At 38.0% G+C, this 64,436-nt stretch overlaps 4 protein-coding genes across 4 annotated transcripts; 1 reads left to right on the top strand and 3 right to left on the bottom strand.

Moving 5' to 3' along the window:
- Positions 1 to 6,263: 6,263 nt before the first annotated feature.
- On the bottom strand, positions 6,264 to 15,461 carry ivns1abpb (influenza virus NS1A binding protein b). Its single transcript, XM_084119835.1, has 15 exons — positions 15,105 to 15,461; positions 13,418 to 13,566; positions 12,556 to 12,676; positions 11,688 to 11,860; positions 11,516 to 11,591; positions 11,257 to 11,430; positions 11,045 to 11,170; positions 10,171 to 10,278; positions 9,772 to 9,889; positions 9,301 to 9,525; positions 8,649 to 8,770; positions 8,440 to 8,566; positions 7,680 to 7,811; positions 7,408 to 7,581; positions 6,264 to 7,273 (listed from the first exon to the last, which is right to left on the bottom strand). The coding sequence occupies exons 3-15, from the start codon at positions 12,664 to 12,666 to the stop codon at positions 7,017 to 7,019; spliced, it is 1,923 nt and encodes a 640-aa protein (XP_083975961.1). The 5' UTR covers positions 12,667 to 12,676; positions 13,418 to 13,566; positions 15,105 to 15,461; the 3' UTR covers positions 6,264 to 7,016.
- A 5,505-nt stretch (positions 15,462 to 20,966) lies between these two features.
- arpc5a (actin related protein 2/3 complex, subunit 5A) lies at positions 20,967 to 24,884 on the bottom strand. Its single transcript, XM_084119452.1, has 4 exons — positions 24,648 to 24,884; positions 24,041 to 24,112; positions 22,672 to 22,848; positions 20,967 to 22,590 (listed from the first exon to the last, which is right to left on the bottom strand). The coding sequence occupies exons 1-4, from the start codon at positions 24,786 to 24,788 to the stop codon at positions 22,528 to 22,530; spliced, it is 453 nt and encodes a 150-aa protein (XP_083975578.1). The 5' UTR covers positions 24,789 to 24,884; the 3' UTR covers positions 20,967 to 22,527.
- Positions 24,885 to 28,539: 3,655 nt separating this feature from the next.
- Positions 28,540 to 45,290, bottom strand: pla2g4aa (phospholipase A2, group IVAa (cytosolic, calcium-dependent)). The gene is made up of 18 exons (XM_084120786.1): positions 45,184 to 45,290; positions 44,865 to 44,968; positions 44,015 to 44,096; positions 43,778 to 43,926; positions 41,193 to 41,306; positions 41,031 to 41,068; positions 40,300 to 40,444; positions 40,057 to 40,193; positions 39,739 to 39,961; positions 37,712 to 37,826; positions 36,972 to 37,109; positions 36,092 to 36,181; positions 34,906 to 34,971; positions 34,380 to 34,619; positions 33,103 to 33,287; positions 31,882 to 32,071; positions 30,702 to 30,859; positions 28,540 to 30,596 (listed from the first exon to the last, which is right to left on the bottom strand). The coding sequence occupies exons 2-18, from the start codon at positions 44,895 to 44,897 to the stop codon at positions 30,465 to 30,467; spliced, it is 2,235 nt and encodes a 744-aa protein (XP_083976912.1). The 5' UTR covers positions 44,898 to 44,968; positions 45,184 to 45,290; the 3' UTR covers positions 28,540 to 30,464.
- A 1,224-nt stretch (positions 45,291 to 46,514) lies between these two features.
- On the top strand, positions 46,515 to 50,465 carry ptgs2a (prostaglandin-endoperoxide synthase 2a). The gene is made up of 9 exons (XM_084120249.1): positions 46,515 to 46,653; positions 46,786 to 46,902; positions 46,996 to 47,139; positions 47,251 to 47,555; positions 47,655 to 47,738; positions 48,158 to 48,404; positions 48,495 to 48,781; positions 49,102 to 49,249; positions 49,701 to 50,465. Exons 1-9 carry the CDS (start codon positions 46,593 to 46,595, stop codon positions 50,111 to 50,113), a joined length of 1,806 nt encoding a protein of 601 aa, XP_083976375.1. The 5' UTR covers positions 46,515 to 46,592; the 3' UTR covers positions 50,114 to 50,465.
- The last annotated feature ends 13,971 nt before the right edge of the window (positions 50,466 to 64,436 follow it).

The following is a 64,436-nucleotide window of genomic DNA, read 5'->3' on the forward strand; positions in this document are numbered from 1 at the left end:
ACTGTGAGCCATACATAACCAACTGAATTGAAATACACACAAAAGAGTTTCTGACCATACACATTTTTATATATATGTAAAAAAATCTTTCTGAAAGTGATTCCAACGATACTGTTCCTCTATGTTATAAGGGGCAAAGCACTGAAAGTGCGTAGGCACCTATTGAAATTGTTGCCGTTCTTCTTCTTCTTCTTCCGTATGGAAGTCTATGGCAGCCCATAGAACCGCTTGCGGGAAAGTAATGAAATTTGGCACACTGATAGAGGACAGTCTGAACAGTCACCATAGCAAATGTGGAGTCTCTAACTCAATGCCTCTAGCGCCACCAACTGTCCAAAATTTCTCTCATGTTTATGCTAATAACTTTTGAACCATAAGGGCTAGAAACAACTTTTTCCCACTGATTCCTTGGCTCAAGACGATTCGATTGCATAATATGACGTCATTTTGCGCCATGTAAATCTTTCCGCCATTTTGAATTTTTTTCAAAACCTACTTTTTTTAACTCGTCCTAGATGGTTGCTCCGATTTCACGAAAATTTAACCAGATCATCTTCAGACCATGGCAAAAAAAAGTTATGGAATTCAAGTTGATTCATCAAACCGTTCTTAAATACCGTGCAAACTAATAACCGTAGGAAGTTTGAAAACATAGGTCGTTGGCTATGTCAAAATTGTCAAAATTTTGATAGTAAGTGTCAAAAAAATCCAATCAAAGTCGCCCATGGGTATAGTCGCCCATGGGCCTCATACATATAAATGTCTATAACTCCAAAACAAAATTAGATATTTTCACCAAATTTGACATGTATGGGCTCACTCTGAGAACACATAAAAAAAGCTGTGGAACTGCACCACTTGGTGGCGCTATAATAGAACAAGGACATTGCCATTAATTACAATATAATATCATGATATTAAATGCAACACATAAAATGCATTGGTGTACCGTTACAAAACTGAGTATCTGTGCGTTCACACCGCCGCCGGCGAGAGCGGCAAAATTCGCTCTCGCCGCCCTGCCACCGACGCCGTAGAAGGATTCGGAGACGCTCTGACGTAGATTAGAATGTGTGATTTTTTTCCTCTCAGGCGGAGGACTTCTACATTCCGATTGGTTGCCGCTGGTTGCCGCCGAACCGCGTCATAGCTTATTACCATAAAGTTGACTTGTTTTCAACTCCTCTCGCCGCTCTCGCCATCCAAGACGCGCCGCGCCGCCCTCGCCGGAGCTCGCCGCCGGCTCTCATTGAAAATGAATGGCTTCCGGCCACTTTGACGCTCTCGCCGCCTGCGGTGTGAACGCACAGTATGTGTCTTGATAATCCATTAAATCATATTTTTAGTTACTGTATATATATGCCTACAATTTTGCCTAAAATCATCTTTAAATGTCTTTAATTTCTCATTGTTGCAGTTGGTCTGACACTCCCAGCCATGTTGGCATATCTTATTGTCTTCTTTGCGCTTGGCCCCGATAATTGCTGCTTGCAGCTATATTTATCATTTTAATTGCAGTGTGGATTTTGCTATTCTCTTAGAGTTAAGGCGCATTCACACCAATAATGATAACTATGATGATAACTGTAAAGCCCCTTTCCCCTTGCCGGGAAATTGCCAGAACGCCTTCTGTGTGAACGCAAACACGACCCGGGATTGATGCCGGCATCAATGCCGGGTTGGGGACCTAGTAACATTGACGTGTTCAGTCCCGGAATGCGCGCTGTGTGAACAAAAGCCGTAATAATGCCGTGTCGTAGTGATGACGCTGAAGCCGGGATCGTTCGCCAGCTAGTGAAACGGTACGTAATGTGCAAGTTTATGATCGAATCAGAGAAAAAAATGCACAAGCGTGGTTTCTCGAGAGAGAAATCGCAGCTCATAAGCAAACTTAAGACGCTGCTGAGACATTGAAAGTCACATCGATGTCACGTGTCTTTACGGGATTTTTACGGGTTGTGTGTGAACCATAGAAGGTGTGAACGCACTCTCTGATTCCAGAAAATCACTGGCAGTGTGAATGAACCAAAATCAAACGATCCCGGGTCAAATCCCGGGTCACTTTATCCGTGTATTTTCCTGAATCTCTGTGTGAAAGGGGCTTAACTGTAATCATATTGGCATCCACACCAACAAACATAACAAAGTAACAGTAAAAAGTCTAAAATGTAATAAAGTAATCAAATGTAAAATAACACTGAATATGATCTCCACTGTACAAATTAAATAAAGGTTAATCCTTATTCAAGTTACAAAAACGTTATTCAGTGAAGAGCAGGGACTGATTTGTTTGTCTTTTGTAGTTTGATTGACAGACAGACAGACAAACAGACAGACAGCAGCAGAAATATTAGGCTGCTGTCACTTGTGTGGATCCTAATGATTGGATCCAATATAATGATACACATGCCTTGTCTTTCTCTACTGTTTACATTCACTTAAAGGGATAGTTCACCCAAAAATGAAAATTAGCCCATGATTTACTCACCCTGAAGCCATCCTAGGTGAATGTGACATTGGAGTTATATTAAAAAAAATGTCCTGGCTCTTCCAAGCTTTATAATGGGAGTGAATGCATTCAGCTTTTTGTTTTGGAAGTCCATCAAAGCACAATCATTCATGATAAAAGTGTTCCACGCGGCCCAGGAGGGTCAATAAAGGCCTTCTGGAGTGAAGTGATGCATTTGTGTAAGAAAAATATCCATATTTAAAACTAAATCGACTAAAATAACTAGCTTCCGGTAGGCGGGTGTAGGGGAGAGTGGGGTGATTTGTGCCAGGGGGGGAAGTAGTTCCACCCTTGTTTCTGGAAAACCATAGAAGAAATTGGTCATGTGACCACATCATTTTGAAAAGCAATCACTTTTACTCGTCCTCCAAAGAAGAGAGACACATGGCATGAGAGTTAAGCATATTTTAGTGCAAAAAACTGTTTTTTCCCTTTCAAAGTAAAATTTCTATGATTAAGGTTTTTTGATTGTAGTGTCTGAACAATTATAGACAAGTTTGAAAACATTTCACACATGTTTTAGTGCTTTAGTAGGCTACACAATGAGTCTATACAGTTAGCATGATGTTAGCTCTTAATTGCTGGATCATGCTAGTTTTTCAAACTTGTGGGTCCGGGGTGATTTGTGCCAAAGGGCCTGGGTTAAGTTGTGCCAGATCCAGACCACCTAGACCTACATTCTCACAGGGGATAATCTTGAGAAGTGAGGAGATGGGCATGCCTCATCATTGTTTTACTTGGGCCTGCCTGTTATTTGTTTAATTTAGCTAACACTGATTTCAGTTTTGAGTTTGCACTATGTTATTAAAGAGAAGTTTTATTCCGTTTTTAAGTGGCCTATGTCACAATAGGATGTTTAGAAATGAGCCTAGTCACTTTATTCTTATATGTTACATAATTGACAGACAGCGCTGTCAACAGGCATCTATTGCCAAAGCCTTTTTGCCTGAAATGATTCACAAATATCATATATTGTGTTGCTATGGTGCTCTAAATGGTTGCTAGGGCGTAGCTTGATAGCTTCACAATGATCCTGAGAGACTTATTGGTCGTCTGAGTAAAATGAGCCCGCCCCCTTGTCTCTATGACACTGTGATCCAGAGTTATGTTCAATACAAAATCCCTATGCAATTGACCATAGTAGGAAAAACGCATGCTATGGTATTCCAGGGTGACAATATCTAAATAAACCTTAAATGAGTAATTTTGTATTGAATTTATCTTGCTTTCATATAGCATTATGGTTCATAACATTAAAATGTTCTGTTTTACTTCAGAAATCACTGGCACAATTTACCCCCATTGTATTCCCCCAAAGGCACAACTTCCCCCGCACCAGGGGCAAGTTGTGCCATGAGACCACTTTTTTTCCAAGAGCTATATTTCTGAAACAATTTATTTCAGATCCAAAGTTATTGTTCTCAGGGAAGCACCACATCCTGAAATATATGTAGCCTACATCCTTAAGTTGAAGGCATTACTGCCATGGCCTCACTTTAAAGTCACTTTGAGTAAAAACTGGCACAACTCACCCCACTCTCCCCTATGCATCGATTTACGGCGAAAGACTAACCCTTGACCTTGACGCACAACGTATTGACGAACGCGGTTGCCCAGCCCTGTTTGTTTGAACCGCGAGAGGCGTCAAAGCTTATGCTACTCATACATCGTCAAGTGTTACTCTTTTGGTGCAAGTCAACTTGCGAAGGCCGTCTGCTGGAAGCTAGTTATTGCGCTTCGGGTGTGTGCGCTCACAAAACTTCTCACACAGTGCGCGCCAGTTCTCTTTCACTTGAATGCTTAAATTGGCAAGGCTTGAAAATGCGTGCAAATGATAAACTTTCGTGACCATGCATGCAGGCTGCAGCACTTAAAAAAAATGATTAATCGAAAAATCTTTTTTTTTTTGCCCAACATGAATGACAACCTTGCGCTTGCAGCTGCTTTATGTAATCTGTAAAACCACTTGAATTGTACACGGAGTGTGAATTTGTAAGTTTGCTATAGAAAAGCTAAACTAGCTTGAACCAAATCGACTAGATTGGTTTTTACATTTTTTTTTAAAGATTTTTTTAATTTTATTTTTTTATTTTAATCTTAGTTTTTAGATTTTTAAAAAGTTGTTGAACTTCTTTTAACTTAAAATGTGCGCTCATGCCGAGACGCTGAAAATAAAAACATGTAGCAAATTTACATGGAACTACTTGTGTGTCAGATGTATTTAAGAAATGCAGCTGGACGACATTTTCTGCCTGTAGTGCCAAAAATACAATGGCCTCTTCCCCCCCTTCCTCCTCCCACTATTGATCCCAACTTCCATTACCTCTGGCAAACTTTCATTATATTGTAAATGAATTATTTTTCTAATCATTCACTCACATTTCAGCAAAACTCTGGAAAAGCACTGTAATGCCTATGTAAATCAGGGCTGCCGGTGACACAGGTAACGTTAGGTAAGGTTACTCTGATTCCTGTAGTAGGCTACTCCTGAAAAAGATGAAGATTTTGTTACACTTGAACTTGGAATACACTCAAAAAAATGAGTGGATTCGACGACATTTGTTGACCCTCATAGGAATGAATGGAACGAGAGGATTTATTTTTAAGTCGCCAAACAGTTCATTTGCTCCATATTGATAAGGCCATTATTATTAGCCTACTTAAAATTTATTGATTAATTAAAGTTAATTAAAAACTGATTAGGCTATAATAATTTCATGAAATAACCGAAAGTGAATGATGAACACTTTTTTTTAACAAAATGACAGCTTTATTAGTCTATATGGACATATAAAATAGGAAGAATCGAAAATATTTGGTCAACATGTAAAAGGGTACAAAATCAAAATTTTCAGTATATCACACTAGCAAATGTAATTACTAGTAACAACACATTTCTGTCCTCAGATAGGCTAGCTCTCTGCTTGAGGGTGGAGCATGGTTAGGTGAGGTCTCAAGAACTATGGAAGGTCACATGATGCAAATTTACAGCTGCAAAGTTTTAAAAAAGAAAGCATGAATCACACTGCCTGTGTGAATGTGATAGATTAAACCAGCAATAAGAATCCAAGCAAATTATAAAGGATGCTATCCAGCAAACACAAAACGTTCTAAAAATGTTCTTTTTAAGTTTTTTTTTTTTTAAGTTTTATTACCATAAAATAACGTCCCATGAACGTTCTGGGAACCAAAAATTGTTAGCTGGGTAGGTACTGATAGCATAATGAAGTTGTGTTTCTGAAAGTACTTAATATAGGCCAGTGTTATCTACAGAAAGATAAAGTGTGATTTAGACTGGAGGCTCATTGGAGGAACAAATGAACTAAGAGCTGAGGAAAGCTGTTAAAGAGAGGAGAGGTGAACAGTTAACCTCACATCTTCTAGAGTTTTTATTTTGTGGGCTCCGGACTCTAACCATTTCCTGTTTATCACACACCTGTTCTTGAGCCGACTGTCAGCACATTCATCCTGGTAATAGAGTGAAAGAACAATGTATAATAGCAATCTGTAAATAGCAGTGTCAGTAAGAGCAAGCATTTGAGGCATTTTGTTATGCATTAGGGTCTTTAAATGCTGCGCTCACAGGCACTTCCTGTCTTATGTAAGAAACCACAACTATGAAAAATGGCATGGCTCTTACATAATCCCCTCAGACAAAACAAAACAGCACTGAAAGGTTTTAGTGTGCTGTTGTATTTGCTAGATGCTTTTTATATATAAATAACTTCAAAATAAGTTGAGACACCCAATCTACTTCAAGTTGGAATGGTTTATTAATTTTTGCACCTTTTTTGCACCAAAAGTAAAACAAAATCATTTACATTTCAAATGAACGAGATGAGACATTTATTTGTGTTAAGTGGCATTATCATCATTGGCTTCTTTAGCATAAAGCAGACATAGATAAGCATCTAGTTAAAAACAAGCCTGTGGCACAGATTCATTCATAACTGAATGTATGCTTGTCAGTATCATATATTAGACACTTAGATAAGTTGTATAAAAATGCTATAAAAAGGCAAGATACAATTCCACTGAAGCATTGTGGCTCCATTTAAGATGAGTATTCTGTAGTCTAAGACTTTCCAACTATACATATATAGATTGTATCTTCAATAAGCAAGGCCATCATCAATAATCATCGTCAAATCACTCATAAGCACTGCGTCTGACTGCAGCAAGTCATGACCTTTGCCACAGTTCATATTATAACAATCTAATAAACCTGTTCTCATTACATTAACCTTACCGTCTCCATTTTACCCTTACATTTTACAGGTACTGGCTTTGATAGTGAAACAACAAATAAAAAATAAAAGAGAAAGAGAAAGAAATTTATTTACATAGTAATTATGCAATATGCAAAGGCTTTATGTTGCTTTGGGCAACCCTATATGAGCATCTATCAGAGTTCTCTCTCTTCAGCACCTAAACAAACAGATGAACATCAGACAAATTCAATCACATCACATAATGTGTCAGACTGAGGACGGGATCCTGACACCCTTCAGTTCTTAGCTAATGCCTCTATAAACGGGCTCCACTCATTCTTCTCTGGGTCATACACCTCCATGGTGTTGAGAAACTCGTTGCCATCAAAGCCCCCGACAGCACAGAGCACACCGTTCACTACAGCCAGCCCTGCGTTGCTTCGTGCTGACGTCATGCTGCCTAACATTCTCCACTCGTTATTGGCTGGGTCATAGACCTCCACACAGCGCAGAGCGTGAGAGCCGTCAAATCCTCCAACCACAAAGAGCTTCCCTGAAAGCAGTTGGAAATAACTTGATGAAGAAATTAAGAAAAGTCCTGAATTTTTTATTTTCCTACCAATGAGACTTTATAACCATGTTGGACTAGATGGAAATCTATACACCACCTATTTTGTCTGCAATTACCTTCATACACAGCCACACCAGCCCCACGACGGGCCACGTTCATGGGGGACACCAGGGTCCACGTGTTGTTGTCTGGGTTGTAGCGCTCTACTGAGTTTAAGCAGTTCCAGGACTCAGCGCCACCAATCACGTACACAAATCCATTTAGCTCGCACGCTGCCGCCTGGTGCCTCCCTAAACACAGAAGAGAGACATTGCACAGTGAACCACACGTTCAGGTTTGCACAATACAAATCAAAGTCATTTCAGAACATAAAAATGAATTGACATACTTATGTTGAGGGGTGCACAGCTGGTCCACATTTTTGTCACTGGGTCAAAGGAGTCACAATTCTTCAAGCCCTTTCGGCCACAGGGATCAGATCCACCCACCACAAAAAGCTTGTTTTGCAAGGAACACACACCTGAGAAGAAACAAGAAAAGCGATTATTATTTACCCCTTAATCAGAACACCCCCTGTTTGATATGTCCCTACTAGTACTGATGATATTGTAGTTTTTTTTCAGTCTTAAGATAATATACAATCTATTTAAATTACATTTCCCCCATTTTTACTAATGAACAGCGCATAATATTAAATGTTATCTATTACTATATTACAATAATATAACATACTGTAACATAATAAAGTACAGTAATATTTATGTGGAGACAATAATAAAGCAAACAATTTTTTTGTTTTGATGATTCACTGAAACTGACATTTTGAACTTGGTCAAAGAAATGAATCAAACTTGGTACATTATCATTCAAAAACGCAGGGTCAGTAGTTTTTTTCCATTAAATTGATCTAAAGCGACACTAAAGCATTATAATGTTACAAAAGATTTCTGTTTCAAATAAATGCCGTTAGTGTGAACATCGAAGAATCCTGAAAAAAAGTGTTTATCAGTTTCAACAAAAATATTAAACTGATTTCAACACTGTACAATGTACAGTAGTACAATGACTTGGTCTTTAGGACGAACAAAAAGCTCATTCAAATCCATTACAAATATTCACTGTATTGTCCGGCAGAAAGTGATGCATACCTGCATTGCAACGGTTGGTGCGGAGCTCAGGAACTTGAGTCCACTCGTCAGCCTTGGGGTTGTACATCTCTCCACAGCTCAGCTCATCTGAGTGACCGTTGGAGCCGCCCATCACATACAGCTCACCCTGAGAGAATAACCATTCATTTAGCTCTAATGACAGCTCCAGCAATGCTACTTTAGGATTGGAAACCATGCACTGTCTTTACCATTAGCACAGCCATCTGGAAGCGAGCCCGTGGAGTGCGCATGGGAGCAATGAAAGTCCAGCAGTCCTTCTTTGGGTCATAACACTCCACTGTCCTCAAACACTCTTCTCTGTTGTAGCCACCTGGACAGATAATATGTACATCACATCTTCACAAACCTGTGACCCGCTCCTGTTTCCTTCTATGACAATTTGTTGTGACATGCTGCTATGTGGTTCTTTTGTTTTTGGATTTGCTCTCCGCCAGCTCCACCACTATCAACACTCTGAATGTTTGTTTTACAAAATTTGCATGAATGACATTATATAGCCCACATGACATCTGTGCATGTTCTGCTCTGATAATAAAGAGGGGGAAAATAAAGAAAAATAGATTTAAATATGTAAAATTATAAATGCTTAAAAGCATGTTGAAGGGAGCTGAGAAATAATACACTTTTACTGGAAGCTAAATGTAACTTAATTGAGTTAAAAGTCTAAAAATGCAATAAGTTGTACTGTTTCCTTTAAAGACCCCCTGTGTGTGAAGACATTTTTCTCACAGGAAAGCCTTTCAAATATATAATTTTGGTGATCAAACAATGAGTTTTGGGGATACAATTATTGTCTACAGGGTGATTTTAAGGATTACTTCATTCTTTGAGCATGCGTACCTGCAGCAATGAGCTTGCGGTCCAGTTCAGCGGTTCCCAGTCCTGAACGAGCGTAATGCATGGGCTTTAAAAGCTTCTCCTGTAGATCTTCTGGTTGAGTCTCAAAGCTTGGGCTCTTCAGCACACATGGTGTAGCAGATGGGGAAGTATGAGGACTAGTGCGGCCATGCAGTGAGATCACACACAGTATGCCTCTCAGAACAGCCAGACACAGGTATGCATTGTCTGCAAAAGACATCTAGTTAATTTAAACACTAAAAACTGGGATTTTTCTAGTAGATACAGATACAAATTTAGATTAAATTTTAGAGCAGAGTAAAAATAAAAATGTATCACTTTAAGCATGAAAATCATGCTTAACTTAATTTCCTGATCTAGGAAATATAACCATAGGGACCCTGCATAAATAGCTATGGAATTTTCTAGCATGAAAGTTTAAGAAAAGAGATAGGTGAAGCACTATCGACTTACTGGTGGTCTTCTCTGATGCAATGTACTTCCATTCGTGCTTGTTGAACTGGCTGATGGAGGGAGAGAGGCTGCCAGAGGCGCCTGAGCTCATCTCGTCTCTCTCTCGAGGAGGCTTCTTCTGCAAAACCAAACCAGGCAGCTCTAAACCTGCCCAAACTTCACCCCCTACCTCTACTGCATGCATACAGACTTGGGGCCAAAGCTTAAACCCATTCCATCCAGTGCCAATACCACCATTTAAGGGGTCTTCCACAGTGCAAACACAGCTAAGACAGATGGTGGTTTACTGGTCTTCCTTTTAGTGCAAACCACCTGAAACATGATCAAATGGCAGCCATGCTATTTTACAGCAGAGAAGGCAGCGCACTGGAAGGGGAGGACTGAAAACCAGTCATGTACCTGCACAAACTGGATGTGGTCATCCTCAGAGCTGCAGACCTCTGCATGCCCCTCAAGCAGGCTCCCATCATGTAATTTGTGATCTGCTGAGTAGTACAGCGTTTGCACCTGCAACAACAAAACACCAACAAGACCCATGTGGGTGTTTCCATAACAAGAACAAAGCAATGTTCTGCCTTGTTCCTTGAAGCAGTAGAGTCAGCTGCTATGAGGGAGGCCCTTGATAACTGTGTACTGCCTGGGCCTTGAGGGAACAATGACCTTTCGCATGTCTCCGGTCACTGTGATTGTGGAAATTGCTGGAAGGAGAGATCGTTCCTACAATAAGTTACTTCACTTTGGGTCAAGGAGCTATCTAAACAAATGATCGCTGCACAGTGGGATTGGAAAAAAAGCTGCAACGCTCTCAGGAACACTGCACAGATGGGAGCACATGGCTTTTGGTAGGTTGACTTAGTACCACTGATGGTTGGGATCTTGCATTCTTCTTCAGGGCTGGACAAATCTGCTGTTGGTGTGTATACTAAACCTACAGGAGATATGGGGAGATCAATGGGGAGGACCAGCAATTAGAATCAAATTAATAATAGTTCAAAAAGCCCTGTTGGGGAGAAAATGTTAAGTCACAAAGTCAATACAGTCAAGGGAACGAAAGCGAAGGGGGAAGATCAGACTGAACATAGTTTGTTCGGCTCACCTGGAAAACCGTTCAGTTTTTCAGTATTTTGAGGAGCACGTACTGCAAAATTTACAAGGTTAAGGGCAAAACTTTGGGGACAGGGGAAGGGGGGAACCCGAGTCAACCTTTGAACAGAAATTCAGGAGACATGAGCAAAGCAAAAGGAAAGGGTACATATAAAGCCATAATACTGACCTCTTCCATTAGTTTCTCCAGGGGATATCCATTCTTCCACAGGCTGCGCTGCACCCAGCTTATCACCTTTGAGTACAGTTTGCCATTACCAGGCAAGTTCAGGTTCTCCTCTAGCATCACCTCCAGCTATATAGACACAGTTATGAATGGAATTATACAAAAAAACACTTAGTAGTAACCGATTTTAAATAGATATAGATGGATAGACATACTTTTAGTCTAGGAAGTTTAAGGAAATCATCCTGTTCTGAGATCTCCTGAAGATGGTCCTGGATATAACCATCAATCTTGCCCAGAAGCCGCCCATCAGCCATGCTACTAGCAAAATTGCGGTATGAAATGGCACTTTGGGAGTCCATTTTTGATAGCAGGTAGTCTCCACAGATCTGCAAAATAGGATTCAGGATATCAGGTAACAGTAAAGTAGTCTATACATTAGAGAGTTCTGACCATTTAAATGCCTGTACATACCTGTCTGACTCTCTCCAATTTGAGCTTCTTTGCTGCAGAATACACGTCTCTGACCAGATCTGTATCTGCCTTCAGTCTGTCAACAGGGGAATACAGGGATTTATGATACCTGTATGTCCTTGACATTATAAATGTGTAATAAAAAGTTTAAATGTCAAGTGAATATATGTACTGCGCTGTGTAGGCATAGTTCAGCAAGATCTCCACAGCATCAGGGTTGAGGTCATCAAATTTAACCAGTGAAATCCCACCCTGTGGCTCAGAATCAGCATTGAAGATTTCAAAGAGGCAAGGACTGCAGCAGGCCAGCACAGCCTTATGGGCCATAAGCTCATGTCCACAGACCTGTAGAACCACCACCATTATAAAGAATGTTATGAGTGGGTACAGAGAGCCTTATACACAAGTTTGGGGTCAGGAAGATACTTTATTCAACGAGGATGCATTAAATTAGAGCTGCATAATTATGTTATTGCCAATGTTATTTTGTTGTCTATTTAGATCTCCATTTTAAGCAAAAATTAACAATTAAAGTTCTCCAGAAGTTATCCATTAAATTGATCAAAAGTGAAAGCAAAGACATTCAAAATGTTACAAAAGATACATAGGTCAAATACATACTGTTCTTCTGAACTGAATATTCAAAGAATCCTGACAATTTATTATCACAGTTTCCACAAAAATATTATGTTGCACAACTTTTAAACATTGAGAAATGTTTCTTGAGCAGCAAATCAGCATATTAGAATGATTTCTGAAGGATCATGTGACACTCAAGACTGGATAAATGATGCTGAAAATTCAGCTTTGCCATCACAGTAATAAATTACATCTTAAAATACATTAAATTTGTAATAATATTTTACAATATTACTGTTTTTACTGTAGTTTTGATCAAATAAATGCAGCCTAGTGAAGTTCTTTCAAAAACAAAGTCTTACTGATCCCAAACTTTTGAACGGTAGTGTACAGTATATCTGTACTCATGTGTACAGTATCACAAGGCATGTTTATTTTTCCTGAAACAAAGAGGGTCTTACCAACAGTCTGACATCACAAAACTGGCCGCTTTTACGCAAAGCATTCATCTTGGCCACAGTAGAATCAAGGAAACTCTCATCTTCAAATATTAAATATCCGTTGGGAGTCATTTTGATGAATCTATAAAAGTCAGGAGGCAAACAGCAAAATGAGAACTGCTCTTTTAGCATTTACAAATATGTGAGGAGAAGGCCCACATGAAATCTGTGCCGTTTGTACCACATTTTCTGCAATGACTATCGGCGTAATGGATTTAAACACGATATGCATTAAACTGAGCTTAGAGTACTACACTTGTATTGGAAGCTGAAGTCAACACCAAAAGTAGCTAAATACTTAATATATGAATATGTAAGGAGCGGGGGATGTGAAGAAGGGTGCTTTCACACTTGGTTCAATTGCCTGGTCCAAACAGGAATTCAATTGCTCTCCCCTCCCCCACTGGATTGTATTCACATTATATTATTTGGGTCCGACTCCAAAGCATGGTGCATTTGCATCAAAGCAGCAGCTGTTTACCCGTTGCTTTGTAACGACACCGGAGAAGGTGCCAAAACGCAGAGCATACATAAGGCACTTGCGTCCACCTATCACCTATGTACTACAAGAGAACGCGGGAGTCCATTTCTGCTAAAGGTGAGCAGAAGTTAAATTATATACATTCTCTCTGTTTTCGTACGGTTTGCAGAAAACAGCGTTCACATCATCCAAATGAACTGAACTCTGACGCCAATCGAACCCAGGTGCGCACCAAAAGTGCTTGTGTGAAAGCATCCTGAAATTCTGCAGATGTCCTAAACAGAAAGCTGTGAAAGTCTGTGGAACAGATTCCATGTAGGTCTGGTGAAGAGACACACCTACCAAACAGATGTAACAGGAGAACAGTCTTGCTCTAAGGCACTTCAGTAGACCTTTCAACAGAGAAGAAACAGTGGCTGCACCAATCGTGTCTGAGGTCACTCAGTGGGTTAAAGAATACAAGTTCTACAACCTTGATTATGCATGATGACCTAAAGAAGTGAAAGAGAAACACACTGAATTCAACCATGACAACTCAACCACAGTTAATAAGAGGAAATGATTCTTGAGCACCAAATGAGCATATCAGAAAGATTTCTGAAGAATCATGTGACACAAAACTGGACTCGTAATGATGCTGAAAATACAGCTTTGCCATCAGTGGAACAATTTAAAATATTAAAATAGGAAACTTATTTTAAAAAGGTAGTATTACAATATTAGTGTTTTAACTGTATTTTTGTTTAAATAAACGCAGCCTTGGTGAGCATAAGAGACTTTTTTCAAAGACATTACCGACCATTATGTTCAGTTATAGTCAGGGGTTCACACACCTTTTCACCAATAAATTCCACTGAGGTTTCCAGTAGTTTCAGATTTAACTTTCAAATATAAATACTTTACAGAGAAAGAAAACTTTGTATTGCTTATAGAAAACCCCCTGTTTTTTCCAGGCCTGGAAAATCCCAATTAAATCACCCAGATATTTGTAGGTTTTCCAAGGCTGTGGGAACCCTGAAAGGGTTTAACAAAATTGTAACCACCAACTTGGATCTGTCAAGTATTTTTAGTTTACAGGCATCAACATTCTCGGGTCATATTATTGCTTTTAACTGTAGGCTAAACGACTGCAAAATTATTTAGAAAACAAAACTGATATTTAAGACCTAATACTTTCTAAACCCAATACATTATATTTAATGTCCATAAACAAAAAGGATCCACATTAAAAAATACTGACAATGCGCTGTTTTTTTCTTTTCTTCATATTTCCGGGTTTGATGTTTGTTCAAGGCGCGAGCGACACGCGACCCGGAGCGCGAGGAGGAACTGAGCTTTCTAGATTAAACCAGTACAGTCGAAACAAACACACGTGACCTCTCATAGCCTTATATTCAGAACAGGTACAATATAAATAAACATCATATTTACAGGCCTGGAGCAAGGAGGAGAGTCATGTGACAAAGGCAAGATACTTTATACGTGTTTATTACGATTTGGGCAGAACGAAAGCCTCAGTCACCATTCAATTTCATTTCATCATTTTGCAATTCAACGGAAGTGAATGGTGACTGAGGTTGTCGTCAACAACAGTCTGCCTAACATCTGTCATTTTCATCTTTAAGTGAAATACATCTTTAACTGTGTTAGAAATCGGACATAAACTGGTCATGGACCACGGTTAAACGGTCAGTTAAAGCGCTATGATTCTGATCTGTGAGGTCCAGTCAGTAAAAGACCATGCAGAAGCCGAGTCTTTTATACACTGAACTGAACCATTCACAAAAACAACCGTTTTTCACAAGTAAAAGTGAATATTTTATTGATATTCCTCGCCGAAATTCAAGCTGTCGGGCAAACGTTCAGGTAAAACAGCAAATAGATACTAAAAGTGGCTTTTCCTCAAACAACACAAACAGGATTTTTCTAGTCGGATCACAAGCTCGACTAACTTTAACACCACTTTAACCTTCCCAAAAACAACAAAAACGGTTTAATTTTAAAACACAACATGAGAAAAACCTCTTACCGATTTCCTTTGTCTGTTTCGGATCGTGAACACCATCTCTACTTAGTAAAAGAGTGATTATCTGTCCAAAGAACCGCCGTTAACGAGATGTACCGAAGAGCGCGCGCTTAACTATGCTGCGTCACTGATGACGAGGGCACAGTAGCACGATGGGACTGGGAGGGACAAATAATGGCGCTCATCTCTAACGTGCTTATAATAATGATAATAATTTAATCAGTAAATGTTGCTGAAAAGATTAATTGTATTGTACCTGCATTTATATGATGAGAAACGCGTTGCTCCGAACGCCTGTGTGAATATGCAGTGAGCATGATTGGCTGTATGTCACCAACCATTATTCACTTTAATCACAGTAGCCCAGTTCATACCCCCCACCAGGAACACAGTCAAATTCATTCATGCAGAACAGATGCGTCCTCACATGTCTATATCAATATTTTAGGTGCTACATTTCGAAGCAGTAGCAAATAATTATTTTATATATATATATATATATATATATATATATATATATATATATATATACATACATACACACACACACACACACACACACACACACACATGTATAGATAGATAGATAGATAGATAGATAGATAGATAGATAGATAGATAGATAGATAGATAGATAGATAGATAGATAGATAGATAGATAGATAGATCATGATCATCAAAAAAAGTTTTAGTTAGGCTACTTTTACTTTTTATGGTTTGTTTTCATGATGTTTTTGAGAGCTCTCTATCTATCTGTCTCTCTCTCTTCTTGTCTCTGTTAAAAATATCAAGGATTTATGTTAATTTTATTTGAGTGTAGGCTATACTTTCAGGTCAAATTGAACATGCGGAAAAAAGGAGGCATTTTGCATTTTGTTCCACTTCTTCTGTGGAGATCTGTATTATGTAAGCACCTCGTCATTGGCACAAGTGAAGCGCCTCCACCTCAGCCTGCTGTCTCATGGTTTGCAGCCACTTAGAAAAGAAGCATGAATATAGTCAGACATGCCTCCTCTTGCCTTCTCTCTGTGGATCTCTTTATGCAAACTTGTTCAGCTGAGCATGGGTTACATAAGGCACTCAGCTGAACCATGTTTTTACAGCATTCTAAGTCACTAAGCTCACATCACTGATGATACAGTCTGCAGATACACCATTAATCTGATGAAGGTTTTTATTTGCAGTTATTATTGTTTATAGGCTTGTATATCACAGTGTGATAGAGAGGAAGATAAAACAAAAATGTCAAGGAATACAATAATAATTTGAGCTCTATGGAAAACAGCTCTATGGAAATTTATTTTGATTTAATTTAATTTAGTTTTACTTTATTTTATTTTATAATTTAGAGACAATAGTGCATCATTAATTTAATAGTAGCATCATCATCTTAATTTATAGAAATAAAGCTATAGAAATAGAATGTAGGCCTAATTTAGAAAATTTATTGACATAATAAAGAGAAGTTCTAATAATAATAAAAATCTATTAATTGTTTGTAAAAAAAAAAAAAAAAAAAAAAAAGTTCTTCCTTTAGTAGAAAAAGAAATTAAAAAATAAAAGCCAATTATTTTCTTTTATATTTTAGGCACCCCTCACCCTGTATAGGTTTCTTTTGCCATACTAATAGGCTGACTGTTTTGTCCCTTACTTTGTAAGCATGGAACAAGTAAAAAGTGCTTTAGTTACACAAGCCATTTCAGTTTAGTGTTATAATTGTGTGAAAATGTTGTGCACTTATGTCTCCATAGCAGCGGCCACACTTAGCACTGCTTGTTAGAAAACAATGCAGTTCCCTTGTACAACACAATGGGCCAATAAAGCCCCTCTGCTGCTTCTGACAGGTGACCCATCTTAGATCTATACATGTGGCATGACAACAGAATATAACAATTCTCAGATAGTCTTGAGCCACACTTCTATAATCAAGACTTCCCAAGAAGACTCAGGAATAGTTTTATTTTAGTGTACAAGTGTGTTTCATTGCTCTAATTATATTCAGTTGTAAGTTACAATATTATTATTTATAAAAACACACTGGCAATTTTTATGCTTGTTTGGAAGCAACTAAGTATTCAGACATTTTGTATTAAATAAAATAAATAGATGTACTAGATATATAAAATATGCCTAAAATATGTCATTAAAAAATATAAAGGAAGGCAGGGTTCATGTTTTTATTGTCCATATTGATTTTTTTATTTGCAAGGCACAATCAACAGCACAATCGTGTTGCTGTATTTTGCAAGACTATATTTAATTCATAGTTATCCACCCACTCTGCTTCTCAGTCTTATATAAGACTTCAGAAATGTAATTTAAAACCTCTTCTCTCTACAATATTTTTTGGATGCATTGGTTTCTAAGAAATCAAAATAAACTTGTTATGCCTTTATTGCTTGAAATCAATGACCTGGAATAAGGACAGAGTGATTCATTCCCATGAAATCACATACCCATAAATATTTAACTTCATTATCTGTATTTTCTAAGAATATAAGACTCCACAACTGTCTTCATTGATCTTTGAACTTGTACATGATGCCACTTCTTGTGACCCACATTTGCACATTTATATGAGATGATATGAGTCTTTGCATGAACCAGAGATGGCTCTGGTATGATCAAAGTACAAAGAAAACAGCGCCCCCTTGTGGTTGCTATGAAAAGCATAAGTTGATAGACTGTGATGTCTGCATAGCATCTCATGCGTTTGGCTGCAAAAATATTCAAGTGTGGAAAGTATGGCAAGCCGTTTTAACTTTTATTAATTTCCAGGATATGAATTCTTGATATCAACAATTCAGTTTTCACTAGTTCAAATTATAGTTATTGATATCAGGAATTAGATTTATACTAGTAACAATGGCAATTTTTAATATCAGAAATTACCTTTCCACTAGTAACAAATATCAGAGGTGGACAAAGTACACAACTTCCTTACTTGAGTGAAAGTACAGATACTACTAGTCAAATTTTACTCCGTTACAAGTAAAAGTTATAAAGACTGATTTTTACTTAAGTAAAAGTACAGAAGTACTCGTTTTTAAAAGTACTTAAGTATCTGAAGTAAAACGTAAATGTCAATGCATTGTTTTATTATTGTTGCATTGTTGTATGTAATACTTACAGTACCTTATGCCTCTGAATCTATGCCTGCCTACCTACCCTCATATTAATATCATATTTATTTCTAGAACACAGTTCCAGTAGTGGGAATGTGAGATTGAATAAGTGCACTCAATAATGTCCACAATGGTTTCAGACACCCAAATGGCTGTTCCCTCAAATATTGCCCTATTTAAAGTGTTTTGGCTTTTAGTATGAATATGTTAGCCTTACTGTTATCTATAAGCTAGTGTTACTGTTATCTATAAGCTAGTGTTACTGTTATCTATAAGCTAGTGTTACTGTTATCTATAAGGTAGTGTAGGCCTACTCCAAAACAATGACAAAATTCGCATTAAGAAGACCAAACCCAACATTGAAAATGAAAATCAGGTTGATGTCAGAGTCCAACGTCAGATTGATGTTAATCTCCAGCGTTGCAGATGTTGTATTGTGGTTGGAAATGAAAGTCGGGTTGACGTCAGAACCCGACTGATGTTGGTTTATGACGTAATTTTCCTTTTCAACCCAACGTCGGGTTCTGACGTCAACCCGACTTTCATTTCCAAACAAAATGCAACCCCTAAAACCACAATCATCCCCTGACTGACGTTACTACTTTCTACTCAAGGACTTTGACAGAATTGTTGTGGAGTAAAAAGTACGATATTTGTCTTTCAAATGTAGGGAAGTTAAAGTAAAAAGTTTCCAGAAAAAATAATACTCAAGTAAAGTACAGATACTCAAGTAAATGTACTTTGTTACTGTCCATCTCTAGTAACAATGCTAATTCTTGATATCAACAATTACATTTTTACTAGTTAAAATGCTCATTCTAGATATCAAGAATTGAATTTCAACTAGTAAAAACTATAATTCTTGATATCTGTAATTGTATTTTCACTAGTGAAATGTCACTATAGGCTGCCATTTAAAATCAATTATTGATATCAAGAATTGATTTCTTACTAGTTGAAATTCCAATTTCACATATCTATGGCAAGCCGTTTTAGCTTAAATTGTACCCAACCCAGCTTTACTCGTCGTAATTGCATTTTTACTAGTAAGAATTCAATTAGAGCTCTCAATTCTTACTAGAAATTACAATTAGAGAGCTCCCTAATTCAATTACTACTAGTAATAATTACAATTACAGAGCTCTCTAATTCAATTATTACTAGTAAGAATTACAATTACAGAGCTCTACAAATGAATTTTTACAAGTCATATGTCTCCATTGACTTCCATTCATTTTTAATTATGGAGCTCTACAATTGAATTGTTACTAGTACGAATTACAATTAGAGAGCTCTACAATTGAATTGTTACTAGTAAGATTATGAATTAAAGATATGTATAATTGCAGAGCTCTGTAATTGAATTAAAGAGCTCTGCAATTACATTCTTACTAGTAACAACTGAATTAGAGAGCTCTCTAATTGGAATTGTTACTAGTAATAATTGAATTAAAGAGCTCTGCAATTACATTCTTAGTAACAATTCAATTGTAGAGCTCTCTAATTGTAATTCTTACTAGTAACAATTCAATTGTACATCTCCGTAATTAAAAATGAATGGAAGTCAATGGAGACATATGACTTGTAAAAATTCATTTGTAGAGCTCTCTAATTGTAATTGTTACTAGTAAGAACTGAATTAGAGAGCTCTGTAATTGGAATTGTTACTAGTAGTAATTGAATTAGAGAGCTCTGTAATTGTAATTGCTACTAGTAAGAATTGAATTGTAGAGCTCTCTAATTGAATTCTTACTAGTAAAAATGCAATTACGACGAGTAACGCTGGGTACAATTTAAGCTAAAACGGCTTGCCATACATATCAGAAATACAATTACATTTTTGATATCAACAATTTAATTGTTGATATCTGTAATTATATTTTCACTAGTGAAATGTCACCATAGGCTGCCATTCAAAATCAATTGTTGATATCAAGAATTGATTTCTTACTAGTAGAAATATAATTTTTGATATCAATAATTACATTGTTACTAGTAAAAATGTGAATTACTGATATCAAGAATTCAATTGTCACTAGTTGAAATGTCTATTCTTGATATCAACAATGGATTTTGAAAGGCAGCCTATGGTGACATTTCACTAGTGAAAATACAATTACAGATATCAAGAATTATAGTTTTTACTAGTTGAAATTCAATTCTTGATATCTAGAATGAGCATTTTAATTGGTAAAAATGTAATTGTTGATATCAAGAATTAGCATTGTTACTAGTGGAAATGTAAATTCTGATATCAAAAATTGCCATTGTTACTATAAATCTAATTCCTGATATCAATAACTGTAATTTGAACTAGTGAAAATATCCTGTATTATCCTAATATTCCATATCCTGGAAATTAATAAAAGTTAAAACGTCTTGCCATACTACAGTACTATTTTAGTATCACTGAGATACAATTTTAGTTCTTAATATTTCAAATTTTTAGTTTTAATTTTGTTTAAAATTTAATTTTAATACGTTTTTAGAATTATAGTTTTTAAAATTAGAAATTTTGCCTTGGCAACTAGCTGAAATAAAATACATTTTTAAATATATATATATTATTTAAGTTAATGCTGATTTTAAGTAACAAAAGTTTTCTATGGTTTTGGTTTAGTTCAAAATAAACACCCCAGACGCACAACAGTAAAAACAGTGTAGAAAACATCTCCTCATACACACCTCAAACAGGTCTTCTGGTTTGCACATTTAATCAACACAAATGAAAAAAAAGAAGAAGACTGTATTCATTTAATTTATTTTTCAAAAGTACCATTCAATATAAAAGGAACATTTTATAAGGCAGTTGGTAAACTAGTTTTGCACTTAATCAAATGATTGACTGGCGTGATGCAAACTCAACATTCACTTCGAGCCGCAAATGAACAAGTGGAGACTTCCTCAAGGTGTTAATGTATGGCTTCAAGTATGGAAAAAATAAGTAGACCACAGTGGAAGCAAAACTCTCCATTGCAGCTTGAGCGCTTGCTGCCGTGTTTGGTGGGAATTGTGAGCGTACACAAACACTTGTGCGTCTCAGAGGTTAGCTATATCATCAGCACCTGACATAAAGTCTTGAGTTCAAAGTTGAGAAATTATGCTTATTATGTTCTACGATTGGTAACACTTCAAAAATGATATGATCAAAATATACATAAGCTTGGACAATTTGAATAATACTCAGCATTATAAAAATGTTTAATTCATCGTTTTTGTAAAGAGTACAAAAATGCACTAATATTAATCAACAATTATGACGATCAAAACCTTTTTGGCAACTTAAGAAAAGTTATTCCCTTTTTTCTGTTTCTTAAAACGTGATCCCGTTGTGATATGAAACCAAAGAGATGATGGAAACATGCATGAATTCCTGAAGGGATTGTGGAGGAAAATAAGCACTCTGATCACATACAAAAATGAGCTGGAAATCTCCCTCTTGAAAGCACATAGGCATTCAAATAAGGCTAGATTCAAGAACCAACTCTAGAACTAATACATTATGCAGTGAATGCAAGTAGGGAAAAAGCAAATACTGATGTTGGCATGTTCCATAGACCAGCTCTGATGAGGAAGAGAGAGTAAAGACTCTACAAACTAAAGCTTGATTAACTTCTTAAAGCGTCACCCAACTATAAAAATGCTGTTATCATTTATTCACCCTCATTTTGGTTCAAACCTGTACGAGTTTCTCTCTTCCGTGGAACACAAAAGAAAACAATTTGAAATAAAACATCTTTGGAATGTTGTTTGGACTCAAACGTTCTTCAAAAATCATCTTTTGTGTTCTACAGAAGACAGAAAGTACAGGTTTGGAAAATGATGACAGTATTTTTAAAACAAATAAACAACACACTCCAGGATCACTGCAATAACATGACTGCGTAATGATTTAGTCATGTGATTATATGTACTGTTTGTTCTGCTCTGTTGAGACTTTACGTCGGGACAGGTATGAGAATGTGAAGTAGACGAGTAAAGTAAAGTAAAGTAGGAAAAAAAACGAGTATTCCTTTGATAATAGCTAAAATGTCTGTGCTTAAGATCTACTGAGGTCAACAATAACATTTTCTCATCACCCTTCTGTTAACACAGATCCAAGGTGCTCATCTTCACTGCAACAGATCCAAATGGGACTGTAATGTTTGATCGTTTTTTTTTTGTTTTTTGTTTTTTAAAAGGTGAGAGGTGAGTGACTGGACATCCTCCACAGTTTGGCAGAGTGGGCAGAAACCAGACCACGAGGGCTTGTGCCAGCCAGTCCCTCCGCCAACCGCGCCGCGGCGCCGAGGTGCTGAACATTACACGGTCTTCCTGGCCGTGAGCACTCTGACGATAGAGCCCACTCCTCCTGCCGAGAGAGCCTATGCAGACAGACAGACACGAGTGAATACAGCCAGAATGATCATTTTTAGGTGAACTATGCCTTTAAAAAATGGGTTTACCTTTTCATGCCACTGAAGAAGGATGGCACTACTGTTGTCAGAGGGTTTTTCAAAGCCCTTGTAGATGTACTTCATGAGCAGATCGACTCCAGTCTTATCCAGAGACTGAACAGCCTTTTCTATATCGCTAGCCTTGAAAGAGCTGAGCACTTTCAGCACGAGGCCTTCAGCCCGGTCCTGCACACACATATATATAAATGAATCATTTGAGATGATTATACACCTGCAATCTTATATGGCCATCCAAACAAGAGAATTTTAAATCAAATATAGAAATTTTACACACATAAATATATTTGACAATACTTCATCAACATCTATAAATATTATGAGCTATATTTATTTATAATACATACAATATATATACAATAAATATAATTCTTTGCTTTTATTATTATTTGTACTATTATTAATATACATTTACTATTGTTATTCATTATCATTATCTTCGTTTTGTATTTATTGTTGTAAAGCACTGCACATTGGTCAACTTATTTTGTTTTTAATGGTGTTATATAAAAAAAATGACATTGATATATTTTATCAATGTCATTCTACCCAATATTTGGGTTTTAGCTTCAAAAGAATTGTATTTTGTGTTACTAGTAGTAACCTGTCTCTAGATGTACGGGCATTATGTTACACTGTAACTGCCAATTCATTTGTTAATTGCAATTATTTGTATGACAATTAATTGCTAGCCAAATATTTGTGTTCAAAACAGCCATAAGTAAAATTGTCAAGATTTGTATTAATTTTTACAAGCCTGGAAATCACTAATTTGCAAATTCCCTAATACTTTAAGGTTTCCCGTGACCATGGAAAGCCTGTAAATTATACTTCTGATGTAATGAGTAAAAAATTTTAGTCTGGGACTAGCTTGAGCCTTGTCTTTGAAACCGGGCAAAATGATTTAAATAAGACAAAACAAGCATAAGGTAAAACAATAAAATAAATAAATAAATAAAACTATTTCTTATACAACTGTTTTTGTTTTGTTTTGTGTGAAGAACCAGGGATCCCAGAGTCTTGGAAAATCTTAATAAATGAGGTCACCTAAGGTTTAGAAATATGATATTTTTCTAGACCTGGAAAACTGATCATGTAAATTAATAAATGTGTATAACTCGTTGTGCATTTGTTATACATTTTTATAGTTAAGCCAAGATCTAAAATGCGAGTAAAAAATATTGTTTAATCCTTATTCAGTAAATCATGAACAACTGGAAAAGTAATGGGGACTTTGAATAGTGTTGGGAGAGTAAAAAAAAAGAAAAAAAGAGAGAACCATTGGTAGGGAATGATAATGTTAAAAGTTTAACATGACCGATACTATAAGATACTTCAGAGTGATTTGACTTTTACTCACCTTCACGTTCTGGTTCTTTGTATTGAGGGGTGGATTCTTCAGCACTGCCTGCAAAGCCCCCATCAGGTTACCTGTATCAGGCACTAAGGAAAGCACAGCAGGATGCCTGAAATCACATCTACTCACTAATAACATTCACTCTTTAATTATAATTGTCACTATTCTACCATTATAAGCTGCGGGAAACTATATATTATAAAGTATAAAGAATTAAAAAGCCACCTCAGGATTTCAATCTTGCAACCGGAAGTCGATGGCATCCGGAAGTGTTTCTACAACAACACCATTCTAAGTAATTGCCACATCTATATAAGGCACAGCTTTATGCGTTACACTCTTTAAACATTATAGCCGCTATTTGCCGGTTTTAAAAGGCCTTAAAGACTTGAATCATTGTGTCAAAGATGACAATGTGAAATATGCCTGTCTTGAATGAAGTGACTGACTACCACACCCATGTCTGGACGAGAGTACAAAAATAATCAATTTTAGAAACTTAACGCCAACACATCAAGTGTTTTAGAAAAAGACAAGTCAGAACGCCATACTACAAGTAAGCAGGAAATCTATGAAAAGTAACCATAAAAGTAAATGGACTGAAAGGATATGATCTGATGAGAGAATCCACCTCAGCCTCATCCGGACCTAGTTGATTTTCTCCGCCGTCCTCCTCGTCGACGAACTTGTTTTCATCGTACTCATCTATATCAACTTTTCTGAATCGATCAGACACTGTGTTCTTCGACATGGCTGGTTCGATCAATTAATCAGAAGATGCCAGTTTATGCGGAATAGTCCCAGCACTTTCAGGAAGCAGCTCGGTGCTTGTTGACTTCCGCATAGAAAGCCCTCTAGTGTCTGTGGGCGGAATCAACACCTACACGTGTCATCTCCCTATGGTCATCTCATGCCACCCAATCAATCATTTAGTTAGATTAGAACTTTTGCACCTTTAAAAAATAAAAATCTTTATAATTAACTGCATAAGTGTGCACACCCCTGAACTAATACTATAAATGTAATTTAAAGCAAATGAATTGACTCCCAGTTTAATAATCTTTTACAATTTGGGTGGGACATTGGACCTCATTCTTTTTAGTTTCAATCAGTGAAATTAAGGTAGTTAACTTTTTATTCTTAATAATGTTGTCCAGCACTGATGTGTTACTGGTTGACCCCCGGTTTCACAGACAAGGCCTGCTTGTTCCAGAGTAATGCATTATTGAGCTGTTTTAACTGAAAGCAACATGCACTGACAGATCTTAAAATATGTCCGTGTCATTGTTTTGTCTCAAGGTGCACACACCAGTAATGTTTTTTTTTTCTTTCTAAGGCACGTTTATAAAAGCTACTTAAATGCCCTAATTGAACTATATAAGCCTAATCCTGGTTTAATTTAAGATCTGTCTGTGTGTGAAACCGGGCCATTCTGTTCTTTAGTCATAGACGAGCTAATACCAAAGTCGTCTTTGGTTAATACTGAGTAATTGGGATTTCTATTTTTTCCAGCAGTCCAGCAGATGGCGATATAGGCTAAATGAATGCATTTCCAAAGTTGAAAAGCGTTCATGCCATCATTTTTGGCTAACAAAAGTAATGCCAAAATGTTCTACCAATAGGCTTGTTTAAGATCTGCGCAGAACCGATCACCGGTGATCAGCGCGAGATGAATGCCGGTTAGAAATGTGTCCGAGTGTCAAGAAACTCTCGCGACCGCAAGGCGCACGTGTCGGATTCTGCAGCTGCTCTCGCTCTCCACCCTGTCTATGCTCTCCACCGACTGCGCTGATCAAAAGCATGATGGGAAACGACTGGCTGACGACACAGCTTTATGCTCATTGGTTTAAACAACCGCGATGTTCTCTTTTAAAATGTAGTAAAGTAAAAATGATCGATAAACACGTATTTGGAATGGAATTAAATAACAAGTACTTTTGGTGTCTTGTTCATAATTTATATTTATTTTCATATAAAAGCAACAGAACTTAAATTACATCCAGTTGATTAGCAACAACGTGCACGAGCGTGAATCCCGCGATATCAGTCTTTGATCTCGCACGTGTCTGATCCACTGCGAGAAGACAGCTCTGTCCGGCTTGACTGCACTTTTTTCACTCCTCCCCTCACTGCAGCCGCCTCTCCTCGACTACATTTCAGGCGAGGCAAGGCTCATCTCAAACAAGCCTATTTCTAACCACATCTCTATCTTGCTCCTGAGAGTCAGTGCTGCATATTATAGTTCAGGTCATGTGACACTCAATTTTGGCTGCATTTTCCCCAAAGACTTATTTTTCCTTCTTCTTGTCATTCATCTCTCTGAAGTGGACTGCAGACATATGAGACTTGTGGTCATAGTGGCTGGTATCATTTATTCTTCTACGAGCTCAGCATGTTCTTCTAACACATGATGCACGTGGTGTCTGCTTATACAGCTTTTAATGGTCAAATACTATATACACATATGCATTTTGCCCGTCCTCATGACTGAATGGCAGTGGAAACACAACCAGCTTATTTTTCTTTGTGTTTGTCATCTTCTTCATATATTATAAATATAATAATCACACATTGATTTTAATTCATTTACAAGCTGTGTGTACATTTTCATTCTATGAGCTTTATGATGAATCAGACTAAATCAGTGTTTGATCAAACTCACTCTTGCTTTATTAATTCACAGCTGCCTTGTAACTCGAGGCTCATAAATTCATTTTTGCACCAAAGAGTCTTAATCCGCCACTGGGCTGTACAAGTATGAGTAGAAAACAGAGGTGGACAGTAACAAAGTACATTTACTCGTGGACTGTACTAACACTTTTTGAGTATCTATACTTTATTTGAGTATTATTTTTTCTGGAATTTTTTTTACTTTAACTTCACTACATTTCTGTCAAGGTCCTTGAGTAGGAAGTAGTAACGTCAGTCAGGGGATGATTTTGGTTGCAGGGGTTGCATTTTGGTTGGAAATCATGAAAGTCGGTTTGACGTCAGAACCTTATTCAATCCACCTCTGGTATAAGACATCTGACATTTTATTATTAACAACCATAAAAACCCATTCTTTTATATGAATGTCATGGATTGATTTTCATTTACTTGGCATCAAATCTATCCATTTTTGAAATTCTTCCCTGGGCATTGTGGGCAATAGCACTGTATCATCATTAGGCCAGGCCAGAGATTGTCTTATTAATAGGGAGATCGGAGAATCCCTTACCATTGGAGAAAGCGTAATGGCTAACTTGGATCACGTGAGGCACCTCAGCCTAATGGCAGTGACGTCAGTTACAGTTTACTTTAATATGTTTCTTGTGGATTAGCGTGTTGGTCTTGTGAATAAATGTTCTATTTTTGGTGTTATATCGCTAGAAAAAAAGAGCTGCAAAGTATCATCATTTGTCTAATTCAGACATTAGAACATTTCTCATTACTATTTTTAATGTTAAATACATGTGAAGAATTAAAGGTTGGATGGCACAAACGTTTTTTTTGTGTGTGGAATTTTCACACTGTCCCTTGTGTACGGGCATTAGCCCTCTAGTAAACGTATTTCTGCTAATGCAAATTGCACTATAGCTTCCATAGAATTCCAAAGCGAATCCCAGCCAAAATGAAATTAACTTTACAGGGCAGATTTAAAGTCCCCCTGTGGTGAAAATCAAGCTTTTAGTGTTGTTTATATGTCTATGTGGTGTTTTTAATATGCTGTGAGACAAATCATGTGCAAATTCATAAGTCAACTCCATTGCTGATATTTTCTCCTTAAAACTGCAGTGAACCAAAGACAGTCTCAAAAACACGGTTTGAAATCGCTGGTGTTTGAGTGAGTGGAGGCGGGGCTAATTTGCATATTCAAAGACCACGTATAGCTAGTAAATGAAGCAAGAGAGTTACATTCAAGCTATTTGAATTTTTATTTTAAAGCTATTTTAAAGGAAATTTCTAAAGGAAAAACGTTTAAATATGTAATTTTGGTGATCAAAGATGAGTTGTAAGGGATATGATTATTGATTAACTAAATCCTCCACACCCATGCTGTTGGAACGGCTCTCTATCATTGTCACTCTGTTTCTTGAAATACTGTGATTTCTCGAAATAATTAAGTTTATTCACGCAATATATCCTACTTTATTGTCAAAATATTACGACTTTATTGTAGTAATTTTGACTTTATTCTCAAAATTGTATGTTTTTATTTTGTATTGCTACGACTTTATTTTCGTAATCTTAGATTGATTCTTTTTTTACGTTGCGGTTCAGGGCTACCGTACTTTTCAGTTGAGGTTTTGCATTTTAAATTCAGTTTACTTACAGTACTTTAAGGAAATTCCTAACAGCCACAGTTTTTCCCAGCAACATTTCCTCAAATGAGGTGCCTTTTTGCCAAAAATAGTAAACATAAATTAATTTATGTTTTTCACAGTAGGCTAAAGTGTTTTGGTTTTGTTTAAAGGACTGGCAAAAAAAGTATTAACTATTAAAGCATAGTCCCCAGACCATTCATTGGTATGAGATCCTTTAATTATGTTTATGCACATTACACTACATGGGCTAGTAACATCACTTAAAGGTACATGATAATCATAATTATGTTATTTTTTTAATATTGTTTTTTTTTTTACAAACATACAGTACATTTCCACTTTCAAAGGATCTGACAGTTGTGGTGTCAACTGTAATTAAGTTATTTCAAAGCCAACTGTACAAGCCACAAACAGCAAGGAATGTGTTAAAGGTTGATATTTATTTTAGAGTTAAAGTGCACTCTAACGTCTATTTTTACCACAGAACGAGTCTTTCTAGTATCTATACCTTCCACCTTTATCCTACTGACAGGAAAAAGTTCAGTTTTATGAATGACCTTACCTGCTCTACATAATAACTTTATTCCCATTGACATTTATTTCAAATGTTTGATTTTGAGATGTCCAAATCTTAAAATGAATGTTAAAACAACATATAAAAACTACACAATAAGCATACAAATAAATAATCTTGTGTACACTTTCATAATAAAGTATGTAAACCAGAGAAATGACTATGTGGGAAGTTAGATATTGTATGCGCCACAAATATCTGATACAATATCTGACACAAACAGGAAATGAGGATATTTTCACAACATGTCCCATCTTGTCATTGTTCCTGACACCTCACAAAGAGGTGGAGTCCTGCGTGGGAAGTGTGAGATGAGATTTCACCTTCTTCCTTTCACCCCTTGGGCAGGAGACAACATTTGTAAGCAAAATAAATAAAAGCAGCTAAATCCAGTTCCTAAGAAATGAATCTTTTGCTAAAATATGAGATGAATCCTGTCCTGAAGGCAGGGCTTTCCATCAACCATCTAGTGGTCATAGGTGCGTCACAGTAGAACCGAACGGAGAACATAAATTGTTTTCTAATCACATCGGCAGAAACACATAACGAACAGCGTGTCCTGAAGCTCAAGCCACCATTGAGACCATAAATTACTCTTAGAACAGTATTTACTAAGTGAAAAAAAAGGCTGTAAGTATTTGACTCTGTAGAGAAGCACACAGCCAGAATTGTTTGTAAGCATTTTAACATTAAAGGTGTGGAGAATTTGCCCACATAGTGATTCATAAATCATTTTGAATTGAAATAAAGTTGAAAATGGTCCACACTGAGTCACAGAAAGGCTCTCATTTACAAAGTGTTTCATGTCCCCTGCCCATTGAGTGCTTGTATATTAAATATTTTGGCTAATTTCAGTGACCAATAAGAGTCTCAGCTATCAGATCAGTTAACACATATTACCATATTTAAATCTATTCCACAGAATTTCCCCCAAAATGAGTGCAGAACATACAAAAAAAAAAATGTCCGTAGATTCTGTTTTCCTGATTCCACATTCCAGAGGTGGCATAACTTGAATTGAAATTTCCCATTTCCCACCTTTAGATCACAACCCGGATCACAGAACTGTCGCACCTCTTCTTGAAAATAACCTACTGAATGTCGCTTTATTTGCCGCCATATTGAAAATGACATCAAACGGTGCTTCTTATTGAAGTCAGGGTTGGCACCATTGTTATTTATTTTTTATATTTACAGTTATTATTATGTGTTATTATTTTTGGATCATTGATATACTATTATAGTTCCTGTTAATATTTTGAATGAGTCATTTTTTTTGGTCATTTTTATTATTTAATTTCCAGTAAATAATTCTTTCAATTATCCAGTGAATTATTAATTCTTTCCAGTGGTTCATTTCAAGTAAGAGGTGGGAAAATTCAAAGTCTTCTGGAATGCAACATAAAGATGAATCCTGTAATAAGGTCAATCCAGTCTTTTCTGATGAATCTGCTCACTGACTCCCATCAAGCACCAGTGGACCAATGCCGTCTCACATGTCAAGGCTTTTGCGTATAGCTGTTTGCATAGCTATCTGTTAGGTGTGTCATTTTGCAATGCTGGTGTCTCGTTTCAGGAACTTCTTGTTTTCAATTTCATTGAGGGAAAGGGAAACCGAACAGCATGATGGGTTCTCTCGTCTCCGCAGAATGCTGTCTTTAATAGACTCTTTTATGACCTACAAAACAAAACAAAACAGAGTCACGTAGAATGAAGACCAAAAACTAACTGCAAAAACTGCAGTAAAGGTGTTTGAATCAGAGTTTGAAGGAGTAGAACTGACCTCAATGTTGTTGAGCGTGTTGAACTCCATTAGGTCATGAAGCCTCTTGAAGGCCTGGTTGGAGTATTTGAAGTTGAAAGTAGAGAAGGGAGAGGCTGGATCGTCAAATATGTCGAAGTCGCCAAACTCTATATCCCTGTCTGAATCTCTAGGAACTCCTTCATGAAAACAGAAAAAAGAACAATTAAATCTGACCTTTTCTACAAAGAAGTTCACATGATCCATAATACAAATTCTAATTAGTGAAATAGTATTGAAAAACAGTAATATTGTGAACTATTATTACTATAGATCATCTATTCAGTGTTATTATAGTTAACTAAACCTCAATCCATAAAAAAAAATTCCGTTATTTGAAATTAAAAATAAACATTAACTATAATAAAATATTTGAAATAAAAAAGATTTTCTCTTTTCCATTTAGTTTAACTTGATGTGCTAAAAAAAACCTAAACCTAAAACTGAAATTCAAACTAAAATGAACACCCCGGCCCACAAAAATTACTAACTTTAAATAAAATGAAATAAAATTAAAATTAAAAAAATAATATTTTTTTGTAAAAACCCAGATACATTTTTTTTAGGATACTTTTATGAATAGAAAGTTCAAAAGAACAGCAAATATTTGAAATATAAATCTTTTTGAACATTATAAATGACCTTTTGACCAATTTAATGCATCCTTGCTGAATTAAGGTATTAATTAATTTCCTTCTTTCAAAAAAATTTATAAAATTTACCGACCCCAAACTTTTAAACAGTTTTAGTCGAGTTATGTGCACTGACAAATACTATATTGACACAACTTTCTACTGTGTTTTCCTTGTTGACCTCAAACAAAATCAAACAAACAGCCCAATTTGCAAACAGTATGACTAAGTGGACCAGATTGGTCACTCAGAGTGAATTGAACATTGGAGCCACAGAGTCTGAAACATAGACCGAATCAGTCAGAAAACTCACTACTTGAATCAGCTGGAGTGACTCACTCACTAACTCAGCCACAGTTTATTACAGGTCATGTCTGACTTGAAATGAGATGAGAACTGTTTCTGTTATTTAGACTTAAAAAATGTTAAGAACATAAATTCGTAAAGGTAGTGAAACTTGACTACTTAACTACTTATTTACTGACTGGTTGTTAAAATGCATGTGTGATATTATAATGACGTGCTCTCACCTGGGGCTTTAAAGTTCCGGAAGTTGATGTTGGCCAAGACGAAATGAATGACGGTGGGGCAGTTCTTTTCTCCCTTATTGGGTTTGAACACATAGCACTCTTTCAGACCCTCTCGGTCAAATACTTTCGAATCGATCTTGGGGAATGGCAGCTTATTCATACGGGCCCATTTTTCAGCCAGCAGTAATTCCTAACACAGACAAACGAGGACACCATTAGATGACATTCACGCTTTGAAAAAACAGCTCAGAGAAACATACACTACCGTTCAAAAGTTTGGAGTCACTAAGATTTTTTGTTTTTGTTTTAAATTGATACTTATAATGTCTTTAAAATCAAATAATGATTCTCTTATAAAATTTCTATTAATCAAAGAATGCTGAGAAATGTTAAAATGCTAAAATGTTCGCAGAAGTCTCTGGGTAGTATTTTTCTATATTAAAAATGTTTTAGTAAAAATATATGTTCACTACCACTTAAAAGTTTGGGTTCAGTAAGATTTTTTAAAAGAAATTATTACTTTTATTCAACAAGCATGATCAAAAGTGGCAAAAAAATAAGACATATTTCTATTTCAAATAAATGCTGTTCTTTTACACTTTCAATTCTTCATTCAACAATTATAATAATACATTTTGGTAACACTTTATTTTACAGTGTCCGTTACATATGTTACATGTATTTACCACAGTAATAACAGTAAATTATGCATAATTACATGCAACTAACCCTCAACCAAATCCTAATCCTACTCTAACCCAATAGTAAGTACAGTACAGTATGTTGTTAATTAATATTACTTAAAAATATGATTACACTGTAACAATGACACGTTAAAATATAGTGTAACCAACATTTTTCTTAATCACCAAATCTGAATATTAGAATGATTTTTGCAGGATCATGTGACTGAAGACTGGACTATTGATCAAGTAAAAGTCCGCCTTGTTGAGCGTAAGAGACCCCCTTAAAAAACATTTTTAAAAAATCTTACCGACCCCAAACTTTTGAACGGTAGTGTATATGACCAGACCAACTGAGCTTAAAGGCAGAAACTGTTAAACCAATGAAAGTAGAATTTCTCTGTCTACTTCCTATCTATCTGCATTGTGTGACATTTCCTAGTTTATACAAACTTGTCTGATGTAAATCCACATTTGAATACATTCATATTATTCTTCATATGTACATATCATGCACAAGCCTCGGGCAGACACTCACTTTAAATGGCGGGCTGGAGTCACTGGGCCTGGCTGAGAAGTCAAAGGAAATGATTAGGTCAACTCCTCTCTGAGGTCGCAGAATGAGAGGATAGGGAAGGTTAAAGGTCAACCCGCTGTCCACCACATGGATTTTTTTACTCTTCACATCCAGAGGCTCATAGATTCTCTCAAACTCATCAGGATCTGCAGGAAAGATTTATTTGAATGTTACTGTTGTGGTTTGTGGCAATGACCTGTAAAGTAATTTGAGAGTAAAGAATATTCTATGTTGAAAGTTTTGCAACAGTCATCATTTTTTAAGCATTACTGTACACATTCTCATAAGAGCTTATCTTTTTTCTCACACCCAACTGCCAACAGGAAGTGGACTGTTGCTGAGCCACAGACACATGCAGTGCTATTATTATCAGTAATTATCAGATGAGACGCTGCCTTCACTGATCAGCGAGCTTAACAGAATGACACATCAACTTAGACTGCGCTCAAAATTTTCTCATTTTAACACAATCGGTGATCTCGTTCTGACAAGCACGTGCCAAAGACGCTTCCTTTGTGAAGGTATTTCTGTATATTTGACCCGTGGGAAAAAAGTTAATCTGCAGTGGGTGTGTTGGTATTTCATAGATGTGAGGTTTTGAGCTGACTGACTTCCTCCCACTCAGGCACCAAATAATATTTGAAAGCCCATCATTAAGTCCTGTGGCACCTGACCAGATTTCAGCCTATTGTTCCACCTACAGTCCGTCACACCCATTTCTTTTAAATGCATACTTCACAAGACCCGGTTAAGTAGAGTCAGACATTCAGACAAAACACTGAGTAAAATTCTGGACCAAAACGTTGAAGGTTTAAATCTTGCGAAGGGTGATCCTTTTTTTTTTTTTAAATCAAGATAAAATATATGAACTTCTAATGAAAACTTGTTTTAACAATAGTAAAAAAAAAACTTGTTAAATCAGTCTTTTCTTTCTTTTCAGTTTCTCTTTATCTAAGTACATCTAATATTTCAAAAGATATAGTTTCCAGATTTTCCAGATAATATTTAATACCTTCTCTTAACTTAATATAATGATAATATACAAACCAATTATTTAACAACATCAAACAAATATCTTTATAATATCACAATTATAATTCATACAGTATAATGAGGTTTGTATATATGAAAATAAGCGGCTTTTCTTTTTGTAATAGTCTTTCTGTTTTAGGAAGGGGGTCCTCGCAAAGGGATCATCATATTTGGGTGTTCTTGGCAGATAAATGACTAATTAGTACCTGTAACAGCATCAACCTCCTCATCCACAGAGGTCTGGCTCATGAGGTTGCTGAAGGGAGAGAAGGGCAGGGAAGAGTTCAGGTTGAGTCCCAGCATGAAATTGTGCACCTTGCCGGCACGGCCCTCACGTGTGTTGAACAGGGTGCTGTCCCCCATAATGGAGGTCAACATACGCTGAACCCAGCTAGCCTGAGCATGGCGCTGCCGCTCATCTTCTGCCTCTGTGCACTCCGTGCCTCCTGGAAGAAAGAGAGACAAACAATGAGTCTCTTGCTCAAATGGGCGCAAATGCATTTGCTCTTTAAACAATGTGACGCATGACGTGAAAATGATAACTGCGTCGGGCTGAAACTAGCAAGAAACACTTGCGTCGCGCCTGGCGCTGCATTGCGCCTATTGTATGATAGGGCCCTAAATTACTGTCCTGTCAACTGGCCAGGGGGGAGTTATTGTGGTGCCTTGAATTGAACAAAGCATGTATGTGAGAGAAAAAAGTAAAAGAGAGTGACAAGAGCTCTTTCTCACCTCTTTGAGTTTCCTCATCATTATCTGCTGAATCATCACCCACAATATGCTCTGGCTTAATTTGCTCTGAAAAACAGAAGAAACAAACAGTGAAGATTGTAGGCCACTATGGTCCAGGCAGCCTCTTTCTTTTCTCTGTTCTGAGTTGCAACCTATGGGTGAACCTCACAAAAAGGCATTTAAATTTTGCATAGATGTATATATAAGGTTTTTGTTTTGCATTGTGATCCCCTGATTCTTAATAGCCAGCTATATACAAAAAAGACAAATGACACATTTGTACACTAATTGTTAATCTAAGGGTACGTTTACATGACAACGATAAACAGAGATTTTTTTCCTTTGAGTGTTCCGCATACAGACGACACCGTTGACAAAACTATCTCCATTCACACGGATCCGCGAAAAACGAATAAAAACCCCTGTATTCTGCTGCCAGGCCATTAGATGGCAATGAAACACTATAGACTGAATATGCATGTGCATGATGTCATCGTCTCCAGAGATTCGCGTTTTTGTTGTTTACACAGAGACCGTTTTCTAAAAACTTGCACTTTAAAACCCGTTTTCAGAACATTGCGTTTTCAGGCACCCAAAACGCCATTGTCGTGTAAACGAACGACCAGACGCATAAAAAGTTTAAATTTTTTGTTGAAAACGATGTTGTGTAAACAGCCATGATAGTGCATGATACATGATAGTGTTTGTTGTGCTGAGTTACTATCTTGATTACAGTTATGAGAATGTGGCAGAAAATCTGTAACAGTCCTCAAGTCTTAAAATTTTATTTTATCAAAGTTCAAAACCTAATTGTATTTATGCAAAGTGCAACATAAACATGAACATGCCGAACAAACTCATCTGTTATATGTTGCTGTACTTCAACTTTGAATATTTGCAGGGGGTTTGACTGAGGTCACACAGCAATAGCGAGTAGATCAGTGTGTCAATCTTATCTTTCCACATCAACACCGTGCACTCATGAGTGTCAACTGTACGTTTGCACTAGAAGAACTAGTAATGGCACATTTTAGTATGTCACAAGGATACAAACTCGTCTCGATGATATGATATCAATCTAAATAGTCCTACATCTGTGTTCTCTTGAAAAATGGTGCAATTTGTCCCATTCATCAAGTTCTTTGGCTCTGATAGCTAGAAGAGTAAGAGCAACAATCTTACTCACCCAGCTCCTCCTCCATTGTGCTACTGCTGGTTGTCTCCTTCACCCCCAGAACCCGGTTAAAGAGGATGGAGAAAGCACTCCCCCATACACCTGCAGCACACACACTTACATCAAACACTTTACATACCACAGCAAACAATACCTGGAACTGGTAAACAGGATTATGATGGATTATATATTCTGATGTATAGCTCTATTCAAACTCAAAAGGGTGCAAGATGCTTGTGCAAGATTAGTAATCTCGATTCAACATAAGATACATTTATATAAAGAGTTGCTCATACTAGTAAGAATAAAGCATGAAAAACATGATTATATCTCTACATCTATTTTTAGCCTTTTGATGACATATATTTCAGTGCTCGCTTTGAATAGATGTTTTTTTAATCAGAGGAACCATCATTTCAACTAAACTAAACTGTTGCTAAGTAATTCAAAATCTTTATGTGATAACTAAAATCTTTCAAAAACATTCAAAAAATCGTACTTAATCTTGTAAATGATTAAATGGCATTCATCTTTGTGTTAATTTCGTGAAAAACATGAAATCTGAGAGCTTTCTGTCCCTCCATCGACAGCTACGCAACTGACACTTTGGCGCTTAAAAAAGTTCATAAAGAGATCTTAAAACTAATCCATATGAATTTGAATGTGAATTTTACGAGTTTGGAATGACAGGAGGGTGAGTCATTTATGAAAGAAGCTTCATTTATTGGTAAACTAACACTTTAATTCATATCAGGAATATTTATTATATCTGATGGAAAGTATGAGTAATTGTAAAGTACATGAGTGACTGTACTGTTGTCACTACATGGGTATTGAGGTGGTCTAAATGAGTAAACCCTTCTGTTGAAATTCAGAGCAATCCCAGTCTTACCCATGAGGAAATGTAAGGGGTTTTCCTCATATTGTTTCACAACACAGCCCATGAAGAACTTGCTCCCAAACAGCCCTGGAGACATGAAGGTGCCGTATTTGGCCATGCCAATTTCATATGGGGTGAACTCCACCCAGTCTGATTGGAATAGGAAAAAATATTAAGTGAAAATGACATGCAAAGACATTGTAAAATATTACATTGCACGACTAAAATAATCCTATATGACTCAAGTCCACTCAAATGCAAAGAGTAATGTACAGTAAGTGACTCGCTTGACAAAAACTAACTTACAATTACTTCCACTTCCACCATAACCTGCTTAGTCATATGCTCTGATCCCATTCAACAGAAAACAACCTACCCACACAGTGACTAGTACACTAGTCTCTAAATATAGTGTCTACACTTGTCAAGTCAAGTCTTGTGAGAGGCGCTGTGTAATTTCAGACTGACTTCACAGTGGGTCAATCATTAGGCCCCATAACAAATATTTGCATGTTTTCCACAGCATTAAGCAAATATAAACAAATCGATAGTGTTCTGCTTCCATGGAGGCTAAGAGGAGGTGTCATACAAATTTTGACTATTTTAAGTATTGACAGTCTTTTCTCATTCCATTTCGACAATAATTATACATTCACACAGCAATAAATAACGGACAATGCAATACAATGTACCATTCTAATGTTATTATTTGCTGGTATTTGTAGCCCATTTAATGTGAACTGCCTTCTTACCAGCAAACATGAGCTCAGAGACATCAGGTTTGACGTGCAGACAGGTGAAGAGAGGCATCGGGCTCTGACCTTCATTAATTTTTCCCTGCAAGGCGCTCAGTTTAGTGTCCATTCTCTGTGCAAAAAACACAAAAACGCACAAAGTAAGCGTAATGATCAAACTTTTTTCTTTAATTGTTCACAGCATCCGTCGAGGTTGAGGGAAGTCAAACATTTTAATTAACAATGCGTTTTACATGGCGTTCTCTAAAAGGTTGGTACCAAGAGAGTAATCAGGGTTTCTGCAGGTTTTATGAAGGTCATTTTTAATACCTTTTTAAGACCAAGAAAAGAAAATGTAAGGAATTAATTGAAGACAAAACAATACGTCTATATGTTCTCTAAATGTAAATGTCTAGGGAGAAACACAATGAGTTGCATTTGCAACACTTCAGAGTTTGAAAATACATAGATATCCATAACTTTTTAATTCATTTTACAAACCAAAAGTAGCTTGAATCACTCTGCTCCCAACCATTAGAATATGGAAATAACTTTTACAGTAGCTTCTGATTGCACTGCAAAAAGTGCCAAACTTCCCCAGTATTTTTTCCCCCAGTCTTGTTTTCAAGTGAAATTGTCTAAAGATTCTTAAATCAAGATACATTTACTTGAGATGCAAAGTGACATGGAATATAAAGTCTTGTTTTCTGTGAAACTGATCAAAATGAAGCAAGTTTATGACTGAAACAAGGACAAATATCTGCCAATGGGCTGAGACAAATCAGCTTAATTCAAAGGGAAGTTTTCATAACTCATTGACTACAGTTGCAACTCAAGTAAATCAAAGATGTTTAGATATTTGTATTGGAAAACAGGACAACAAATACTGAGGAAGATATTCATTTTTGCAGTGCATGCAACTTTTAATAGCATGACTTATTTAAGACTTTCTACTCTGATTTAAGACAGTTTTTAAGGCCTTAATTTGTGCAAGGGATAATAACAGGGTTTGTACAAGATACTTAAAGTGCTTGAAGCACTTGAATTTGATTTTTTTGACATTTAAGTCCTCGAAAACCCTGGAAAACTTTATGAAAATGTATTTGAAAAGAGCTTGAATTATTGAAAGACAATATATGTGAAGTTAGTGTTTAATTTTATTGATAAAACAATCTTTTCACGCAAAATTAACGCAGCAGCCCATCTGATATGGATATAGAGCCATTCCGCATGGCTATGAGCATGATATTGCTTATATAAATATCCAAATACATGACACAACTTTTATTCTTCAGGCCAATCATATATTCATGAGAACAAAAACATTTAATAAGGAAAGCGATAGCTTTGTCATAGTATGGTTAAAGTTACCACAGTCATTGCATGTGCTGCAATTTAATTGTACTATTTAGTTTTATTAGTTTATTTTTATTGATCTATTTTAGAATTTGAAAGATAATCAAGATATCGTTTGATAAGTAAGATCTCTGATTGTAGTCCTTGAAAACCAAAAAAGTAGTGCTTGAAAAGGAGTGCTAGGAATTTCATTTTACAGTATCTGTACGAACCCTGTAATAAAGACTTCTGAAAACCTTTTAAGAGCCACAGAAACACTGATCATTTGATGAACAGTGGATTTAAAAAATAAAAGTAAAATGCATATAAAAAATAAATAAAATCTTTTGGAACATTATAACTGTCTTTACTGTCCCTTTTGATAAATTGTACGTGTCCATGCTGAATAAAAGTATCAATTTCTTTCTTTCTTCAATAAAAAAAACACCTTTCTGATCCCAAACTTTTGAACGGTAGTGGACAGTAGTGCCTTCTGTTATTGAGAAGTATCTTCCTGATTTACAGGGACCAAAAGAGAACGGTCCATTTGCATTTGGATGCATAATAGAGAGACAACTAACAAAGGAGTCTTTGTACTTCACCAGTGTATAAATAGAGTACAGTGCAGCACAGTTTATGCTGCTCTTGATGTCCTACTGCAGTAAGAACGTTCAATAACCCAGTTTGTATTCTTGCACACGGTATCTCACCCCAGGAATGAGAGTCTCTCCTATCAACATCCCGAAGATGTCAGTGAAGGTGACAGGCTGTCCGGCCGATTTCTTCTTCCACAGTGCTTTGACGTACCGGTTGATATTTTGGGGTAGGAGCAGTTTGAGTGGGTTATTGCTGACCCTGGTCATCAGCTCCTTATTAATATCCCCTGGGCCTATCGCAGGAAACTCAGGGTGCGAGTACAGCATGGACATATACCTGTGGAAATAAAGCCAAGATTTGTTGAAGTGTTCGGAATGGTTTCAAATGCTTGTAAGCAAGTCTAAATATCTGAATATTCGGCTTTTACTGACCACGTTGATCCAGAAAGTCCTGCCATGTATGTTGCACAGTCAAGCACCCCAGATTCATACAGAGCCTTCATCACACCAGAGAAGCCCACCATCGCACGGAAACCCCCTCCAGAGCCCACTATGGCGATAGTGGGAACCTGAGCACACATAAAACTGCAATTACACAGGATCTCTAACACTAACCACACATTTTTTTTTTTATAGCATGGTTCATAAGGCAGTTTGTGTGGTTTTTGACTTTACCTCTCTCGGTGAGGCTGGAAGGAAGCGTGGGTTTTCCATTTTGAGAAGCTTCTTGATGCTGAGCATAACTCTGTCCCTGCGCTTTTTCATGAAAAGCTTCTCCTGATCACACAGTGCCATGCTGAAGCGCAAGTCTGTGGACGAACTGTACAAAAATGATTCACTTTCAGTCCCTCATTCATTCTTATTTGTGTCCCTGGATCACAAAACCAGTCACAAGTCGCACGGGTATATTTGTGGCAATAGCCAACAATACATTGTATGGGTCAAAATGATAGATTTTTCTTTTATGCCAAAAATCATTAGGATATTAAGTAAAGATCATGTTCCATGAAGATATTTTGTAAGTTTCCTACTGTAAATATATAAAACGTTTATTTTTGTGAGTGAATGCAGCACAATCGCGAACATAAATGGACAACTTTAAAGGTGATTTTTTCAATGTTTTGATTTTTCTGCACCCTCAGATTCCAGATTTTCAGATAGTTGTATCTCGACCAAATATTGTCCTATCCTAACAGACCATACATCAATGAAAAGCTTATTTATTCAGATTTCATATGATGTATAAATCTCAATTTCAGAAAATTGACCCATGTGACTGGTTTTGTGGTCCATGGTCACATTTGATAAACCAACAAAACAAAATCAATATGAACCACCACAAAGGGACCACAACAGGAAACTCAAATATCCACTATGTGCAGTAATAAAAATGTCTTCATACATACCACACTTCTAAGAACAAGTCGAGGAACACTTTGGTCGTCTAGCAAGAATCAGAGAATAAAAGTAAACAACATGACACTTAAAATTAGTAACCATGATGCTCAAGTTAATGTATGATTTTAATTCACAACAGGCTCAAGGTGTAAACCAAAATTAGCTTTTACCTTGCCGATAGAGAGGGCCACTTGCTCTGTATGCCCCACTTTGAGCTTTGAGAGGGAATATTTAGCTGTGCCCAGAGTTTCATCCATTACATAATTAGCATCCATCAGTGTCATCTAAAAAACAGCATTCAAACAGTATAACATACAGTAGTGCTGATGTATTTCTAATACTTCTAAACTGCAATACAACACCTTTATGGATTCTGCATAAACCATATACAGTACTGTACATGCCAACAACAGCATAGGCACACTTTTAAAGCAAAACATTTCACAAAAATAACTTTGTTACGTTTTAAACTATAAAAAACAACAACTGACATGTAAATGTAACAAACTCGTATCGAACCGTGACCCCAAAACCGAGGTACGTACCGAACTTCTGTGAAGCGTTACACCCCTAATGTGTATATATATATATATAGGAATTGTCTGGGTTTGCTATGTGTTTTAGTATTGATCTAGTTTTCAGTTTTTAGTTTAGGCTGCATTTACACTTGGCATTAACATGCAATCACCGTGATCCGATCAAGCAGATCGGATCATAAGCCAATCAGGACACGGTACATTTACACCTGTCCACATCAAGTGGCCTCTGTATCTGGATAACAGGTCGGATCTTTTACAAATCTCGCAAAATGAGGAGGATGAAGAGGCTGCAAGTAGGCTACTAATAATGTGGAAACGGTACAGAGAAACTTATGCGTCTGAGAACGTTGCCAGCTGTGGTGGGAAAAATGTGAGTTCGTTACAGAAAATGAATGGTTCTGCAACTTTCGGGTGCGAACTGCGAAGGCAAACATTTCAGTATATTTGCGATGTAGCTTACATGTACTTCGCACTCGACTGTATCGCAAAACCACACAGCTCTCAGTTCCGGAGAAAGGAGGGGGAATAATGACAGTGGGCAGGGTTTTGTGTGACGTCCACCTGTGAATGCAGACACGATGGCTGTATTGCATTTACATTACACTGAGATCCGATCACAATGAGTCCTCGACTACCTCTGAACCTGGACACTTGTCTTTTCAATGTGTATGTGGACAACATCCGGATTCATGTCGCATGTTAATGCCAAGTGTAAACGCAGCCATAGTTTCACCCAGCACCGCATTGTTAAGAGTTTGTGTTCCCACCCTGCCTCCCCTCTGCCTGTTTCTAGTCAGCCAAGTGAGATGTCAGCCTGTTCCGCTTCGACCAAGAGGGTCAGTCCTGAAATTTATGTCTGTCCTGTATCATCCAAGAAAACTTTTTGTGAACCCCTTCCTGCACTGTCTCCTCACAGCCCTTTAGCTCCTCCTACGCCTGCTCCACCCATCTGCTTGGATTCGCCTTGGGCTTCATGTTTGCCACTCCAGCCTTGGATTGTCAACCCACTAGATCCACCTAGAAGCTCCACCTCGGCCTGTCGAGCAGTCAGCTCCGCCTTGGCTCCTCGCCACCTTGGCTCCACCTGGGACCGTTGACTCCCTATGACTCCACTCGGCTTCCTTGTCCCTCCAGCTCTGCCTTGATCAGTCGTAACTCTTCCTTTTCCATGGACTTCCAGGACTTCAGCTGCGCTTCGTCCCTCCATCCCTTCAGCTCCTCCTTCCTTCCGGCTCCGCCTTGGTCCTCAGTCGCTCTGCCTTCGTCTCAGTTCTCTGACACCCTGGCTCCACCTCGGTTGCTCGTTGCTGCGGCTTCGCCCTCCCCTCCAAGACTTCTATGTCACCCGGTCCCTTCTGTTCGTCGTCTTCGCCTAGGTCTCCACAGCCAGCAGCTCCATCTCGGTCAGTCGTCCCCTGGTTCCAGCTGCTAAGCCTCTGCCATGACTCGTCCCTCCCTTGACTCCGCCGTGGGCCTGCGTCCTGGCCTTCCTACTGGGTATTCCACCCTGGCTCCTTCCACCTTCGTTTCCGCCCTGGCCCTGCCTGTCCTGTGTTCCTGCCCAACAACCACATCCTAAGCCCCCTCCTGTCCTCCTCTGATGGACTTTGGTTTTGACATTGTTTATTGTTATAAGGCACGCCCTATGCTCAGTATGCTCTACACGGAAATCTGATCTCACCATCATTGAGTCAATCTGTGATTATTTGGAAAAAAGCTGAGACAGACTAAATCCAGAAGAACCATGGCAACATATCCAAGGCACTTGAGTAAAAATGCTGTAAAGTGAGGATGCTTTTATAAATAATGTCATACATTATATTTTATTTATTAATTAACTTCTATTAACTAAATCAAATCAATATTTGGTGTGAGCACCATTTGCGTTTAAAACAGCTTTTGTCTTAGGTAAACTTAGGTAAGCATATTTTTTCAGGTAGCTTTGCATGTAGGTTTATTTCAAGCGTCTTAGAGACGTTGCCACAGTTCTTCTGGATTTAGTCTGTCTCAGTTTTTATCTGTTTGCTAATTACCAGATGCCATTACAATTAATGGCAAAAATGTATGTTTGGAAATGTAAAATGCAGACACACTACAGTAAAAGATATACATAACTGGCTTAAAAACTTTTTTTTTGTGGAGAAAATGCTAACGTGCCTAAGACTTTTGCACAGTACTGTATACACATAAAGTAATTTAGAGTATGAATTTTTCACCTCCAAAACATTGGGTACATTGGGATCCAATACAAAGTCAAAAGCTTCGTTCCACTTCGGGTTAATGTCATTATTTATGTGGCGTGTTCGTTTCCTTGACTCTGGTGTGGTTGGAATTGACAGTTCCACGTAAGGGTCCGGGGTGTCCACTGTGAACAAACACACAATCACTCAAGTATGAATGCTCATTTGAGGGTTTCTTCAAATAGCAAGAAGACTGCACAAATATATACTCACATAAATCACCAAATGCTCCTTTAGTCACATTTTCAGCTCTCACCACAATCACTTTCAATCTATGAGAATACTGATGCTCAACCTGCACATTTGAAAGATCCACAATGGCAGGGATTTAGAGTGGCAAAGGCATCTATGTAGGCTATAAAGGAAGCTCATTTAACCACTGAAGTAGGAAATGGACAACAGGTTATTCCCAAACAGAATTATGGCTAAGCAGAAGATACAGTATGTCTCTAATTTCATAATTTCAGCATGTTGTCACATGCAAATTAATCCAACCACTGCAGCTTTGAAGTTTTCCATTTCTAACTTTCTAAGAGTCTCAAATGTTAAAGCACATTGATAAAAACCACAAATAAATTATGACATAAATAAATGTGGTACAACTTTAAAATAAGGTTCATTAGTTAACATTAGTAAATGTATTAACTAACATGTACTAACAATGAGCAATACATTTGTTACAGTATTTATTCATATTTGTTAAAGTTAGTTAATAAAAATCCAGCTGTTCATTGTTTGTTCATGTTGCATTACCTAATGTTAACAAATACATCCTTTGATTTTGATAATGTATTAATAAATGTTAATGTATAAATGTTGAAATTAATATTAACTTAGATTAATTAATGCTGTACAAGTATTGTTAATTCTTAGTTCTTGTCAACTAGGAAGTTAACTTATCTTAACTAATGAACCTTATTGTAAAGTGTTACCATAAGTGACTATAATAAACACTGACGCCTCTGATATGCATTCATGTTAATTAAACAAGCTCTAGGCTACTTTCTAAAAAAGCTAAACGTTTCTCATTGACATGATACTTTAAACATAAAGAGTAACTTACTATGATGTACTGATAGGGGTCTATGGATGACATTCTGACAGCAATTTGGAGCTCAAGAAGGCACTTTATTTCAAGACAGTCCGGAAAACAACTGTCAAATTAGACTATAAAAAAGAGGAAGAAAAAAAACGCAAAGAGGTTGAAACATGATACTTGTCGAATACCAGTTTAACGTCTTGAGACCCAAAAGTTCGCTCTCAGTTCAGAGAAAAGTATGATAGAAACTGTTGAAGTAGGATTTTGTTGCATAAGTCATTTACACGCGTGGATACTCAACGTTTTACGACTTTACAGAGAAATTAAACATGCAAGAACTTACCATAACTGGTGGTACAGTGATGTTGGACCCTCTCCGACAAGAAATTCAATCCAGGAAGCCAGGAGGAATGTTCAATACTGGGCGGACTAAAGATGTGTCATGAATATGAATCGTTCAGTTGAGACTGTTATTGTGAGGATTCGATCGAACCGATTCGCACAGCGTTTGTAAATCATTCGACTGAAAATATGAGATGAAATGTTGGAACCATAAACATAGCACATTTATTTGGATTTCCTGGCAGAACAGTAGTGCCAACAGGGTTTTAATTAGACTGCATCAAACTGGACCACACAAGTAGCTACAAACAATACAAAAACGTAAACGAAATGATCAGTGATAAAATCAGTGAACAAAATATGAATTAACCACAAACAAGAAAACGTCAAATGGGAACACTTGACCGATGACTCAAATGACCGGTGAATAGGTTTCCTGAACCGGTTCAAATATATTAATCATTCAAACGAGTCGATTCGCTAAACTGAGTTCCTTTTTGTGGGCGGACGCAAACTCTTCCCCCGCCCCGGTTCTTATTTCAATTCTGATGGGCACATGAAAAGGACCCCGATGGAGACTATTTTAGCGCTATATAGACTTTCTATGTTGTCTTTCTATGTTTCTTTTTGTCTCATAATAGCCTACTGTAAATGTGAAATGTTGTTACATCCACGTGTTTAGGTTTTCATTTGAGATTTATTTCTTAATAAGAATTCAATTATAACACATACTCAGAATCCATGCAAGATTACGAATGAATAGCGACATTTGCTCTAGGTGGCGCTCATGAGCTGGAAAGGAATGCCTGTATCACTGGAATACAGTAGCCTAGGCTACTATCTACATCTTTGTGTCGCGTCTGGTTTTGATCATTACGGTTTACGCAGAAATGTTTCCTTTTTTTTTTTTTCACCCAAAGCCATCATGTCTATAAAACAGTTACTTTACCTGACACAGATACAGCCTATTTTGGAAGTACACAAACAAAAAATAATTATAGAAACATTTGAGTAGCTATGCAGTTAAAAAAAAGAAAATCCTGAATTGCCTATATTGTAAATCTGAAAAAACTTTTATTAGGTTTATTTGTATATATATATATATATATATATATATATATTTGTCAACGGTTTTTACCAACAGTTATAACTGGCTACATTAACAAATCACTTTTATTTTTTAATAATAAATGAATAGGCTACGTTTTCCCAGATATAAATCCTTGATGAATGTGCACGTTGTGGAAATATACAGTCGTTACAAACCCTGAAATTGCGCAAGAGAACTTCCTTCTCAAACATTTTAAAAGGCGGAGGATCGCTTCAAGGAGCACAGAATTCCACGAGCTGTACCAGAGTGCGCATCTCTGCTTCGGAGTAGGCTAAGACATTATAAATAAAACCTCTGGAATGAATAGACTGGTTTGCCTGGTGTTACTTTCAAGCTTTTTGATCTTTCCCGGTGAAGGATGTAAGTTAACTCAGCTTTAGCAATGTTAGAATGCTTCTTTCACAGTTTGATTGTTCTACCCAAGTGCAATAACCTATAATCATGCATGGAAACAATCTTCATTTTTTTTTACGGTTTGACTTTTTCTTGCAGACGACCCTTGCTGTGCACAGCCTTGCCAAAACCAGGGTGTGTGTTTATCCAAAGGTGCTGATGCATATGAATGTGACTGTACCAGGACAGGTTATTATGGTGAAAACTGCACTACACGTAAGTCGGTCATGGATTGTATTTACAGATAAAAAATGTATACATAGAGAAAATGTGTGCACTCAAAAACTGTTTCTTTTTCTTTCCTCACAGCTGAGCTTCTCACACGTATCAGATCAACTCTGAAACCAAGGCCAGACATAGTGCATTACATTTTAACACATTATAAATGGATCTGGGACATTATCAACAACATTTCTTACCTGAGAAATGCCATAATGAGCTATGTATTGACATGTAAGTTGAATGATGTTGCTTTTTAAGTGGATTCATAGTAAAACTGAGTGTAATTAAAAAAGAAGAATAAATAAATGCACAAAGTAATATTGCCTTTTTCTTGTTTTACAGCAAGGTCCCATTTGGTCGACAGTCCACCGACGTACAATGCAGATTATAACTACAAAAGCTGGGAGGCGTATTCTAACCTGTCCTATTACACCCGCACCCTCGCCCCATTGTCCCAGAACTGCCCTTCGCCTGATCTACCAAATGCAAAGCAGGTGGTGGAGAAGGTGCTGTTGAGGAAACAGTTCATCCCTGATCCACAGAGGTCCAGTCTCATGTTTGCTTTCTTCGCCCAGCATTTCACTCATCAGTTCTTCAAGTCGGACTTTAAAAAAGGACCAGCCTTCACCAAAGCCTTGGGTCATGGAGTAAGTGGCATTCAAAGCTCTGTTATTAACCATTTTACATACCATCCAAAGTGTATATGGAACTATAATGCAATTTCTAAAGGTTCTGTAATGTTTTAGGTGGACTTGGGGCATATTTATGGAGAGACGCTGGAGAGACAACACAAACTTCGTCTATTTAAAGATGGAAAGCTAAAGTATCAGGTTTGTGCTATACAAATGGACATTGAAACAGCACTTAAAGGGATAGTTCACCCAAAAAAGAAAATTCTGTCATCATTTACTCACCCTCATATTTTTTCAAACCTGTATGACTTTTATTCCTCTGTGGAACATAAAAGAGGGCATTTTGAAGAACCATTTTTGTCCATACAATGAAATTCAGCAGGGCCCCAGCAGGCCCAAACATTGGACCCCATTGACTTTTAATCAAGACATCCTTCAAAATAGTTTATCTTCCTAAGAAGAAAGAAAGTTACATTGTACAGGTTTGGAACGACATGAGAATGAGTTAATGATGACCAAATTAAAATCGTTTAGGGGAACTATAGCTTTTAAATGGACATAAGTATTGGTTAAATGTGAAAAAAAGTTGTTAATGAAAAAATATATTTGACCCTTAGGTTGTGGATGGTGAGGTGTACCCTCCGCTGGTGAAAGATGTCCAGGTGGAGATGCACTATCCTCCTCATGTCCCGGAGGAACACAAATTTGCTGTGGGTCATGAGGCCTTCGGTCTGGTTCCAGGTTTGATGATGTATGCAACCATTTGGCTCCGTGAACACAACCGTGTATGTGATATCATGAAGCAAGAGCATCCCGACTGGGACGACGAAAGAATCTTCCAAACCACTCGTCTCATCCTGATTGGTGAGTCAAGGTCGCATCATCTAAAACATTCCTAATCTTCACAAGTTTGTGGAGAGATTAAATATTTCCATTTGACCTTTTTTCTTCCAGGTGAGACCATCAAAATCGTGATCGAGGACTACGTTCAGCATCTAAGTGGTTACAACTTCAAGCTCAAGTTTGACCCAGAGCTTCTCTTCAATCAACGCTTCCAGTACCAGAACCGCATTGCTTCCGAATTCAACACTCTGTATCACTGGCACCCACTGATGCCCGACAACTTTCAGATCCAGGATCAGGTCTACGGCTACCACCAGTTTGTGTTTAACAACTCCATAGTGACCGAACACGGCATCCGAAACTTGGTGGAGTCTTTCACCAAACAGATGGCTGGAAGGGTGAGTTTCACTTGTTGATAGAAAGATTCTCAGAGAAGCCTTATGTTGTTCAAAACCTATATAACTTTCTTTCTTCTGTGGAACACAACAGAAGATATTTTGTAAAAATTTTAATGTTTTTTCTTCATACAATGAAAGTGAGTGAGGTTCAATGTTGATTTGGACCCCATTGACTTTCATAGCATGGACACAAAAAGTTATTCAAAATATCGTCTTTTGTGTTCCTCCGAAGAAAAAAGTCGGAACGACATGAGTGTGCATGAATCTCTTTGTCTTCACTTTACTGTCTTTGTTAATTTATCTCATGTTTTCGTGAACAGGTAGCTGGTGGACGCAACCTGCCGGCTTCAGTTCAGGGAGTTGCTGTTAAAGCTCTGGAGCATTCAAGAGAGATGCGCTACCAGTCTTTCAATGCCTACAGGAAACGCTTCAACATGAAGCCCTACACGTCCTTCGAGGAAATGACAGGTAAGACAAACCGTGAACATCACTGGTGTCAATCCTAAGGCCCGTTCACATCAAAGAGGATAACTGTAACTAAAAAGTTTCTACGAGAATACGGAAGTCCACACTACAACTATAACGATAATGACACAGAAGAACTATATTGTTGGAATCACTCTCTGAACGATTTTTTCCAGTTGATGAACAATAAAAACATGGACAGCCAATCAGAATCCACCTGAGTTTAAAGAGCTTGCACGTTTAAAACAGCAGGCGATTTAACTGTGCGCTTATAAAACAGAACGCTATCGTCCGTTGGTGTGTAGTACACTAACATTGTTATCGTTCTTTGTGTGAACAGGCCTAAAATATGGCAAAAATGGAAAAACAACTCTTTTTATGCAGATTTAGAAATGAGAATATTAGGAAAAATACACCTCTTATTTAACTGTAACTTTTTTGTTTGGTAAAACAGGAGACAAGGAGCTGGCAGACGAAATGAAGAAGCTGTACGGTCACATAGATGCGGTTGAGCTGTATCCTGGCCTTCTTGTGGAGAAACCTAGACCCAACGCTGTATTTGGGGAGAGTATTGTGGAGATGGGAGCCCCCTACTCTCTCAAAGGCCTCATGGGAAATGCTATTTGTTCTCCTGAATACTGGATGCCCAGCACATTTGGTGGGAAAGTTGGATTTGACATTGTTAACACAGCCTCACTCAAGAAGCTGGTGTGCTTGAACATCAATGGACCCTGTCCGATGGTGTCCTTTCAGGTGCCTGATGTGAAATTTCAGAGTTCTGAAAACATGAATTCAAGCTCAGCGCACTCCACACAAAATAATATTAATCCAACGATTGTCTTGAACGAGCGGAGTTCAGAGCTCTAAAAGATTTTGAAGGTCTCATTACTTTCACCATGATACTTGATATTATATTTTAAATTGATATTTATGTATTTATATTAATAATTTATTTAATTGATGTATTTATTGCTGATTTTTCATATTGTTATTGACATGCTACATGCGTTGTAGTATTCTTTTTACAAATACTTGAAAAAAAAATATCACAAGGTGTTCTCAGATGGTTTTGTGTTACAAGTGCGGATTTTTTTATATCAAATGTTAAATGTAGAGTTTTTTTTATTTATTTATTTGAACATCCACATTTCAAATGGCAGTAAACTGTTGACAGTACTGGCCATTTCTTGAATAAAAACTTTTTTTATTTTAAAAATGTGTTAATATGTTTTGTGTCCCTTTTTTGGCAAATATTCTTACTTGCACTATGAAAATTGAATTTCTTCAATATAATATAAATATATACACTGCCTTTCAAACCAAACCAAACTAAAACAAAATAACAATATATATATATGGTCCAGTTTTCAAGAAAATATTATTTCTATACTTTGTGACATTTATAATTTTATAAAATATTTCTATTTCAAATAAATGTGGTTGTGAACTTTCTATTAATCTGAATAGAAAAAATACAAAAAAATGCATCAGTGTCAACAAAAATATTAAGCAGCACAATTGTTTTCAAACATTGATAATAATAAGAAATGTTTCTTGAGTAGCAAATCAGCATATTGTTATGCTGGCGGCTGAAGCAGATGCAGAAGCAGATGCAGAAGCAGAATCCAAGTGCAGCAGAATTTATTAAAGAAACTCAAACGGTAACAAACTCAGACAAAAACTACAAACTCAGACAGAGACTCAGGAACGGGAACGGGAACAGGAACAGGAACAGCCAACATACAACATCAAGAACTCACAAAGACTGAAACAAGACACAGGGCTTAAATACACAGACAGACAAGCTAAACAAGATAACAAGGGGGCGTGGTAAATAAGAAACACCTGGGACGACTAATCAACATAACAGGGAACTGCTAAACATAGGATGAGACAGGGGAACACAGACATGTATCGTGACATAGCCCCCCCTTTAAGGAGCGGATTCCAGACGCTCAGGAAAAGTCCAGGAGGGTGGTGGAGCAGAGGAGGACCCGGGGGCGGGATGGATCAGGCTGTGATACCAGGGCGGATCAGGCTGTGCAGGCGACCAGGGCGGATCAGGCTGGGCAGGCGACCAGGGAGGAGACGACCCTTCAGGCGACCATGGCACAGGAACAGACACCGGCTCAGGAACAGGAACAGACACCGGCTCAGGAACAGGAACAGACACCGGCTCAGGAACAGGCGTGGCCATCTCTGCTGAGGGCTCAGGTTCAGGCATGGCATCCATCTTGTCCTGAGACACTGGCTTGGTGGCGGCCATCTTGTCCTGAGACACTGGCTCGGCGGCGACCATCTTGTCCTGAGACACTGGCTCGGCGGAGACCATCTTGTCCTGAGACACTGGCTCGGCGGAGACCATCTTGTCCTGAGACACTGGCTCGGTGGCGGCCATCTTGTCCGGAGACACTGGCTCAGCGGAGACCAACTTGTGCTGAGACACTGGTTCAGTGGCGGCGGCCATCTTGTCCGGAGACACTGGCTCGGCGGCAGCCATCTTGTCCGCGGCCATCTTGTCCGGAGACACTGGCTCGGCGGGGACCAACTTGTGCTGAGACACTGGTGCGGCGGCGGCCATCTTGTCCGGAGACACTGGCTCGGCGGCAGCCATCTTGTCCGCGGCCATCTTGTCCAGAGACACTGGCTCGGCAGGCGTGACGTGAACAGTCTCTGGATCGGCAGAAGTGACGACGTGAAGCTCTTGCTCGGCAGGACTGACGTGAAGCTCTGGCTCGGCAGGACTGTTACATTCATCCTCTGCGACTCCCACCGTGAATTCAGAACCACTCAGCTGTAATGCTAAGTCTATATAATGTTCAAGAGTCCCGTTAGGGTTATGCAATGGCATTACAGAACTAAGAGGTTCAGATAGTCCTGACTGAAAAAAGATCAGACATAATTTGTCCATACTGGTCAAGTGAGCCAGATCGATAAATTCTCCAGCATAAACCTCGATGGGTCGATCTCCTTGTCGGAGACACATAATCCGTGCTGCTGGATTCATGGTGTGGTGAGTTCTTCTGTTATGCTGGCGGCAGAAGCAGATGCAGATGCAGATGCAGAAGCAGATGCAGATGCAGATGCAGATGCAGAAGCAGAAGCAGAATCCAAGTGCAGCAGAATTTATTAAAGAAACTCAAACAGTGACACACAACACACAACACACAACACACAACACACAACACACAACACACAACACACAACACACAACACACAACACACAACACACAACACACAACACACAACACACAACACACAACACACAACACACAACACACAACACACAACACACAACACACAACACACAACACACAACACACAACACACAACACACAACACCAAGAACTCACAAAGACTGAAACAAGACACAGGGCTTAAATACACAGACAGACAAGCTAAACAAGATAACAAGGGGGCGTGGTAAATAAGAAACACCTGGGACGACTAATCAACATAACAGGGAACTGCTAAACATAGGATGAGACAGGGGAACACAGACATGAATCGTGACAATATTAGAATGATTTCTGAAGTATAATGTGACACTGAAGACTGGAGTAATGATGCTGAAAATACAGCTTTGCCATCACAATTACATTTTGAGATATTAGAAAACAGCTATAATTAATTTCACAATTTTCTGTATCCAAAAACATACTGACCCAAACTTTTGAACAATAAATGTGCAGCAAATTTGGTCTTTGTCCAATCTTTAAAAAAAGGTGGCCACACAAAATGTATTGGATGGATACTTGAGTCTTATATGGGCATTCTGAGGAGTACAGAATATATTATCCTAAAATAACTGTTCTACTGTTCTCTAAATTCATTGGATTGTGCTAAAGTTATGACATTTCATCCACTGTGCTTGGCCATGTAATTGCTGTAACTGCTAAATCGTTTCTTACAATTACTTTTACTAAAAGTCTTTCTAGGGAAATGTTGAACTCTCTGAACTTGCAAAGCAGTATGTTTGCCAAAAATGAGGCTGCAGGAAAAATATAATAATAACAGTGAATCAGTGATTCTCTTCAGCAGATTCAACTTCCCCACGGATTGTGCATGATGTGATGAATACTGACTGCAATGAACCCAGACAAAATAACACCACCATATTGACCTGAGCCAACATACACTGCCAAGCTCCATAACAATCAAGCTGGAAAAACACACTTGGTGCCGTGCGGGAATGTGCTCGTTTAGGGCAGGAAAATGTTGCATGGCAACTCTTCTGGGAAAGGGATTTGGTGCCTTAAACATACTAACTGGAAGAAAAAAAATAGATTAGAAGACTAGCAGCGTTTACTTTTCCCAGACGACAAGCAAAGTTCAAATGCAGAAGGAAATATTTATTTTTAAGACGTAGATAAAGGGAAGTGTGGAAAAAATACAGTGGTTGAGGGTAGCTGAAACATAATAGAATATTGAATATTACATTTCTTCATGGCTTCTCATTTATGAGGGATAATTTGATTATTATTGTGCTTGAAAGAAGCAAAGGCTCAGTGAGAAACATATCAGCACAGGCAAGAAAAAAAGTTCATTGCACTGCACCCACCATAAACTAAAAAGAATGAAATGTTCTAAATCAAAGAAATGAATTAGAGAAACTAGGCTTCATTGTGTTGAGACAATTCTTTGGGTGGTACTGGGAACTTTCAGGAAAGGCTCTGCAAGCACCAGCATGCCAAACAAAACCTGCTGAAAAATGTATCACTGGTGTGGTGAGCCAAATTACCTAAGTGACAGTCGAAAGTGAAATGGATGTTTAGTCTAAGGGAAGGAAGACTAAGGTCACAAAGGCTTGGATTTATACAACATCACTCACAGAAGTCAGCTGGGGTTACAAATCGCTGATGCAATTTAAGTTACGAAACCCACATGCAGGACACGTGTGTTGTATGAGAATCAGGAAAGATCTGGAAACCGGTTAGAAAAGAAAAGTTGGCCAAGGCTTGTAGCGTTGACCAGCCCCGATTCTAACAGACAGAACTTAGCTCAGGACTTGGCTTAGCAACTACACTGAAAAAATAGTAACCTTAAATGGTAAAATCTAAATTAACAAATTTTATTCAAGTCAAAATATTATTTAACATTAATGAATCAACCTAAATACATTTATACAAAAAAGAGTATGGGTTAGAAAGGGGACAACTGCAAGTTGCCATTTATTACAGTGTTGTCTCCAGAGTGTTTGTTTGATTGAATGAGAAAATCATTCAAAATTGATGTTCAGTCCAGACTGAATGGAAAGACTACATGTCTTTTGTCCTGTTGTGAAGAACGTGCACTTCTGGTCAAATTCAGACAGTGATTATAAACTCTCAACATCTATACATTTTATATAAAGCTCCAACTAAAGCAAAAAACTCTAAGAAGCTTGTTTCCGCCACTGAATAAAAAAAAAAAAAAGGTAGCCTATATATAAAAATATATAAAGTTGTTATTTTAATGCATGTTTTGTCTTATTTTAAAACATCTTTGTCAGGAATATGTTTGGTGTCATTCACATGTCTGTTTTTCCCTTTAGTTTAGCCTTGTTAATAATCTCCTTGTTTCCTTAGTTACTGATTAGATTCACCTGTGTCTCATTAAGCTTCCTTTGTTTGTCCCTTGTGTAGGGCTGAGCAAATATGGGCAGAACTCTTTACTGCCCTAGTACTTCAAAAAGCCTTTTAAAGGTATACATGTGAATTAAACATGGCACAATGGCCTTGATAATCACAGTATGCTAATGCCTATCTAGTGCAGGGATTTCATCAATATGCTGATTGAGGACTGTTGGGACACTCAAGGCACAGGATGGTTCTGTCGGGAGAGACAGAGTCGTTTGCACCTCAATGACACGTCTGTACCATTTGCTTCACAGGAAATATGCTTTCAACTACATACTGTTTATTTACTAGTGTGTTCTAACATGTAACTATGCCATGTTTGGTCTCATCTGACAGCCTATAAACTGAAATGAATGGAGTTGAACTTAATAGAGATATTAAAGTATCCTAATGTACAGTTTGGTACTATTGGTTAAACATGCATTGAGGAGAATATGTTAATGTTCTTCTCCCCCTCTGGATCTCACCCATTTGCCTCATCTTTTGGTTTCCTGTCGGTTGGTTTTGGTGTTGGTATTCCACTCATGTTTAACAATGCTTTGCTCAGGGTATAAGAAGGAAAGGTAACTGTTGCTCTGGGAGAAAGGCTTTAACCCCGCCACTCCCGTACACCGGTGCGTAACCTCATACTACAAGAAAGGCTTTTACAGCCTCTTCTGCATGACAGTGCATTATTTGTTACAACTAAGTTTTTAATACAGTATGTTGTTCCATTCTACTGTCTGTATATTTAAACATGTAACTTAATAAATAACTTTGCCTGCTTTAAAGGTTTTGAGAATCTTTCCTTTTATCACTGATCATATTGAAAGCTAAAGTGATTATAACTTTCGTTATCTAAACGTTCAGGTTAAATCCTACGTTTTCCTATCAGTTCTAAGAAAGACCTTTACCTTTAAAGAATAAGAGGTTAAAGAATAACAACAACTTTAATGGAGTCAGATTAATTATATTGGAGTCAGATAAATATTTGAAGAATTACACACGTCATCATCCTTCAACTGCCTTTTGTTCCGATTATTGGTTCAAATAGCAGCGTAAGTTTCCAGCCTTACACTTGTATAGCCCTGTGTTTTCAGTTATGTTTGCCGGTTCTTGTCTTCGATTTTGTGTTGTGGTAAATTCTCCTGCGAGCTCCAACATATTTTGATTTTGTGATTAAAGACTGTTTAAAACACATTTCATTGTTTGTGCGTGTTGTTGTCTTGAGGGCACTTATGGGCTCTGCATGGCCCCCGAGGTGAAGAACCACTGCTTTAGCATAATTTTATTGCTAGAAGCTTCTACATTCAGATTCTGTTTGAAAATAGCCTAAAACACATAAATAGATTTTCAAAATAACCAAAATCAAAATAACACAACAAACTATCCATATAAATATATTTTATAAACAATAATACTAAATAATACTAAAAAGTAAAGAATTTAGCACAGCATTTCAAATAAACCTTAAACTACTGTTAGAATCAGGATAAACAATTTAAGGCATCTAACATTACTCATAACAAAAAGTTGAGAAACAGGGGATACAGCCACAAGCATGTTTACACTGATTTACACATCATGATTTTGACTGCATGTGCGAGTGATTAGAAAGATAGATAGATATCCATGGCAACACGGCAACAGACACATACAACCCACTCAAACATATTCACACATAAATACTTTCTATTTAATTTAGACAATTTCAACTGAAACCCACTCAATACACTGCTAATACTTTGTATAAATATTAGCCTACAAGACTACATAAAGTATATACATCATTCAGTTTTATGTGAAGACACTGATTTGAGACTACAGCATATGACAAATTGATGATTAATATACCATAGAACTGATACAAGATGACAAGCGGTGACAGAGCTGTCATTAACACATACAGATCATAATGTAGATTTTAACATTTCCATTACACACCGCTGTGATTGTGTAAAGTATAACAGGTGAATATGTGCGCGTCATTTAGTTTTGTATTGGCTTCACAGGACCACAACTATGACCAACTCATGATTAATGCTTTATAAATCTGTCAATACAAGACAAGCGTTGACAATTCTGGCATAAATCAATTTGGTTTATAAGGTGTGGGATGACATTAACATATTTGAATGCACATTGTCTAGACTTCCAATTTATTTAATTTTTTTGTAAATGTTAGTTTATATGTAGTCTTTGATATCACAGTTTCTTATATACGTATCGGTTGCATGTCACCAGCAGGTTTCATCTGATAATGAGATGAGTTTCACTGATTGTATAAGGTCAGATGATGACAGCGGACTAGACAGTTTTCTCAACACTTTCGATCATGATGGTTCATATTTCAAATCATTCAGTCACATAATACAGATGTTCAGGGGTGTACAAATGTCTGAGACCATTTTGACAATCTGAGATTTAAACCTTAAAAAATTAAACCTTAAAAAAATAAACAAAGAAAAGTAAAAAATCAAGAAGAAAAATGTAAGATTCAACATTATTTTTGCAATATTCAAATTCAATATTTATAAAAACATTTTGCTCTTAAATTGTTATATTGATAATATAATTTATCAAGATTTTGTTTTTGTTTTTAAAAAGCAAAATAGAAGTTCTTCCATATTAAGGTCAGCTGGATGAGGTCATTTGAGAGTTTGTTATTTACAGCTGAGTTTATATTGCTTTCTTATGTTAACACTTGACATTCACTATTTAAAAAATCACAAACTATTTATTAGAGTTGCTGTTTGGGGTTTATTTCATAAAGCTCAATATTGTTATATAAGCCTTGACATCTGAATTTAACAAACACAGGAAATTTACATTAGCATCACCACCGCACTGTTTATATACCAAATATACAGAGTTACGCAAAACCTGTGTACGCATCTCCTATCTGTTTATATACATCCTCTTAAGGAACTGAAAACAGTTAAAATGTCATATAATCAACATAGTCATCATTAAGATAGTGAACAGAACCTTTTCCAAATTTCAGTTACTTTGTCACTATTTATTTGTTTTTTTAATTCTCAGTACATTATGGGAATTTCTGATCTGATTCATAGAAGTAAAATGTCTCTGTACGTTTTAAACATTTTAGATGCTTAAACATCTGAAGTAAAGAAAAGTTGGCCAAGGATTGTGTAGCGTTGACCAGCCCCGATTCTAACAGATAGAACTTAGCTCAGGACTTGGCTTAGCAACTACACTGAAAAAATAGAAATGGTAACATCTAAATTAACTCATTTTATTCAAGTCAAAATATTATTTAACATCACTGAATCAACCTAAATACATTTATAAAATAAATAAATAATAAAAATAAAAAGAGTACGGGCTAGAAAGGGGACAACTGGAAGTTGCCATTTATTACAGTGTTGTCTCCGGATTGACCGGATGTGTTGTACTTCTGAGGCTGAAGTTAATATACTATCAGATTCCTTCAGCTCAGAACCGGCACATGTTTTAAATCTCTTAGGTAAGGCCTGTTGCCAAGGATACAGGGCTGTTTATTTGTTTTGAGCGGGGTGTAAAACTCAAGATGTCTTCAGCTGATGATTTCACCTCATACTGTCACTACTCAGTTCAAAGTGATGTCAAAGACACTGACAAACATTCAAGAGCAATACTGCGTCACAACTTCTCTCTACAGTTTTGAAAAGTATGAATGGGGTGTCTAGGAATTCACATATTTGCTTTACCGACTGCTTTCTTTACTTTCCTGTAAAGGAAACCTCATCCTCATCCTCAAACACATTTCTCCCACTGACTCATGGTTTGCTGTAAACCAGACTGTAGCTGCAACTATAACTGTACTTGTCGATTTTGTAAACCCATACTCAAAAAAGCTGCAGAAGACTGAATGATTCACTAAACCTGGTGGTCTGTGCGTGTGGAGCAGGAATTTCTGAATTAAGAGTTTTGTCTCAGTCTACGCATTTTGGGGTTGACACTTGGCTTGGATGCGCAACAGACATCTGGCACAAAAATGGGACTGGAAATGCCTGTGAATGAAAGAGATAACAAATGAGAGTTCAGACCACCTGTATTGAGGGGATGATAATGGACAGCCATCATAGGCAAGAAGTTAAACTTTTAAAAAAGAAAATACCTGCCTCACTTCTTAGGTATTGATCTGTTGGTTATTGTATTGTAATATCTGTATCGTATAATATATGTAAATAATGTTATAATGTATATATTATAATAACGAGGAGCCAAACAGGAAATAACTATATAAATTGTGAATATACAAATGTAATCTGAATGTAAAGATACAACTCTGAATATAAAGATACAAATCTGAATTTATTTTTTTAAGCCTGAATATATAAATGTGTAAGAATTGAGAAATTAGAAAATGCCGGACAGTCTGGTTGAAGAGCGACCAGACCCTGAGAGGACAAAGGACCTCTCTGGAAATTAACATTTGAAGAGTTCAGATGCAAAAACTGATCATTTTTATTAAGCTTGTTTAAGTTCAGTCATTTCACTTAAATGGCAATTAATTGGTAATTTGCATTGCCATTTAAGTGAAATTAGTGAACTTAAATATACGAGCTTCATAAAATTGATCATTCTAGAAGAAATTTTCAGATGGCACTTAGAGGCTTTTGCATCTGAACTCTTCAGCTCCCCCTTGTGCACTATCGAGACGAAAGTCTCACCTCCGAGTCATCCTAATCTACATCTGTTTCCCTCATCCCCCCTCTCCTTCTCCCCCATGCGAAGATCACCCAAGAATATATGGTTTAATGCGAGTATTATACATATTTAGTATCATTTGAAATGTCTCAAGGTGACTGGTACAAGTGTCTCATTCCCAAATAAGTAAAACAAAAGGTAATAAGTGTAGTATTTTATGAGTAGCGTTTGGTTAGCCTACAAGTAATCAGACTAAACGTTGCATACAGTGCTTTATTACTGGGCCACCCATACCAGCCCTCGCTCCCAACAAAGTGCCCATATCCCTCCGCCTGATATCTATACAAACGTAATGACGTAAACAGTACGTGCAAGTTTACTGACATGATCTGAATGTTACATCACTTCTTCTTTTTTTTTTTTTTTTTTAACTCATGAACTCAGTTACGTTGTTTCCACTTTCAGTTACTTGAGTAATCAACAACTAAACATTCCATTGGTCTGTAATCAAAACAAAACATTCACTTGGTCTGTAATCAACAACAAAACTCTATGAAGTAAGAAACAATCAGAAACAATTTCAGATGTAGGATATAGAGCTGCCTTTATATACATTCTCGGATTCTGAACAAATTTTTTTATTTTTTTTTTAAAGACACATTCTCTTCACTTAACACTTAACGCATTTAACACATAACGGTTGTGTCACCTAGTCCATATCACCTCTAGTGCATTAGGTCCATTTCACAGTCCTACTCAGTCCATGTTACACGTTTTTCAGGCTGTGACAAAGTCTCTGAGGCATTGTGGAGGCTGTCGGTGCCTAGCAGGGTATCTTGGCAACACTGGGACTGTGTCGGCAGTGACTTCTGTGTCGGCAGTGACTTCTTCATCACGCAGGCCAGGGTCAAGCTTTTTGAAGAAGGATGAATTTCTTGTCACTCGGTGTCCATTCCACTCAGCGGTGACCATGGAGCCTTTGACTGTGGTTACTTTGTACGGCTTGTGGTTGTATGGTGCTGTGAGTTTATTGCGCCTGGGTTGAGAGCACAACACCATGTCACCAGGTTGGAGAGAGTAATGTGCAGCGTGTCGGCGAGTGTCTGAGTACGCCTTCATTTTGGCTTTGGCCTTGTGATCTCTCCTGCGAAGATCCTTGTCCGATCCAGTGGGTGTGCTCACAGAAGGCATCTTTGTGTGTATCCTGCGTTTGAGCAACAACTCAGCGGGTGATGTTGTTGTTGTGCTGTGTGGTGTTGAATGGTACTCACGTAGGAATGTGTAGAGATGCTGCTTCCAGGGGATGTTCTCCATGTAGGCAACACGGAGGCATTTTCCAAGTGTTCTCATAAACCTCTCTGCAGTGGCGTTTGCCTGGGGCCATAGTGGTGTGATCTTTCGATGGTGAAATCCCATGTAGGCTGCAAACTTGCTGAACTGCTCACTGTTGAATGGGGGGGCGTTATCTGTTTTCACAGATCTGGGGATGCCAAACATGGAAAAGATTTTATCTATGACAGGGATGACAGAGTTTGCAGAGGTGGAGTGTATAACTTCCACCACGGGGTATCGGGAGTATTCATCTATGATGCCTAGCAGGTGTTCACCTGTTGGTAGTGGGCCGTAGAAGTCTGCACTTGCCAGACTGTGTCAGGGAGGTCTGACATCTGCAGAGGTTCTGTGTGTGTTTCAGGTGTGGTGGCTTGACATGCTAGACAGTTTCTGACCATTGCCTCGGCCTGTCGGTCGATGCCTGGGAACCACACCTTCTCTCTCAGGAGGGCCTTCGTTTTTGTGATTCCCTGATGTGCCTCATGGGCGAGCTGAAGTACTCTGTACTCGAGGGAGGAGGGAATGACGATTCTGGAGCCCTTAAGTATGATGTCATTTTCGTGTGATACTGTGAGCTCGCTTTTCACATGTTCATACTGTCTTAGCGCAGCGACTTTTGTAACTGTGTGCCATGCATTGTTGCGTATGAGAACACTAACTATTTGTAATGTTGCATCCTTGAGTGTCTCAGATTTGATTTCATCCAGAGTCATCGCTTTTGGTGTGTTGTTCTGCATTCATGAAGTTTACATATTCTTCAGCCACTTTTGTGGCACGGGTGTTTTTGGTAGGTGTCTGTGCTGGGATTGGATGGCGGGACATGTAGTCTGCTGGATTATCAGTCCCTTTCCTATATTCTATTTTGAGGTTGTATGGCTGCAGCCGGAGTCCCCACCGCTCGATGCGGGCAGGCGGCTTGGACCTTGGGTTGTTCTAGATTAGTTCGAGTGGCTTATGATCCGTCACCATTGTGAACTCTTTGCCGTAGATGTAGAGATGAAAATGTTCGCAGCTCCATACAATTGCGAGTGCTTCACGCTCTGTTTGAGAGTAGCGCCTCTCGACGTCGCTGAGTGCTCTGCTTGCATATGCGATTATGCGTTTCTTTTCTTGGTCTTTTTGCAGCAGTATTGCCCCTAGCCCGACTGGACTAGCGTCGACGATGAGCTCTGTTTCTCTGTTCGGGTTAAAGTATGCCATCGTGGTCTCGCTGGTGAGACTCTCTCTCAGTGTGCTCAGTGCTGCATCCTGTTCTGCGCCCCACTGCCAGGTCGTGTTCTTCCTCGTGAGCTTTCTGAGGGGCTCTGTTACTGTGGCAAAATTAGGGATGAAGCGTGAGCAGTAGTTTGCCATGCCCAAAAGACTTCTGACCTCCGCAGCATCCTTCGGCTTGTCAGCTTGGTGTATGGCGTCGACCTTCTTGGGATCTGCTGAGACACCGCCAGCAGAGAAAATGAACCCGAAGAACTCAAGTCGCGTCTTGTTGAACTCACACTTCTTTCGGTTTAGTGTGAGGCCACGTTCTTTGAGTCGCTGGAACACAGCTGTTAAGCTCTTGTCATGATCAGCCTGTGTCGCTCCGTAGACGATGATGTCATCGCTGAGATTCTTCACCCCTGCGATGCTCTGAAGTGTCTGATGGATTGTGTTTTGAAACACCTCCGCGGCTGAAGAGATGCCAAAGTTGAAGCGCTTGTATCTTCTCAGGCCCAGATGCATTGTGAATGTGGTAATGTACCTGCTGTTGGGATGTAGTTCCAGCTGGTGATATCCCGATGTCAGATCCAGCTTTGAGAATATGGTCGCTCCATTCAGTTCATGAATAACGTCATCCATAGTGGGAGTCAGGTGACGTTCTCTTTGGATGGCTGTGTTTGCCTGTCGCATGTCGACACATATGCGTACCTTGTCTGGATCTTTGGGCTTTGGTGGCGTTACGATGGGCGAGACCCAGGGTGTTGGGCCTGTCACTTTTTCTATGATATCCTCGTCTTCCTCGTCTTCCTCGGCTCAGCTTCAACTTTTTGACGTACATGAAAAGGAACTCTGCGGTGTGGCTGGCATGTGGGCTGTATGTCTGAGTTTATATGTAGTGTCACTTGAAAGTCTTTCAGCTTACCAATGCCATCAAACAGCTCAGGGTGGCTGTTCACAAGCTCATCTGCTGCTGTGAGGTTCACTGAGGGAGGGCTGATAGAGCGTATAATTTTGATCAACCCCAATTCGTCAGCTGTCTGGTAGCTGAGCAGGGAGCAGCCATCACCTTTAATTACATAGAACGTCCCATCTGTTTTGGTCTAGGATTTCCCTAGGATGGGCAGTGCGTCTTTGGACCCATAGGCAAGTATTTTGAGATCTGTGTGTAGGAGGCGGGGCTGGATACTCAGCTTGTTGTATGTCATTTCACTGATGATGTTTACAGCAGCACCAGAGTCAATCAGAGCTGGCACTGTGTCTCCATATAGCTTGATTTGTGTTAGCAGCTGCTTACTGTTGCTATTGCTTGCAGTGTATGCATAGGATTCATCGCTGCTTGAAGATGACTTGGGTTGAGCTGGTTCACTTTGTGTTTCCACCTGATTGATTTTCTTTCTATAGCTTTTCTTGTACGGGGGTCTCTGCTTGCTGCTCTGTGTGTTGTGGTTTTGACCTGCACTGTCTTGCGAAGTGGTTTTGCTTCCCACATGATTTACATTGTTTACCCTTTGCAGGGCATTCATTTTTGTGTGGCTACTCACCCCCGCAGTTTCTGCATTGCGTGTTGCTGCCACCCGTTGGACGTTTTTGGTATGACTTCTTGTGGAGTTTTCTGTGTATTTGATTCACAGCTGTAGTGGGATTAGAACCCTCTTCGATTCCCTTTGACTGCAGTTCAGAAAGTTCTAGAGTCCTGCTGTATTCAAGCAGTTCTTTTAATGTCTTGTTTGCCTCCCTCAAACCGTATTTGCGCACCCTGGAGGACGTGCAGCTTTGGATGATCTGTGACTTTATTTCATTGTCTACGTCTCTAAACTCACAGTATTTTGCCAGCATGCGAAGTCTCGTATTATATGCATCTAGATTCTCACCGGGCTGTTGTGCAGCTTTCCTGAAGACGTACACTTCGTACTGGACATTCTTTTTGGGCGAGAAGTACTCGGTGAGTTTTGCTTTCATGTCTGCATACTTGTCTGCCTCCGCCGCCACTGTGTCGTATATGTCGTGCACTCTTTCGCCAGCCAGATGCAACAGGAGGGCTTTCAGTCTTGGGTCCCCGGTTATATTCACAGCTGTAGTGTAGTTCTCGAACCGCTGAAGCCACTTATTCCACCTCGGTCCGACAGAGCTGGGTTCGCTCTCTGTATCAAACGGTGGTACGGATGGGCTGTGTGCTAGCGCCATGCTAACTGTCCGGTTGCTAACTAGCTAGCTCACTTACTTTACAGCCGGTTGCTTTCACTCCGAACTTTCTTCCGCACGCAAACGTCCGCTGTCCAGGAGACGTTTTCGTTATTGTGGACCCTCGTCGCCAGTGTAGTATTTTATGAGTAGCGTTTGGTTAGCCTACAAGTAATCAGACTAAACGTTGCATACAGTGCTTTATTACTGGGCCACCCATACCAGCCCTC

The sequence above is a fragment of the Abramis brama genome (genome assembly GCF_963993115.1).
Source record: "Abramis brama genome assembly, chromosome: 7".
NCBI lineage: Eukaryota > Metazoa > Chordata > Actinopteri > Cypriniformes > Leuciscidae > Abramis > Abramis brama.

What these genes read in the sequence shown, in the direction of transcription:
- ivns1abpb (XM_084119835.1), bottom strand. Translation starts at nt 12,666, where the DNA reads ATGACTCCCAACGGATATTTAATATTTGAAGATGAGAGTTTCCTTGAT. An exon ending in TGGAGAAACTAATGGAAGAG is followed by an intron (nt 10,279 to 11,044) that starts GTCAGTATTATG and finishes TTGTTGTTGCAG; the next exon opens with GTGCAAACGCTGTACTACTC. An exon ending in CTGTGCACCCCTCAACATAA is followed by an intron (nt 7,582 to 7,679) that starts GTATGTCAATTC and finishes TTCTGTGTTTAG; the next exon opens with GGAGGCACCAGGCGGCAGCG.
- ptgs2a (XM_084120249.1), top strand. Translation starts at nt 46,593, where the DNA reads ATGAATAGACTGGTTTGCCTGGTGTTACTTTCAAGCTTTTTGATCTTT. An exon ending in GATCTTTCCCGGTGAAGGAT is followed by an intron (nt 46,654 to 46,785) that starts GTAAGTTAACTC and finishes TTTTTCTTGCAG; the next exon opens with ACGACCCTTGCTGTGCACAG. An exon ending in CCAAACAGATGGCTGGAAGG is followed by an intron (nt 48,782 to 49,101) that starts GTGAGTTTCACT and finishes TTTCGTGAACAG; the next exon opens with GTAGCTGGTGGACGCAACCT.
- arpc5a (XM_084119452.1), bottom strand. Translation starts at nt 24,788, where the DNA reads ATGTCGAAGAACACAGTGTCTGATCGATTCAGAAAAGTTGATATAGAT. An exon ending in TGGATTCTCTCATCAGATCA is followed by an intron (nt 24,113 to 24,647) that starts TATCCTTTCAGT and finishes GTGCCTGATACA; the next exon opens with GGTAACCTGATGGGGGCTTT. An exon ending in CAAAGAACCAGAACGTGAAG is followed by an intron (nt 22,849 to 24,040) that starts GTGAGTAAAAGT and finishes ATGTGTGTGCAG; the next exon opens with GACCGGGCTGAAGGCCTCGT.
- pla2g4aa (XM_084120786.1), bottom strand. Translation starts at nt 44,897, where the DNA reads ATGTCATCCATAGACCCCTATCAGTACATCATA. An exon ending in TTCCAGCCTCACCGAGAGAG is followed by an intron (nt 40,194 to 40,299) that starts GTAAAGTCAAAA and finishes ATGTGTGCTCAG; the next exon opens with GTTCCCACTATCGCCATAGT. An exon ending in CTCTGAGCTCATGTTTGCTG is followed by an intron (nt 37,110 to 37,711) that starts GTAAGAAGGCAG and finishes TATTCCAATCAG; the next exon opens with ACTGGGTGGAGTTCACCCCA.